The 72089-nt window shown below is 36.5% G+C and overlaps 2 protein-coding genes across 3 annotated transcripts; one reads left to right on the top strand and one right to left on the bottom strand.

Moving 5' to 3' along the window:
• The first annotated feature begins 19339 nt into the window (after positions 1–19339).
• LOC114310880 (protein BONZAI 3) lies at positions 19340–46957 on the top strand. Of its 2 annotated transcripts, none has more exons than XM_082915092.1 (16): positions 19340–19621; positions 32812–32859; positions 34256–34404; positions 34526–34574; positions 35527–35583; positions 40848–41027; positions 41119–41253; positions 41549–41610; positions 41719–41818; positions 41905–42019; positions 42165–42214; positions 43006–43143; positions 44685–44849; positions 44936–45049; positions 45212–45308; positions 46392–46957. In XM_082915092.1, the coding sequence occupies exons 1-16, from the start codon at positions 19448–19450 to the stop codon at positions 46523–46525; spliced, it is 1767 nt and encodes a 588-aa protein (XP_082771218.1). In that variant the 5' UTR covers positions 19340–19447; the 3' UTR covers positions 46526–46957. The 2 variants fall into 2 exon arrangements, with proteins under 2 accessions (XP_082771218.1, XP_028112788.2); XM_028256987.2 differs by having other exon boundaries at positions 42138–42214.
• LOC145820192 (uncharacterized) lies at positions 36051–37564 on the bottom strand. The gene has a single exon (XM_082915093.1). The coding sequence runs from the start codon at positions 36777–36779 to the stop codon at positions 36381–36383; it is 399 nt and encodes a 132-aa protein (XP_082771219.1). The 5' UTR covers positions 36780–37564; the 3' UTR covers positions 36051–36380.
• Positions 46958–72089: the final 25132 nt, after the last annotated feature.

The raw sequence follows: 72089 nt of genomic DNA, 5'->3' as shown, positions 1-72089 counted from the left end.
CAGAACTAGGCCCCTCTTGGATGGATCCCATCATCCTGTTCTTAAAAGACGGCATCCTACCAGAAGAGAAAAAAGAAGCCAACAGAATAAGAGCGAAGTCGCAGTGATTTTGGCTCTCCCCATCCTTGGCATTATACAAGAAGTCATTCTCAGGACCTTACCTAAAGTGTGTTCACCCCAGCAAAGTGGAAGCATTCTTGTTTGAAATACACGAAGGGGTGTGCAGAAGCCATCAAGGAGGAAGATCACTAGCTTACAGGGCCATTTCACAAGGATACTGGTGGCCATACATGCAGGCAGACTCAGAAAAATATGTGAAGAAGTGTGAGAAATGCCAAAAATTCGCACACCAAATATATCAACCAGCAAGAGAACTCCTACTATTAACTAGCCCATGGCCTTTCGCAATATGGGGCTTGGACATAGTAGGACCACTTCCAACAGCACCCGGCAACAGGAGGTTCTTTCTCGCAGCAACTGACTACTTCACAAAGTGGGTGGAAGTAGAAGCATTGGCATCAATCAAAGAAAAAGATGTGAAGAAGTTCGTTTGGCAGAATATCATCACTCGGTTTGGCATACCAAAAGCCCTAATCTCAGACAATGGCACTCAGTTCGACGGCAGAATCTTCAGAGGCTTTTGTGAAAAGTACAAGATAGAGTTCTACAATTCTACACCGGCATATCCTCAAGCAAATGGCCAAGCAAAAGCATCAAATAAAGTCGTCTTGGATGGACTGAAGAAAAGGTTAGAAAAGGCAAAAGGCAAATGGGCGGATGAACTTTCTCATGTTTTATGGGCTTACCGCACCACACTTCGGCGATCGACAGGAGAAACACCATTCTCCTTAGCCTACGGAATGGAAGCAGTAATCCCACTAGAAGTTGGCCTCCCCACAATTCGAAGCAAAAATTTTGATCCAAACTTGAATGGAGAAGCTATAGCATTAGAACTTGACCTTGTGGAAGAAAGAAGGGAAAAAGAACTGGTTCACATTGCTTCCTACCAACGAGAGTTGATCAGAAAATACAACAAAACGGTGCATCCAAGACAATTCAAGATCGGAGATTGGGTACTGCGCAAAGTGATGGGAAACACCTTGATACCAGGAGATGGCAAGTTAGGGCCGAACTGGGAAGATCCTTACAAAGTGGTTGGGTTAGCAGGCAAAGGGGCATACCACCTAGAAGACAAGGACAGCAAAGCAATCCCTAGGCCATGGAACACGGCCAATCTCAAGTTATTTTATTTTTAGCTTTTTTCCTTTCAAACATGTGTAATTTCTTTTTCGTCAATAAAATAATCAATTCTTTTCAGCATGAGTTGTTCTTTGTGAAAGTTAGCTTTAGTGAAGTTAGGAATATTGCAAACATTATTATTCTAAGTTGGCTGAAAAAAAAAAAAAAAAAAAAAAAAAAAAAAAAAAAAAAAAAAAACTAACTAACTTAGAGGTTGGCTGGAATAAACCAACACCCTTCCTAAGCCCAGGATAAGGATCCAGGCTGCAGGACGTTTGGTCGGAATAACCAAACATTATTCTAAGTTGGCTGGAAAAACTAACTTAGAGGTTGGCTGGAATAAACCAACACCATTCATAAGCCCAGGATAAGAATCCAAGCTGCAGGACGTTTGGTCGGAAAAACCAAACATTATTCTAAGTTGGCTGGAAAAACTAACTTAGAGGTTGGCCGGATTAAACCAACTCTTTGGACTCTTCAGCCAAAGTATGGGCATGGCTGAAGATTGGTTGGCTGGATTAAACCAACTCTTTGGACTCTTCAGCCAAAGTATGGGCATGGCTAGAGATTGATTGGCTGGATTAAACCAACTCTTTGGACTCTTCAGCCGAAGTATGGGCATGGTTGAAGAATGGTTGGTGTAACAACCCTCATACTGTTTACCGATTTATGACTGATTGATTACCGATAAACATTGATTACCGTTAAATCGAACATAATATGAATTGATTATGACTGATAATTAGACTGGTTAAAGTACTGAACTGACTGACTGAAAAACTGGAACCGAATTGACTGAGTGTATATGTTAATTTGTATTCTATCTGTTGCCTGTTTGATTATCTGTTCATGTTTGAGTGTTTAAACTGCTAATTGAAGGCCTTATCGGCGGTCGAATTAGAAACCGACTGGTGTTTTACGATCATCATAATTTATGTGATTTTATGGTATATTTATCTGAAAACTGATTAGGAATGAGTAAATTAGATTAAATCTTGATCAATTGCTTAAGTTGGCCTTATTTACCAAACTAGCCTTAGGTGCCCACTAACTCATACACCTTTGAACTCATTGCACTTGAACAACATAACTTCATCAGCCTTTTTCCCTTGTCATTGCCGACTAGAGAGAGAGAGTAAGAGGAAAAGAGTGATTCAACTTGATTCATCTTTAGAATTGCTTGGAATTTGAGGAATTGAAAGCTTAAGTGCATGATTGAACCTTTAGACTTGCATTCAAGGAACCTAGGTATGAATTTCATCCTTTTGACTTGTCTTTAAGTTGATTCTTGCATGGTCCATGTTAAATTATAGAGCTAAGTCATGAATTGGTTCATTAATGGTGAATTGAAGCTCATTTCTTGCATGCATGTTAGTATTGTTGGAGTTTGAGTTGAATTCATGGCATAAAGGTTACATGCATGTTCATAAGTATGTTTAAGTCCATGATTTCATCATGTTTTGGAAACAATTGGCTCCTTAGAGCATCAAATTGAAGCTTTGAATTGATTTGAATTCATGCATGTTTGCATGTTCTCCATATTCATGAAAATGGTTTGAAATTGATTTTCAATGAAACACCATTGGGCTTTGATTTCTCAAAATTGAGCTTTGAACCATGTTATTCTATGTGCTTATAAATGTTTTCCAGAAAATGGGCCCAAGAGGATTGGTTTTGATGCATTAGAGTGTGAGTTGGAGCTTGGAGGTGCAATCTGGAATTCCCAGATTTTGCACTTACGCTCGAGCGGGGAAAGTGGCACTCGAGCGTGGAATCCGAGCATCCAGCATCTCTCTGCACTGTTTTGCAGTCCGCTCGAGCGGAGGATTGGACGCTCGAGCGGAGTCATGTCTCACGCTCGAGCGGGCGTCGAGCGGAGATTTCACCCATCCAGTACTTTTACAGTACGCTCGAGCGGGAAAGTTTACGCTCGAGCGTGTACCTTTGTTGCATTACCGCTCGAGCGGGGAAACCTGAGCTCGAGCGGAACTCTGTTTTTCTGAAAATGCTTTTAAATGTGCATCTTTGCATCCTCATCTCATTCTAGGCATTCTTAGGCCTAGTTGTAGACATCTTGTTGAGGATATAGATGTAGAACACACCGAGGCATTAGGGGTTAAATTATGTTATCTCCCAACTGTGTAGCTTAGTGTGTTCAATCTGTTAACTGTGTAGGGTTGGCGACTGGGGAGACACGCTCTAGCATATTGTAGCCCGAACTCTGTGAGTAACGATTGTGTAAAGATATGTTCACAAATGATTATTTTCTGAACAACTGAACTGTACTGTTTCTAAACTGATTACTGTTAATTGAATGAATGTATGTCCTATATTCTGAACTGTATTGTGGCATCCTTAGCACCTACTGTTACTGTTACTGTTACAGAGATCTCTGCCGGTTCCCTCGTGGAGCCACTACTGTTTACTGATTGATGGCCATCATTACTGTTCGGTCTTCTAGACCTACTGTTTACTGTTATGCTAACGGATGTACCACATATGACTGTTTACTGTACTGAACAACTGAAATACTGATTGAAACGAACTGTTTTCATACTGTAAGGACATTCATTCTTAACCTCTTTATGCACTATGTTATTCACTGGGCTTTAGCTCACTGCTCATATATATATATGTAGGTGCACAGGCACCAGACCGCGGCTAGGAGCGTCAGGGTTACTCCAGTTTTGTCAAGCCAGCCTTTGTGCCTCACTGCGAGGTTCCGAGCCTATCGTGCTAAGGCTTAGGGGTGTTTTAGAAGTCCCCCTTCCGTACCGTCTTACTGTTCTGTATAGACTGAATGTTACCGTACTGTTATGCAGGGATTAAGTCCCTAGTCTGAATGATTGTAAATATTGTGCATACTGTTCTGTACTGTTATGTATGAATGTATGAAAAGTCTTTTTGCATACAGATTGTCACAGCTCGTTGGGCATTGTTTCTTTACTGTATTGGCTTCCGCCAGGCCCTGTACTCTGTTTTACTGTACTACTATTCTGTAGGCCTTCGGTAATCTCGGATTACTGGTCGGTTACGGTGCTAAATCCATAGGGCCGGGTTTGGGTCGTGACAGTTGGCTAGAATAAACCAAGTCTTTTGTACTCTTCAGCCGAAGTAAGGGCATGGCTGAAGAGTGGTTGGCTGGATTAAACCAACTATTTGTACTCTTCAGCTGAAGTAAGGACATGGCTGAAGAGTGGTTGGCTGAATTAAACCAACTCTTTGTACTCTTCAGCCGAAGTAAGGGCATGGCTGAAGAGTGGTTGGCTGGATTAAACCAACTCTTTGTACTCTTCAGCCGAAGTAAGGGTATGGCCGAAGAGTGGTTGGCTGGATTAAACCAACTCTGAGTACTCCTTAGCCGAAGTAATTATTTCGGCTAAGGAGTGGTTGGCTGGTAAGCATAAGTTAGTTCGAACAAGCAAAAACCGAGATAAACGTTGGACATGAAAAGATCAAGTGCAAGCATACAAATCAAAACTGGAATAAGAGTTAAAGCAAAATTTTCATTCATTGAAAAGCAATTACAGAGGGGCATAGCCCGGTTACAAAGACAAAAGGTAACAACAGAGAGAGAATGAACAAAATCATGAGAAAAGATCTTCAATTTCGGCCTCAAAGGCAGCATCAGCATCAACATGAAGACCGGTTTCTGGCGGGAGCTCGTTCTCGGTCACAAGGGTGGTTTCGGTCGGAACCACGGTTTCACCTGGTTGTTCAATAGTTAGGTTTTCCACCGTGGGCTCCGGCCGAACTGTCTAATCCACATTGACAACCGGAGTATCCTCAGAGGCAGAGTCTTCATCAGAGTCTGAACCTTCAAGAAACTGCTGTTGCATGGCATTAGCGTACTCCACAAGGGAGTTCGGTATGAAGTAGGCTGGAGGGTTGAAAACCTCGGTCTGTGGATCGTGACCGAGCTTCTCAACAGCTGCCCTCCAGCCGCACTTGAAGAATAGCTCCTTGGCAGCTTCACACTGCTTGACATAAGCATCCTCTACCTTCTTGTAGCCTTGTTTTTCGGCTCCTTTCGCACTCTCCTTCAGTTGGATATCTCGGCATCTTTCTTCTTTTCGAGCTTCACCAGCTCCCGCAGATACTTATCCTTTAAAATAATGACTGCCTTCTGCTTTTCTGCTTCGGCCGAGTTAACCAGTCCGGCCAGTCGGCCGTTCTCAGCTTGTAGCTCGGCCATTTGCTTTCTGGCCTCCTCTAGCTCGGCCGTCTTCGCTTCGGCCTCTGCCACGGCTTGCCTCGTAGTTTTCCTGAGCTCTAACACTTTTTTGTGCGTGATTTTGTTTTTCTGAATAGCCTGACAAGACAAAGACTTCCCTTTGAGCCGAAGTGAAAGTTAGAGAAAACTAAAAAGAAAAACGGACGAAGCTACTTACCAGGATCATGGATTTTGTCGAAGACCGGATGGCCTTCAGTTCAGTGTTTAGTTGTTTTTGGTGGTGCTCTATATCTTTGGGGAGGCACACACTCTTGGCCAGGTTGAAGGCCAACTGGTGGTCTTTCTCAGCAACAACCGAGTCTGAGTCTTGGATGTCTCGGTTGTTGAAAGTAAGTTTTGGTGCCCAGTTACCGGTAGTTCGGTCAGAAGGCTCCGGTTGGGGGCTCGGTGGCAAGCTCGGTGGAAGAGCAGGTTCTTCTTCATCAGCCAAACTTCGTTCGGTTTCGGCAGTCCGGGCGCGCTTGGTTTGGCGGGAAGAGGACGGCTGTTGAGAAGGGAGGGCCACAACAGCAGGCTGCGATTGGCTTGGTGGCATTACTTCGGGCCTGGTTGTCTCGGTTAAAAGCGCCCTGACTCTATTCTTTTTTGCCATCTCCTCTTCAGCTGTTAGTGGGATCAGTCTAATCTCGGGCAAGGATGGGTCCGGTTCTGGGGCCTCTTCAAGAAGAAAGTCAGTTACTCTGGCTTTCCGGCGACCACTGTATCGGTAGGTCGGCTCGAATTTCAGCAATTTGGCCCAACTACGTTCAAGATACCGTAGTGCGGCGCGCAAAGTGGCTAGGTTTGGGTAGCTGTATAAAGAGTGAAGGTGGGCAGAATCTGCGAAAAAAGACAACTGGTAGTCCGGCTGAAAAATTAAAAAGCCGAAGTGTAAAAAAAAATGCAAGGAAGAAGACCAAAGTAAATTTACCGGGCTCTTATTTTTTCCAATTTATAGGTCGGCCAGGGATCTGGGCTTGATAATCCTCAAAATTCCCAGAGACCCAGAAAAAATCGTCGTCGTTTACATCTTTGTCCAGTGTATATTTTATTATCTTCTCTCGGCGGCGACGTATTCTAAGATAATAGACCCACCCATCTTCTTTTGAACCAATGGAATATTGGTGAAAGATTTCGGCCAGGCCAAGGTTTAGTCCGGCTTGGCAGTTCAGTTCGGCTATTCCCATAATGATGCGGTAGGAGTTAGTAGATAGTTGGGTTGGGCATAGTCTGGTTTGCCTAAGAAACTCACAAATCAATGGTTGGACTGGAAACCGTAGTCCGGTTTCTATAATGGATAAAAGGGTGAAGGGGACAAAGCCTTCATTATCCCAGGGAATGACGTCTTTTTCGGCCAAGATCAGATGGACGTCATCAAGTATTTGGTAGTCTTTTCTAAATTCGGCTAGGCCGCCCGGAGTATTTACTAGGTACCTATACTTCCCCATCTATCGTATAAGTTATTAATAAATTAGACCGGTGCGTGCTCAGTAGCTCGGTTGAGCACACGGAGGAGTGCCTGGGCAACCTAAGTCTACAAAGTAGAAAACAGAGGGGTTAAGCACAGATCAATAGACCGTGCTACAAATTAAAAGCAAGGTAAAAGAGTCTTACTTCGGCTTTATGGACAGGTTCTATCTCAGTTCAGCAAAATGCTTGGTAGCTCGGTTTGAGCAAGGTTTTTATTAGCCAGATCTTGGCAGGCATCTCGGCATACTGGCTTTGGAAACAATTTTGTTAGACCGATTCATCGTCTAGGGGCAGTTTTCTGAGTTCGGTCTAAAAAACTAAGAAAGCTGGTTTAGCCCCAAAGGCCTAAATCGGTTGAACTATGAGTTTTGTTACTTCGGTTGAGCCTCTAGGGGCAGCTTTCTGAGTTTGTTTCAGAAACTAGGAAAGATGGTTTAGCCCCAAAGTCTTAGCTCGGTTGAAGACCGAGGTTCCTAGTTTAATGAGTTCAAACTTCGTTCGATGAGCTTATCTCGGCCAGAGTGATTCGGGAGTTGGTAACTTACTGAAACTGCTGTTATTTCTACAAGTCCTAGTTCGATTATTGTCTAAAGTGATCTACCTATATAGGACAAACAGTATCCTAGTTCGGTTGCTACATGATTTTGGATCCAAGACTAGTTTTCTACAGAATAGTTCATACACGCATGAGTTCTGCTAATGTTTTTCCATGAAAGTACAGAAGCGAAACAGAAATGGAAGAAACTGTTTTGCTAAAATACAATAAACAAAATGCATAGAACAAATACGAAAGCAAAAACAGGGGAAGGAAAATGGATTTGCTTACCAGATTGAAGAAAGGGGACTGGAGATGGAAACAGTAGCAGCAAATGAAGAGCACGAGCTTGGTAGTTGGAGAAGCAGAGGCACGAAGAGAGAAGATGAATAGAGAAGGTGAATGATTCAAAGATGAAAGGGTTGTTTTGTGAAAAAAGCCGAAAGACAAAAAGGGCGGGACTGTTCAAATTTTTCGTAGTACGAGGGCGGCGTGACAGCTGCCCACAGCCTATCAGAGCCTGCCACGTGTCATTGAAAAGTGAAGCGTTACAATCACAGTGATTGAAGAGACGTTTTTGACCGGACAAGCGGAACCCGGAGTAAATTAAGCTCGGCTGGAGAGGTTAACGGGTTTTTTAGCTCGGCTGGAGAGGCTAAAGGGGTTTTTTTAGCCCGGCTGGAAAGGCTTAAAAACGTTAGCTCGACTGGTAACCAGGTAATCCCAATCATGCTGTGCAGATGGAATTACGGGGCAATTGAGAGGGTAATTTTGGTAAAAATTGGGCCGAGCTATGAAGTGGACTTTATGGCCTAAAGTACGGACTGGGTAGAAAGGGCCGAGAAGTTACTCCGGCCCAAGAGAGATAAAGTTACTCCGGTCGAAAGAGATGAAGTTACTTCGGCTGAAGAATTGTAAAGCTATTTTGGTCCGGGCAATTTGGAGCTAGGCCGGTCTCAGAGTCAGTCTGGTCATGATGTATTCTGAATAGGTCGATCTAGCGGTACCTTTGAGTTAGACCGGTCTTGGAGTTATACCGGTCGCGTTTTGTTAGTTCGGTCCAACCATGCCATGTGCTATACATGAGAAGCCGATGTAAGAGAAATGAAAGGAAGAACTAGTTCGGCTTATTCTGCGGCTATACATGGCCATGGGTACTTCGGTCAAATTGTAGTCCGGCCATGGTAAAAACCATCCCACTTGGTTTAAGCAGTGGGGGGTGTAAAAGGATAAGCATTATCCTTTTAGAGTATGAATCCTAGGAGGACTCTGCATGGAGGAATAAAAGTCCTACTAGGATTGTGCCACTCGAAACCTATAAAAGCTCACAAACATCACCTTGGAAGAGGTAACACACAACATACAATTTTGCTTTCTGAATACATTGAGTTTTGTCTATTTGTCAAGTTTGCTGACTTAGGCATCGGAGAGGTTTCCGGCACACACCCGCCGGCTAGCTCACGTTTGTGCTTTCAGGTGACAAAGCGACGTCGTACGGAGGAGCGTGGACTTAGTCAACAGGATTATACGAGGAGAATTATTTCTTTCCCGTACAAATAGTAAAATTATAAATATTAATAATTATAATTATAATTTTTTTCATAAATATGTAATAAAATTTTCAATTTGCCACTGAGTAGTAATTTTTCCTAAAAACAATAGGGTTATCTTGACCATAAGACCACTTTTCTTTCTTTTTTTTCTTTTTTTTGGTGCTTTAGCCATGGCACATTATTAATCTAAATGGAAATTGCATATAAAGGTTCATGTGTAATGTGCATTCCATTATTTGAAATTTCAAACAATTCACACTCATCAAAATGCGGACCCTATTATAAATTTATCTTTTTTAACCACATTTCATAAATTTTTTTTATATTTTATTTAAATTTTTTATGTACAAAGTAACAAATTAACAAGCCCAAACCTCTTCAGGATCAAAAAATTTAAAACGGTATGTATGCAACAAGAAGTCATTGTTAGTTAAAGTTATACCCATCTTTCTGGTGAGTTGTTGAGTTTAGGTTACCAAAAATCTGCATGTTCCACCAATTTTGTTGTTAAACTTTATTTTCATAACCACTCATTTTTTTTTTTTTGTGGTCATTATTAGTAATGCATTATCTCTTAGTAAAAAAAAAAAAAAAATTATTCAATGTCGCTTGTCGTAATGTGAAGACTATTTAAGATGAGAATGACTCTTCTCTATACTACTATTTTTTATACTCTATATTTCATTTTTGGCAGTAGCTTTGGTCCAGTCCAAGATCGGACTGGACCGTGCTGTTGGGTCCGTGAGGGCTTACCACGGGTCCCGTTTTGATAATTCGAACCGTTCAATATGTAGAACTCGTCGAGTACTATATGCTTGTAAAAAATCACTTTGATCAGATATCGATAGCTATGTGAACAAAACAGTTTTTTATCAACCGTTAATTTTTTCACCGTCCATTTTTTTTTATACAAAACTGATTTGATCACATAACTATTGATATTCGATCAACGTGATTTTTTACAGGCATATAATACTCGACAAATTATACACATTGAACGGTTCGGATTATCAAAAAGGGCCTCAAAAAGGACCTCATGGGCCGAACTGAACGGGTCCAGTCTTGATCTCAACTTGAGACAAGTTGGACCCTTCATTTTTTGGGTCCTACTCTGAAATGATAATCCAAATCGTTCATGTTGTAAATCCAATAATAAAGATGAGTTATATAAAAAATGGGCGAATTACATTAACAGTCCCTATAGTTTCAGGCTCGTATCACTTTAATCCCTAACTTTTTAATTGTGATATATTTGACCATGAATTTTAAATCTTATTCTAAATAAGGACAATTGAAGATACCATTGCTTAATTTTAAAGGAAAAATGGTCAATTTGATAAAATATAAACTAATTTGATAAAAATAAATGTCAAAAAAATATTTTTAAATTTTTTAAAATTATTTCTATCCACCGAAGATAAAATTATGTAAAATTAATAAATATTTTAGACATTTATTTATTTCTTTATTTATTTTACTAAATTAATTTTTATTATCTGCTTGGATGATGATCATGTAATGGGTGGTTGTTAAGATTTTAATGTGTAATCGATATATTTAATATATGAAATGTTTTTAATTTTGAATTTGTGTAAATTACATTGACACCCCTTGAGGTTTATGTTTATTACAGTTCCCTCCTCACCTTTTGAAAATTACATCCTCCTCCCTGTGATTTAAAGTTTCATTACAGATTGCTCTCTCCAGCAATTTAATTTTTTTAAATACCAATTTTTCCATCATTGGGCAAATTACATTGACACCCCTCACATTTTAGAAATTACAATCCCCTTCCCAAGGTTTAAAATAGCATTACCAATTGCCCCCTCGGTTATTATTAGTTGAAAAAAAATTTCATTGAAAAAAAAAATTATTTGAAAAAATTTTTTGTTAGTCAAATTTTTAAATTTCTGTTTAAAAACCAATGTAAGATAAAAATTACACCGATACCCCCTGAGGTTTATGCTTATTACACTTGAAAGATAAAAGTTATATAAAAATGATAATTATTTTTTATTTCTTACCAAATTAAATTTTTAATTTTTAAATTTTTTTTTCTAAAAATCAAACCATACATAGCCTAAGAATATTTTGATAAGTCATTTCTTACGTTGGTAACTTATTTAATTATTTGTTAATTTTATGACATTTTTACCATTTGAGGCCTGTTTGGTAACCATTTCATTTTCAATTTTCAATTTATATATACAAAAATTTAAAAAAAATTGTCATAAAAACTTGTTTGATATTTTTTTTAGTTTATAAATGGTTGTCTCAGTTTGTAAATTTGAGAAAAAAAGCATAAATTCAAAAAATGAGTTTATGTTGGTTTTTAAACAGAAATTTAAAAATTTGACTAAATTTATTTTTTCAATTAATTTTTTTTCCAACTAATACTAATTAAGGAGGCAATTGGTGATGCTACTTTAAACCTTGGAGAGGGGATTGTAATTTCGAAAATATGAGGGGTGTCAATGTAATTTACCCAGTGAGCGTAAAATTGGTATTTAAAAAAACTAAATTGCTGGAGGGACCAATTTGTAATGAAACTTTAAACCTCAGGGAGGGAGATGTAATTTTCAAAAGGTGAGGGAGATGTAATTTTCAAAAACTGTAATAAACATAAACCTCAGGGGGTGCCAATGTAATTTGCCCTTTGAATTTTTTGATTTAATGGTTTGATTTAATGATGATATCTAAGTTGTCGCCATATTTGACTTTGGAAAAAAATAGAAACTAATTTAAGGAAAAAATAGAAACTAATTTAATGAAAATAAAAATAACCACTCATTACATGATTATAATCCAAACACATAATAAAAACTAATTTGGTAAAAAAAATAAATAAACGAATGTGTAATAGATTTATTAATTTTACATAATTTTATCTTTAGTGGGTATAAATAATTTTAAAATTTCAAAAATATTTTTTTGGCATTTCTTTTTGCCAAATTAATTTATATTTTATCAAATTGACAATTTTGTCCTTGAAATTAAGTAATGATATATTCAATTGTCCTTATGTGTAATAAGATTCAAAATTCAAGGTCAAATGTTCATAATTGAAAAGTCAGTAACTAAAGTAACACAAGTCTCAAACTATACACCCATAAAAAATTAGTTTCATTGGATGTCATTAAACACACGAATTATTACGCTTAATTTCTTAAAATGGACGATAGTTATGAGTTTAAACTTAAATCTCCAATCTTAGAAAATAAAATGCAATTTGTTTATCTATTCATCGAAATTGATGAAGTTGATTCTTTACACAGATAGTCTACACTGTTAGATTTATTAAATAAATGGTTCAGATCATCATTATAAACATAAAATAGGACCCATAAAATGAAATATGAATTAGTATAGAGAATAGTAATAAGAAGATAAGCCATTCCTATTCAAGTTAATGCCACCAACGACAATAACTGCAACTTAAGTTTATCTTTGAATGACATAAGTTATTGGGCTGAGTTTATCTTAAATTCAAATCTAAAATTGAGAAATTTGAGTGATTCGGGGGGATTACTACTGATTCCGTTTTAATTATTTGAACTATTTATTTTGTAAGATTTTTTTGTATATTATTTATGAAAAAAATTAGATCTATTTGATAATAGTAGCTTTTTCATTTATCATTTTTTTTAAAAAAAAATTAAATAATCTATTTTTAAAAATATATTTATTGTTTATTTTTTTAAAACAATAAAAAAAATTATGATTACTAATCTTTAACAAATTAATAATTTCAAATGTTAAGACCACTGGATTAAAAATCTAGGATAAACTATCAATAGATCTAAATAGTTAGATTTAATTTCCATCAAGTTCTATTAAAAATAAGTCGTAATAAAATCGTCGCTAAAAATAATTTTTTGTGATGATTTTTTACATATATCCCTAAAAATTGACAATTAATGACTTTTTTTGTCATGATTTTTATAAATTATCACTAAAACTTATAATTAGTGACATTTTTCTGTGACAAAATTTTTAAATTATTGCTAAAAGTTGAAAATTACTAACGATTTTGTAACAATTTTTTTAAACTGTCGCTAAAACTTATAATTAGTGACATTCCTTGTGACAGAATTTTTAAATTGTCATTGAAAATTAACAATTAGTGACGTTTTTATAGTGTTTGATAAAAATGCTATTAATTATCATAGGACTTATTGAACAATAAGTTCACCAACTAGGACCTATACGTAATTCCCTCCTAAATCTACTGCTCACATATCAGCCTTTTTTTCATATACATATTTAAAATTTTCTTAAACATTGTGAGTAGAACATTCTTTTAGATTAAGGCAACATGTTTTAAGATCACAAGTTTCAGTTTTGGATAACATATAGTTTCAGTTTTATGATCAAAAGTTTCAGTTTTGAATATTATTTTGACTTGGCAAAAGTCTTCACATTTAGCCAATTCTCCTATAAATAATAGTATTCCTATATATCCCTTGACACGGCTTGGATTAAGTTTTTAAAGTGTAGTTTTTTTCTGCCGTGTAAATTTGATATATAATAAATGTCAAAATATTTTTCTAGTTATTTCTGAACAATTTCAGTATAAATTAGCAATTGATCGTTCAATGCACAGGATAACAGATAATTTTTTTTTATAAAATAAATATATTTTTATAAATGTTTGCTAAATTATCAAGCATGTATATGTATGTATACATTCTTACATGTAAATTACTATTTTTTTTTTTTTTTTGAGAACCAGAAATTACCATAGGTAAGTCATAAAGTTGTTTACATTTGTAGCAAGATCATGAGCCGAACGAATTACGTAACGGTTAACTTTAGTGATAACCAAAAACCTAAAGAACCTACTATAAATTACTATATGATGAAATGATATGAGGTATGATATGATATGAGGAATGTCTTTCTAAGTTAGAAAAATTTCAAACATGCGATAAGATATTTAATCTTAAGAGATTGTTAACTTAAGACTATTAATGTTAAGATTTTGTTAATGTGTATTTTTACTGTACATGCTAAAGACTTTAAAAAGATTATATATTATGTATAAAAGTACAATTAGTAAAAAATAAATAATATTTATGAACTTTCTTAACCTGTGCAACTTGATGAGGGATAATATTTATAAACTTTCTTAACTTGTGCTATGAAGATAATGTGCCTGTTTGGCAGAAATTATTTACAGTTTATTTCAGCTTTCAGCTTAGTTTAAGCTATTTTGATGTGTTTAGCTTAGTTTATAGCTTATAGCTTATAGCTTTGTGGAAGTCAGAAATCAACTTATTCTTTGAGTGGGGCAGGAGATGTTTTAAGAATAAGCTGGAAATCAACTTAAGCTGAAAGTTATAAGCTATAAGCTGTTTAGGCATAAGCTATAAGCACTTTTCCACAGCTCTACCAAACAGGGCTAATATTTACATTAACTTGATGAGGGACGGACCTAAGATTTTGACATAGAGAGCGAGAATATATATTTATATGGACTACAATAATAATTTTCATCAATAAATAACATGGAAAAATACATAAATAAGTCTATTTTCTTGTATCCGTGTTGGGTTACAAAATATGACAATTGTAAGATAATCTATTTAAGACGAGACATTGGCATGAAGGTTTGGGTTGGGTTGGGTTATTTTAGTTATAAAAAAATAATAAATTTTTTTTGGCTCAATAAGACAAAATGTAACATTCGAATCATAATCATTTTATTTTTTCTCTCACCAAAGTCAACAAAATAAAAAAAACTCATCTCAAATGAGACTTTTTAACCCTAGACTAAAATAATCAAAAAAAATTAAAAAGTCAACATTCATCCCAAATGTAGGCTTTGAGTTGTGCTTGATGGTCTTTTATGTTATTAATGACATCTATGGCAGAATTGAATTAAAATCCATAGCTATTTCTTTCTCAATAAATTTGGTCAAAGTCATTTGTTGAATCATCCTTCATCATCTTCTTTGCAGGCTAATTGGCACTTAAGTATGATAAACCCTTTTGTTTTCTATATAATATTGTCCAAATTTTTTAATGTCATACTTGAATACCCATGTTTCATAGATATAATAAAGCGGCCATTTAAAAGTTTTGAAAAACGTAGAGGGATGAGTCTGTACAATTTAAAAATAATCATTAACAAATACTATTATAATAAAGTTTTGTTTGTCATGTATTAAAAAATTAAAAATTCAAAAAGTTACTATTTTATTTAAGTTACATTATCTTATTTAAGTCACATCAAATACATCACTTCAAACTCAACTCATATTTCATAAAAAGTCAAAAAATACACTTATTTAAAACATCTCAAACCACCCCTAAATAAACTTTTTGAAATAATAAGGGGGCATAGCCCCATTTACTCCCCCTAGGTCTATCCTTGAACATGGCCTTAACACTAATAAACATGCCAACTCAGATTGTTGCTCAAGTTTTGAACTCTTGAGGTTTGAGACTATTACTCTCCAACATTCTGCTTTGTGCAAAAAATAAAAGGTGTTAATTTTATTTTTGTTCATTATTTTTACGTCATTCTTAAACTATCAATTTTATTTACTTAGTTTTCTATTTTATTTTCTTTTAATTTAGTTCATGTAATCCAATTAAAAATAATTGTACAAATCTATCAATTTCATTTACTTAGTTTTCTATTTTTTTTTAAAAAAAAAAATAGTTCATGTAATCCAATTAAAAATAATTGTACAAATCTGTAACTTTTGAGACCTAATTTGATGGTAAAAATGTCATTCAAAATTTTGAACAACTTAAATTAGAGAATCAAGTAAGTATCAAATTAGTTGTGAGATGTATTTTGTTTAAAATAGTAAGAAAAATAATGAAGGGTGCAGTTTGTTTTGAAAAAGAAAAAAAGAAAATGTAATTTGTTCAGAATAATAAGAAAAATTAATACTTAGCCATATAGTTTAAGTTGTTTTGAAAAATAGCATAGACTCACAATTTAGATCCCAAATTCACCACAAGGATGTACCAAGATAATTTGACTTTATATGATTGAATGTGACAAATTAAAAGTTAACACTTATTATTAAGATTGTACAAAATGCCAGTCAATCTATTAAAATTGTTCAATCCGTACCGATCTGCCTACTAACTGTAGATTGGTTTGAACCGTTGTTTGAAATTTATAATCCGCATTTCAAACTATCATGTCCCGCCATAGTTAATACACACACACACACACACACACATATATATATATATATATATATATACATTCAATGAAATATCAAAATAAAAATTAATGTGAGAGAAATTTGAGATATGGAATTTGATGTAAATTAGTGTTATATATATGAAAAATATTATACAAATTAGTTTAATATATTATGCAAATACTTAATAATTGTTTAATACTTCAATTAAATAATAGGTTGAAATTGTCCAAATTGTTCAAATCATGACTTGGTTACGAATAGCAAATTTGTCAATCTGTCATCCACAGCTTGATTTTAATTTTATCCTTATACCACACTGAACCACTCCACACAAACCCCTACTTATAGGTCATGTTTGATTCCACAAGACTAATAGTGAGGTATTAATAATCCAATCAAATTAGTGTGGTATTCACAATCCCACCCCTACCCCATTACTAATAATCTTACAAATTTGTTGGATTAATTATCCATTGGATTGATAATCCTAAAACAAAATGCCAAAACAAATATAGAATAATTGGGCCCGCGGATTAATAATCTCAATCCCATGCTCTAATCCTTCCAATCAAACATGCCAATAATGTCACACAACATTATAAGTTGAATTGTAAGAATTGTTTTAAGACTTTCACACATTTTTCTTACAATTATCCTTCTACAAAATAGAACAGATTTTATTTTTTATTTTATTAATGTGTATCTTTACCACAAAACTTAAAAATATTTTATATAATAAAAAATTTGTAAAATTTTGAAACTTTCCTTCTTAAAAATTAAGAACACGCATTATAAATATATGAGAAACGTTATGAACGGATTTTTATCACCATATTATATTAATATTGTTTACATGAATATTTATGATGGATTTTTTTATTTATAATTATACTTAAGAATTAATAAAAATAAATAATATCTTGTCACATATCCAATCATATGAAATGCTGATAAAATCAAGTTATATATCTATCTATTTATAAATTAAAGGTCAAAATAAGAGATAAATTATAAATACACCCTCTGAGATTTGATTAAAATACAAATTGTCCTTATAGTTTTGCAAATTACATTGCACCACCTGAGGTTTCTAATTTCATAACAAATCGCCCATTTTGTTAATAAATCATCAAGTTAATTAATAGTTTTTAATGATATTAAAAATATATTTCAATTAATAATTTAGATAATTTTATTATTATATGGGAGAGCAATTATGAATTTTATTTTTTTAGTTAATTTTGTTAAATAATTTTTTTTAATAAGGGGATATTTGTAATTTTTCAAATTAAAAAAAATAATCTGTATTTTAAGTAAATCTTAAAGAGTGTATTTATAATTTATCTTCTTTTAAAAGTCCATTCATAATCATAATAACCAACACGAAAATTAATCCACAAGGTAATAACTATTAACAATTGCTACTTGAATTTTAAAATTTTATTTATTGACAGATTATAAAAATAAAATTCCATTTTATAAAAAATAAAAAGTAGGATTAGGGTACATACATAAAAAACTGAATTAAGTAAATTTAAGAATATATATATCTTTATTAGTTGGTGAAGAATAAAAAAAAAAAAAAATGTTTAGGGTGTGTTTGGTAGCGTTTATGTTTTCAATTTATATTTATAAAAATTTTATAAACTGGTTTTTGTTTATTTTTAGAAAAACATAAACTACAAACGTGTTTGGTAATTGACAAAATGTTTAAGAAAATTTAAAAATATAAAAAAGAGTGAAAAATGGCAAGTGGTGGCAAGTGGCGGCGGAAAACGGTGGTGGAAAGTGGTGACGGTGGGTGGTGGGTAGCTGGTGGTGGCGGGTGGGTGGTGGTGATGGGTGGGTGGGTGAGGTGATGGGTGGTAGCGAGTGGGTGGTGGTAGTGGTGGCGGCGGCGGGTGGTGGTGGCAGGTGGGTGGCGGATGGTGGGTGGGTGGGTGATGGTGGCGGGTGGTGGGTGGTGGTGGCGGGTGGCGGGTGGTGGTGGCAGGTAGGTGGCGGATGGCAGGTGGTGGTGGGTGGGTGGTTGACGGTAACGGGTGATAGGTGGAAGCGAGTGGGTAGTGGGTGGTGGTGGCAGGTGGGTGGGGGGTGGTGGTGGTGGTAGTGGTGGTGGGTGGCGGTGGTGGTGGGTGGCTGGTGGTAACAGGTAGTGGATGGTGGTGGTAGGTGGGTGGTGAGTGGTGATGGCAGGTGGTTGTGAGTGGTGGTGGCAAGTAGGTGGCGAGTGGTGGTGGCAGGCGGTGGATGGTGGCGGGTGGTGGTGGCAGGCGGTGGGTGGTGGCGTGTGGATGGCAGGTGGGTGGTGGTGGTGGTGGCGGCGGCGGCGGCGGCGGCGATGGTGGTGGTGGCGGCGGTGGTGGTGGTGAGGGGTGGGTGGTGGTAGCGAGTGGGTGGGTGGTGGTAGCAAGTGGGTGGCAGGTGAGTGGTGGTAGCGAGTGGGTGGCAGGTGGGTGGTGGTGGTGGCGGAAGACGGTAGTGGAAAATGGTGGCGGGTGGTGGCTAGTGTTGGGTGGTAAAAAAAAAAAAATTAAAAACTCAAAATGGAAACACATTTTTTATGTTTTCATTTTTTGGCCAAATTTATAAACTGAGACCACTGATTTATAAACCAAAAATTTTACCAAACAAGTTTTTATTTGAGTTTTAAAAATTTTTGTAAATATAAACAGACAACTGAAAATGTAAAGTGTTACCAAACGGCACCTTAGAGTTGTTAAAATATTGGTCTTGTTTGGCAACGTTGTTGTTGTTGTTGTTTTTTTTTTTTTTTTTTGCTATAAAATTTTAAAAAATAAGTTAAAATAGTTAATAAAATAAAATATTATATCAGATTCATAATTATTTAATTTTTTTCTTTTACAAATATCATATTTAACTATAAAAAATTCAACTATCTTTTCAAATATAAATATTTTAACCTATTAAAATAGCCAACTTTTTAAACGAAATCATAATATAAAAGAAAATTAATAAGATCTCTTTTGATAATTAGATTAAAAGTCAATTTATTAACTTTTTAATTTTTTAGATATTTCTCTTCATTTTTTTTAATATATTTTTAAATTTTTTTTAAAAACAAAAAAAACTGACTTTTAATTTACGTCTCAAAATAAGACAAAAACACACAGCACCTGCTACATCTATATATATAGATAGGGACTCGATAGAAACACAAACCAACGACACCTGTGTGTCAGAGGTGAATATTACAGAGTTTCAGAATTTTAGAGAGAGAGAGAGAGAGAGAGAGAGAGAGAGAGGAATGGGGGCTTGCTTTTCGGATGTGAAGGGAGGGCAAATGGCAGTTGGAGGGGCCCTACAACAGAAGGCAATGAACAGTGGCGGTGTTAGTACTACTACTGGTGGAGCCGCACACAACGATGCTGTCGACTTTTTCTTGAGAACCAGTCTTAACGCTCTCTTCACGCAAATTGAGGTATATATCTTTTGCTTCTCTCTTCTCTTCTCTGCAATTAACAACCACCACACAAACAAAAGCCCCTTACCAACCACACAAAGCCCTAATTCTCATTGTCATTGTAACCCTCCCTTGTGTTGTGTCCACTTTCTTCATCACCACACTTGGTCAATGTTTATCTTTTATTTCCCTTTCTTTGGGTCCTTTTCGCGTTTTTGCAAAGTTTCCCTTCCTCTGCCTATTTATTTTTATGTAATCTAATGGAAAGTAGAGGTCTACCTGCCAACCAGTAATAAAAAAAAAATTATCAGAATTATTCATGGCCTGATTCCATGGCAACGAGATCAAAATCTCTACCTTGCATATCAAATGTAGCGAGTAGATGTGACAGGTTGTCTAATTTTTGCACAATTTTCTCTGTTTTTTTCTTCCATCTAACCCACTTTTGACTTAACTTAGTCCTATGTAATTTTTTTATTTTTATTATTATTTTTGCAACAAGATTGCGAACCCAAAATACAATCTCAAAAGAAAAGAAAGGGAGAATTGCAAAAAATGGAATGCATTTAAAATAATTACAAAAAGATTATTTTGAGTTCATACCATTTTTTTTACAATTGTTTCAAAAGAAAAGAACCCTTATTATTATTATTAATTTTTTTTTAACCCTTTTTATTTTTGTTTATTTTATTGAATTTTGTGGGGTGCGATATGAGACATTTCATAGGTGTCAGCATTTTATTTCTTCTCCATATTAGAGCATCTTTAATGGTGGATTATATGGCTTGCTATTGTTATATTTTGTCATGAAGTTTTTAAATTTTTAGGCTAATGATAAGGTATATGACTTGCTATATATTATTTATAGATAAATATTGTGTCAAATATAACACAAGTTTTACCTATAACTAAAATCTTTATGTCTTTTTTTTTTTTTTTTTTTTTTTTTTTTTTTTTTTTTTAAGGGATTCACCTATAGCATTTTGATTTGACATTTTGTGTGAAAAGTTAAAATTTTTAGACCATCTCCAACGGTGAACCAAACCCAGCATCAGATTTAAATTTTGATGAAAAATCCACTTTTTCACGCTCCAACGGTTGCACCAAAGTCATACCAAAATGAGAATTCAGCAAACAAGACATCAAACTGAGATCAAGACACAGATTTTACCAAATCACTGTTACTGACCGTTGAAAATGGTACACCGGTCGACCAACCGGTTGCCCGGCCGGTTGACCAACCGATCAACCAGTAAAAGATTCAAACAGTTCAGGAAAAAAAGTTCAAACCGTTAAAAAAAAAAAAAAAAAAAAAATTTTGCCTAACCGACCGGCCGGTCGACCACCCCGGTTGTCTCGAAAAAAGTTCAGAAAGTTCAAAAAAAGTTAAGACAATTCGAAAAAAAAAAAAAAAAAAAAAAAAAAATTGGCTTAACCGGTCAACCGGCCGGTCGACCACCCGGTTGTCCCGGGATAGATTTGGTGAAGGTGAACCGTTGGAGCCTGAAGTATCAAATTCAGGAAATGGCCATTTTTTAACTCAGATTTGGTGAAATTTTTGATTCACCGTTGGAGATGCTCTTACAATGTATCATTAGAGCAAAATTGTTAAAATTAAAATATTTTAATATTATTTATTGCTAAATTATAGCAATAACTAGCTCTTTTTCCCTAGTCCTTTTTACCTATCCAACCATTGGAAATGCGCGATGCAGCAATTTTTATTTCTTTAGTTTCCCAGTGTTTCTTCTGCTTTCACTATGTTTCTCTCATCTTTACTAATTTAATCAAACATGTGATATGAATCAAGATTGTGTGTGTGATTTTCCGACCACACTGCCCGCTTAGTAACCAGCTGGAGAGCACTGGCAGAATAGATGGCACCTGACTGACCTGTAATAGAAATATAAGAATCCCGCGTTGGTTTCGACCACCCGGGGGCACTCCGACGATCAAGTCAGTATATCTCTCAAAGATAAATCAAGTACTAAACTCACAAGCTTGAGTATCAAAAGCATACCTTAGACCCATGGGGGTGCCTCTCTTTTATAGTCAATACAATCTTAGTCCTAAAAGGAGCCTGGCCCTAATGGACTTAGGATTACTGCTAATCTGGGACTCCCAGTGGGATTAGGATAAACTCTCTAAGAGTCTTATCTTTACCCAAACTGAAGTCTTCTTCCAATCTAGGACTCTTGTCCATATCCAAGTTGAGTTCCCTCTTTATTTTAGGACTCTTGTCCCTTATACACTTATCTCGGATTCCGATATCTTCGGAGATAACCTCGGCCTTGCCGAGATCACCTCGGCGTCACGACCAGGACACGTGGCACCTCGGCTGACACGTCGGCATCACCTTGCCACGTGTTGGTACTCAGAAAATATATCCCCACAACTGCCCCCTAGGTTCTATTACCTCGGCATTCTGAGGTGATGGAACCTACACTGTTTCGTTCATCTGTGCCCCTCTGTCCGAGATCAAACTCGCCGACCTCAAAGTTCCTTGAACTTTACTGTTCACTTCTGTCATGTATCAAGATTCATGCCTTCCAAGCTGCTTGAAATCGCACCTCCTAGCCGAGGTTCTGGTTTCATTAATTCGTAAACTCCAAGAGCTTTGCAACTGCTCTACTCACACTCTCTGGTGAGTTTCCTGATTTCCAGTCATCTATTTGACTCCGGTGATTTTCATATCGGCGTTCATTTCACTTGGTAGGTTCATAAACTCTTTACTTGCTATTAAGTTCAATCTTTCATAACTCTTCTGAATCTATTTACTTGCCATCTGTTGCCTTCTATTTTCGTCTCTCTTCAAGTTTTGAATTGTTTGAATGCCTGGCACTGTTCTTGTCATATCCGCTTTCTGTTGCTAGCATCGTGTCTGGGTCATTACTTTCGTGTTCTTCACATACTTACTTTGTGCCTGCGCACTTGGCTTTATTCTTGAACTTTGTCGTCTTCTTGACTATTTTTCTCTTTTTTCATTAAATCCTCTGGCTTTTTCTCTTTCTAACTCTTTTGCTTAAATCCGTCATTGTTCCAAGCTTTCAAGCTTCTGCAACTGTCTTCGTTCCTCTCCTCCAGTGAAGCTTACGTCATTCTGTCACTGTCGTCAGACTTCGGCAACTCTCATTCCGGCTTCCCTCTTTCTGATAAGCCACTGTTCCTCCTGGTTTTATTTCTTGTTGCTTTCCAAGAAGCTCTGCTTCATTGTTAATTACCATTGCTGTTTTACCCGTTGTCTCCAAATCATCTTCTTGAATACACACTGTTCACACATCTGTTGATTTCTGCCACTGTTCTTGGCTTGACACATTTGTGCAATCTTTTTGTCTTGATTTCTTGGTAGCTTCATCACCATTCTTGTTTATGAATTACATTCTTGTTTCTGTTTTCTGTGTCTTTTTCCAGATTCTTGCTTTCAATCTTTGCCTTCAAACTCCGAGGTGCCAATCGCCAAGAAGAGCTTTGATCAAACTCTTCAAGAGGTTGATGCTGAGCTCGTGGCTGAGAAGGCTGCTGAGAAGTTCTTTCCAACTGTCTTCTGGGGGTGAGACACAACCTACCGCTGATGCCGAGTAGTTTGCTTCCTTCTTGAAATTGATGCCGAGGTAGCGGTAGAGAAGCTCCTCCAACTGACTGCCGAGGCTGAACCATTGTCGTCCGTCGAAGCAGATTAGTCCGACGTTCTTGCTTTCAGTCCCTAGTTCTTTAAGGTCTTCATTTTTGTACTTGCCAATCTTCTCAGCTTTTAACAAGCTAGTTGGTCATCTCGGATGATCATATCTCGGAAACATCTTTCAGTGTTTATCTCGCCTATACCAAACTTGTAAATTGCTACAAATTTCAACAAGTGGTAGACTTCATAATCTTCGGTTAACTCATCTTGTAATTTGCTCAAGAATTTCAACAAGTGTTAACATTCCTTGCTCCTTAATTATCATTCCTTCCCCCTACACCTTCTCCCTGCCCCCTAATGTGAACGTAAGTTGTACTTAGGATCACATTAGGGAAGTTGGCTTCGTGCCGTAGTCACAGACCTGATGTGTTCTTCTTTCGCTGATGTATTAAATCTTCTGGTATTTAATTCACCCCCTTTAGACCCTCTTTCTCTTGGCCTTTGCAAACTATCATCGCTATTTCTTGAAGCATTTATTCATTTTCACAATTCTGGTCACCACTTCTGGCGTGCATTTAGTGGTTCTAATCAAAACGACGTTTGACTCTGGCGAATCTTTTGCCGACATTTAACTTTGTGCACTCTTGTCCCTTAAACATCATTTCGGTTTAACTTCGGTTAAGTATCATCTCAGTTTAACTTCAGTTAAACATCACCTCAGTTTAACTTCGGTTAAGCATCATCTCAGTTTTTGAAGTTTTTTTTTTTTTTTGTCGCTTGTACTCTGGTACCTTTTTGTTCTTTAGATAATGTAAGCTCTGCATATGGCCGATGTGCCTCCTTGTTCTTCAATGTCTAATTCAACTTTCCTTCTCTGAATGAAGCGCTCTTCATCGCCCTCCTACACGAGGATTTTCTTCAGTGTCTCTTCACTCTTTTTGGCTGGCTCCTTGCCGACATCATCTAGGACCTCCATGTCCTCGTCTTCAATCTCTGCCTTCCCTGGTTCCCGAATGTTGCAGGTAGTTTTCATTGCTTCCATGGAGCAATTCTTCGCCTGCAGTTGATCCCCTCTGACTCTTTCAATCCCATGTTCTGTGGAGAACCGCAATAGTTGATGCAACGTTGAGGGAACTGCCCCCATTGCATGCAACCATCGCCTTCCCAAGATGTTGTTATAAGGTGAAGGTGTGTCAATCACGACGAATTCTGTTTTGATCTTCTTCTAACTGCTCTTGCAAGATTCTATACTTAGAATATTATGCATGCTTTTCATACTTTGCCTCCTTTGTGCAATCTTCTCGAGGTTACATACCTCGGGTATAATAGCTACAAAACTTTTACTTCGGCAAGATACTGACCTGCAAACTTTTCATAAATTCTAACAAGTGTGAAACATATACTACTCAATGTTAACTTTGCAAACTTTTTCTCAAGTTTCAACAAGTGTTTAAACGGTGATCTCGGTCTAGCCTACTTGTAAATTGCTACAAATTTCAATAAGGATTAACATAACAAGTGTTAAACAATAATCTATTTGTAAATTGCTACGAATTTCAACAAGTGTTTAAACAATATACTTAGCTTTTACCTCAACCTGTAAATTGCTGCAAATTTCAACAGATGATCACATGTCGGCTTAACATTATCTTGTAAATTGCTACAAATTTCAACAAGTGTTAAGCATCTTCTCTGGTTTAACCAACCTGTAGATTGCTACAAGTGTGCAGACTATAACCTCGGCTTCACTTCGACTTGTAAATTGCTACAAATTTCAACAAGTGAAGAGAAACAGTAATCTCGGCTTAACTCCAACTTGTAAATTGCTACAAATTTCAACAAGTGAAGATAAGGAATCAGCTTAACTCCAACTTGTAAATTGCTACAAATTTCAACAAGTGAAGATAAGGAATCAGCTTAATTCCAACTTGTAAATTGCTACAAATTTCAACAAGTGAATTAAGGAATCAGCTTGACTCCAACTTGTAAATTGCTACAAATTTCAACAAGTGAAGACAAGGAATCAGCTTGACTCCAACTTGTAAATTGCTACAAATTTCAACAAGTGGAGACAAGGAATCATCTCGGCTTAATTTCAATTAAGCATAATCTCGGCTTAACTTCGGTTAAGCATCGTCTCGGCTTAACTTCGGTTAAGCATTATCTCGGTTTAACTTCGGTTAAACATCATCTTCGGCTTAACTTCGGTTAAGCATTATCTCGGCTTAACTTCGGTTAAGCATCATCTCGGTTTAACTTCGGTTAAACATCATCTGGGCTTAACTTCGGTTAAGCATTATCTCGGCTTAACTTCGGCTAAGCATCATATTGGTTTAACCAACTTGTAAATTGCTACAAATTTCAACAAGTGGTAACCGCATTCTTCTTCTCTTTGCCCCCAATGTGAACTTAAAATCCACTTGGGTTCTCATCATGTAGCTTCGACCTTGTCGCCGAGGTTGAATTCAATCCGAGGTTGTCGGCCTTGGTTTCTCTATTGATCTTACTTGGCTCCAACCTGAGTTTGATTTTCGGCCTCGCATCGGCGAGTCGTTTCTCTTTTCTTGTTCCGATGCCTTTGTTCTTGGCATGTCTTCCTCGGCCCTAGCATACTTCTCAATTCTGGCCAACTTTAGTCTGATCTTGTGTGTTTCCTTTTTATCTTCTGGGATTTGAGATCTGCTCATTGTGCTCTTCTCTTCTTGGACTCAGGTCCTGAGATCTTATCTTCTGGAATCTTGGATCTACTCACTCAGGTTGAGCTCTTCTTTTCTCGGACCTACTCATCTAGGCCGAGATCATGTCTTCTGGGATCTGGGATCCGGGATTTGCTCACTCAGGTTGAGCTCTTCTATACTTGAATGTTATCTTCTTGGGAGCGCTCATGCCCCTTGTCTTTGCATCCCTTCTAGAAGGGTCTTCGTTCCTCCGCAGGTATCTATCCTTTCATACCTGAAGGTCGTCTTCGTTGCTTCGATCTGTTGTTTTTGGTGCGTCACCTTCCTGGCCGGCTTCTTTCACTCCGTGACTTTGGTCACGAGTGTCTGTGTTGCTATTGTCCCTTCAACGTCGAGATCAATAGGTCTTCCACTCCTAGCAGGAGCGTAGTCTCTAATCTAGTCATTCTGTTCGTCATTGGCCATCTATTCTTCTTTCTTTCCCACAGACGGCGCCAAATTGTGTGTGTGATTTTCCGACCACACTGCCCGCTTAGTAACCAGCTGGAGAGCACTGGCAGAATAGATGGCACCTGACTGACCTGTAATAGAAATATAAGAATCCCGCGGTGGTTTCGACCACCCGGGGGCACTCCGACGATCAAGTCAGTATATCTCTCAAAGATAAATCAAGTACTAAACTCACAAGCTTGAGTATCAAAAGCATACCTTAGACCCATGGGGGTGCCTCTCTTTTATAGTCAATACAATCCTAGTCCTAAAAGGAGCCTGGCCCTAATGGACTTAGGATTACTGCTAATCTGGGACTCCCAGTGGGATTAGGATAAACTCTCTAAGAGTCTTATCTTTACCCAAACTGAAGTCTTCTTCCAATCTAGGACTCTTGTCCATATCCAAGTTGAGTTCCCTCTTTATTTTAGGACTCTTGTCTCTTATCCACTTATCTCGGATTCCGATATCTTCGGAGATAACCTCGGCCTTGCCGAGATCACCTCGGCGTCACGACCAGGACACGTGGCACCTCGGTTGACACGTCGGCGTCACCTTGCCACGTGTTGGTACTCAGAAAATATATCCCCACAAAGATAAATGCATTATTTTTAATATTTCAAATCACTCAAATCCAAACGGACTGTTTTGAAGTTCCATCCTAAATTTGGTTTCAGAAAATTGAATCCACTTTTTAAAAATTGGGTTTTTTATTTTTCATATATATATATATATATTTTTGTTTTTAGTGAACTTTTTAAAAATATTTTACGTATTTTTTAGATACACCTGATCTAAATATGCTTAAAAAGTATAATATTCAATGAATTTTTAAAAGTTTTTTGTACTATTTTTATACTTTTTAAGTATATTAAGATTAAGTGAATCTAAAAATTACAAAAAAAAAAAAAAATTGATTAAAATATTTAAAAATTTTATTAAAAATATAAAAATACAAATTGAATATTCAAAAAACTATTTTTGAAAATTGAAAACAAACCGGGTGAATAATTCCAGAACAAGGCCCACTTATTTGGTTTCCAGGATTGGTGCAATGATGTATTTTGGGTGACACATTTTCTAATAATTATTCTTGTCTTTGGCCATGTGAGGAAATGAATTATTTGAAAAATAAAAAGTCACGGTTGAGATCATTTTTATGCAAAAAAATTATCCCCCCGAAAAAAGATGTCATTTTGTTACTTCCTGCATGTCAAGTCTTTTTCTTTTTGTCTTGTTTTATTTTATTTTTTAAATGGATTTGGGTGTCCGTGTCTGTATCTATGCTATATATAAGAAGGATGTGTAATGATGAAATATTATATTTCATAAAATTTGAGAGTTCTGATCCACTGGAAAACTGATGCATAATGGACAACAAAAGGAACCCGTTAGTTGAACTGTACAATATGATAAAGTTAACTACCTTTCCTAGTTAGAGTTGGACAGCAAGATTATTCTCATTTGTTAAAACAAAAAAGAAAGAGAAAAACAAAAAGAGGGATAAGCCAAGTGAATCAGATGAATCCAATGCAGCGATGTTGACTGACAATGTTATGGAAACACTGTAGTAGGGATTTCCATCTGTTTGCTTAGATGGGTTGACGACAATGCCACCATTGATCTGCATGATCCAACCCAATACAATTTATAAAAGGTGGCAGTGCTCCCCTGAATGAAAGAAAACCAAGCAAGATTCTCTTTGTCAATAACATAGTTGACTTCTAACAATAAGATAAAGTTGCTGGTTCCAGACTTAAAAGCTTGTCATTGGAATGTGTGAAATCTTCTAATGATTTTTAGATTCTTTTGAGTTGTAGCAAGCCTGGGATAAAAAAAGGCACATTTTGGAACTTTGACAATGATATTGGTCCCACTACATAATATTCCTTAATTTTTGCTACTTGTGATTTATTTGGACCTGGTCCTAAGGTCTAATTGGCATCATAAATTGGATAGGATTTTGTATTCTACCACAAAAAATATTACGGATACAAATTTATTATAGAGCCAACTTTCGAACAAGCATAAAATGGTTCAAATCTATAGATATGAACCCCCTTGGCATATTTGTTCAGTGGTGTTGTTGGTTCCATGTCCGTAGTATTTTTGTTCTACCATTGACTTTGACCACAGGAATAATTGCCATTGGATTTTAAAGGTTGCTTTTTGATTTTGAACAATGATATCCACATTCCACTTTAAACAGCTCACACTATTTTTTGTCTTTTAGCCTCTCACAAGGGGAGTATGAAAGGCTAAAATTGGAGTGTGAATATCATTATTCTTAATTGTTGGTTTAAAAAATATTAATTTTTTAGTTTTAACCTTTAAATCATAGAGGGTGTTTGGGAAGTGAGTTTTTATGTAGATTTTATTAGATATAGGTTTTTATGAGATAAAAATTTTTTAGTGTTTGGGAAGATAGTTGGGTTTTTATGTGGTTGGATGTGATGTTTGTGAGAGAAAAAGTGAAATGATTATGGGGTTGGATGTGATATTTTGTTTGGATGTGTTTTTTTTGGTTTTGTAAAACTTTTGTCTTTTAGTGAAAAAAATGAGAAAAAAATTTAGGAACTTGCTTCCCAAACACCACCATAATAGTATTGAATGGGTCCTTAATTTGTTATTCAAATACTCCAATATTATGGTATGATACACTATGTACAGTACAAGACAACACAGACTATAAGTGAATAAGTTCTAGAAGGAGAAAAAGAATTTGAAGGAAGGGAAATTACTTCTAGTTCACAACATACTGCTAATGTGGGAGACCTTATTTTAGATGAGGAAGATGGCGAGGGTTACAAATTTTGTGATGACAATGCAGAGGATGATAATTATAAACTTTAGGATTGCATTTGCTTATGGTAGGCATAGAAGCTGCTGCTTACCATTCTAGTGCTTTGTTGTCTTTTCCTTTTGGGCATATTGTGATTCAGTCATGTATTTCATTTTGACCATGGCTATCAAATATCATGGCTGTGAATACTTTTTAAGACACAAGGAAAATTATATAAAAGCTAGGTTTAAATGATATGAGTAGTTAGTTGGTCAGTTAATTGTCATTTTATTCATTAATAATGGTTTTTAAATTTACTTCATAAAATTTTAAAAAATTGAACAAGTCTATAAAATTTGCACCAACAACCTTTCTAGAAATGTATAGGATTAACCATTATATTATTTTTTTTAAAAATTTGTCTTTTAGTTCAATCATGTCGCACTTGCTGTTGCACTTTGTGTTTGGGCTCCACGAGGCCTTCGCCCTTATGTGTGCCTCATGCTTTCACCAACACCTTCCGAGCAACAATAATACACCACTGGAAAGAAAATACATTGAACTGAACTATATTATAGTAGGGTTCTTTCTTTCTTTCATTTTTCATTTTTCTTTTGGGAGAAGATATGTCATGACCCCAAACCACCTCAAGCTAGAATAGGGTAATGACTGGCTAGTAGTCATAGACTACCAAAGGCTTAATCAAACAAAATGCATGGTACTATTAATTTGGAGTATATCCTGATTGGATTGTAGAAGCTTACATATATCCATTTAGAACAAGTGCACAAATTGAAGAAATGGAAGCTTATACTACCAACTTAGGCTCATTTACATGGGAGTACAATTGACAACGTAAGGGAAAGTACAAATCGAAGTATCAAGCTGGAAATATACAATGACCTCAAAATGTCAAAGCTCTTCCTTCTCAAGGGGATATGCACATATACATGAAGCTTGAATCACATGGTCTTCAAGTACCGTCATCACCTACATATATAGGGAAGAGGGATGAGCCAAAAATCCAATGAACAAAGAGATATATCAAAGCCATTTTAGAACAAACAAGGATATCTCTAAACAATTTATAATACCTAAACAAAAAGTTTACAAAAGCTTAACTAACATTTGAACTACAACATATTATATACTTTGCATTTCAATCATTGTGACAATGTCCATCTAGACGGTACTAAACATGACTGGGTCAACTTTAGCTATATGTCAAAACCACAATGTGGTAAGACCTCTCAATGACAAAACTATTAGTATGTTTTACGGCCCTAATAGTATCTTGGATCAAAACCATGGATGTCATCTTTATACATTGAACATAGCAGACATATGATATTCTTGAGTGATAAAAAATTTCACATCACTCACCTTAACCCTACCAAAGTATGTTAGTCCACAAGATAATTAACCTACATAAGCATAAATACAATGCATATTGGTACATGATTCAAACATAACAAAATCAGGGCAATTCACTTTGTTGAATAACCCTACCTCCAAAATTAAGTCATCTAGGATAAGTCAAGGTCCAAAAATCGTGTTTAGAGTCTTAAAAGTCTTACATTATGTTTTAGGGCTAAATATAGATCAAAGAGGCCAAAACAGTAAAAATATTGGTTTGCAGAGTCTTGCTTGAGTAGCCAACTCAAATGAGCTGGCAAACTTGGTGGATTAACTTCAAATGGGCATATCTCCTTCTTTAAAATTGGAAAAAATTTTCATCTAAATTGAGGCCTGGAAGTCTAGATTCCAATGGTGGTGGTCTCATATCGAAATTCTAAGCTGTTGGGGATTTTGGTCATTCTTGAACAATTGGCTACTCTAGGCCATCGTCAAAAGTCTAAAAACTCATTCTAGGATCCTCTAAGGTATCTAAGAACATGAAATACAATACCTAAAAGTCATAAACAGAAGAGGGCCTCATTATTCTTATTAAATCTCTTATAATTAAGGATTTCTCCCAACTAAAAAGGGTTAATCCAATTCAGACATGGTGTCCAACCCTAATTCCTTCAATACATGGAGCATGGGTACTTCGACAAACATGCCTTACCAGTACTGGGTACATATCGGGTACTGGTACTTCGTATGGTACTTCTGCATATGCACTAAGTACACGAAATACATATCCAACTTTTTTTTCTTCTTAATTTTTGGCATACCGAGACATACTTAGTATATATACCCAATCCGTACCCGTACCTCAATTTAAACAATATTTTCTTCTAATACAAAGATAAAGTTAAATTTGTTGGACTTCTTTTTTATTTTTATTTTTATGCTTAGCATGATCTTAAAATTAAGTTATGGTTTGTAAATTATTTAATATAATGACATTTAATTTTAGTTTATGCTTTTACTTTTGGCATTAAATGTGAATTGTAGGTTGGATTTTAATAAATTAAATCATGTAACTATTTTTTGCATTACTCCAAATTAAAAATACATATTTGTTACAAATGTATCTACTTGTACCTGTATCCTTCTTTTTTTAAGTTTTATTGGATTGACGTACCCATATTGTACCAATACCAGTTCTTGTACCTGTGCTTCATAGCCTTCAATTAATCAATTTGAATTCACTTTAATCATGTTATTTTGAGATTACAGAAGATATTAGATTACAATTAATGAATTTTACCTTAATTTTTAAGTTCGTTGTAGAAACCTTGAGCTGTACTGTTTCTTCCATTTTACTTCACTTTCTCTTTAACTAAACACTACAAAATTCTGCACAAGTTCCTCTCTTCTCTCTCTCTCCCTCTGCTTTTATAATTTCTAGTTTAATTTTATAATTTTCGGAGTTTTGAGTTTGTTTTAGAAACCTTGAGCTGTACTCTTTCTTCCATTTTACTTCACTTTCTCTTTAACTAAACACTACAAAATTCTGCACAGGTCCTCTCTTCTCTCTCTCCCTTTGCTTTTATAATTTCTAGTTTAATTTTATAATTTTCGAAATTTTTAGAGAGACAAGTCTCTCTCTCCCTCGAGTCATGCCTCCTAGTAGGAAGTGCGGTGTGTGCTTTATCTTCCAACTTCTTAATCACTATTTTATCTTTATTAATCATGGTTAACACTTATTAATTGAGATCAAGTCAACTAAGCATGTTTAGCCTTGTTAATTATGCTCAAGGTTAACTAATCCCAATTAAGTCCACTAATCATGTTTTGTTAGCAGTAATCTAAGTTTTATACAATGAATAGAATCTAGCAACCTTAGACTACGGCGTTTACACATCTTAATTAAGGGAATAAAAGCATGCAGACTTACGTTATGTATAAAAGAGTGTCTCCCTAGTTATTGTCTCTAAGTTCTAATTCATTTCATATCAACTGAACATGTAGAGAACCCTAAACAATAAAGATAACATATTGAGTCTACTTCTCAAAACAAACAATATAGCATGCCATCCAAGATTCTTATAGCAAACAAGAAGGCATAACTCTAAATGTAATAAACTAGTAATGAAAATAAGAAATATGGAGATGTAAAGGAAATGTTAACAACTAGGGTGTTACACATATTTGATTTTTCTAAGGAACTTGTGGCTCTCTCTTTTGTAGAATCTGTCCATGCAATTTTATTGTTCATGGTGTGATAATGTATCTCAATTTTGAACCGCAGTTATCTCTATCTGCTTCCAAATTACTTGATCGTGACATTGTTTCCAAGGTAAGCTTTTCTTACTACTAAAACCATATGAGAACTGTATCTTCTTTGTGCAATGATTCTGTTGAATTATTTTTGTGGATACAGTTGTTTTTGCTATGGTTGATTTTTTTATTGCCATCTCATCATGGATTCATCACTTTTTGTACAAGATTGTCATCATGTTCGTGGCTGTCCTTATCATGATGCTAAGAATAAGCTCAGCTATTATTTATAACTTCTGCTGTTTTGTTTTTTGTGTGATTCTCAGTATATTGACCTTTGAGAAGCTAATATTAGGAGTCAAATGTGAAAGGTACAAAAAGATTGTTCAAAAGAAACCTAGACAAGAGCTCCTAATAGTTGAATCTCGTTTTTGAAGATTGATGTTTTCTACATCACCTAGTTGTTAGTCGAGAAGTTCACGGGATGTGGTAGTAAAAATGATATGGATTATTTAATTTAATTGAGTATATAATCTTTGATAGAGTGGAAGAATGGCACCTGTTTGGGATGCAACCTAGTTTGGTTTGGTAATGATACCATGTGAGCCAGTTAAGTAGGGATGCTAGTTTCTTTTGCTTATTAAGCAACACCAGGCTGTTTATTTTGATTCGAATACAGTTTAGAAGAATTTATTCTCCTTTTGGGGAATCAATAAAGAGCAGCTTTCACTTGGCGCATTGTGTCTTTCTCGTCCCTGTGACTGATATAAAGCTGTAATTGAAACCCTAGAAGCCATTATCTTCTTGTCCCAACTTTAAGCTAATTCACTCTTAACTATATCTACTTTACTAACTGTTGGCTCTTTCTCTAGTTTCCTCACAACCATCTGTCATAATGTCACAGTATAATTATGTTTATCTTCTCAAATTCACTCTTTATCTCAATGCATGAATTTCAATACCAAAATCTGAACATATGCAATAAGTTTGAAACAATATATCCAAATATATGGTTCAAATTTTTAGAAGTAACGCTAACCTCAATTTAACATCTTTGGCATGACATAGCTATGTTGACAATTCTACATGTAAAGGAAATAATGAGATGATAGCATACCTTTAGCTCATGTAAGGGGATGAGTACGTTAGATTGAATATAGTCCTTTAGGTTCTAACATCTCTGGAGATGTTTCCCTATGTAGAAGGAGGGTGCGCACTGCATATTTGAGTGGCCTCTCTTGCCTCTCAAGAAATATTGGGAAGTGGGGCTTGGACCGTAAAAATTTTGAGTTCAATTTACAACTAAGCCATTTATTATTAAGTACTTACCAGATTTAAGAGAAAATGACTCACTTGTGCAAGAGACAGCGCATAGCTACTTAGCTCAGTAATGTACTCATTGATATGTACTAAGGTGTTATGCCAGCCCTTATCCTCAGATGGTTCAAACTGAAGTATTATCTTGTTCAATGCAGAGTGATCCTATTGCAGTAGTTTATATAAAGAAAAGAGATGGATCGCTTGAGGAACTTGGTCGCACCGAAGTGATAATGAACTCTTTGGAACCTGCATGGATTGAGAAAATTAATGTTGCTTATCAGTTTGAGATTGTTCAGCAGTTGGTGTAAGCTTTTTGTACTTGGGATCATCCGATTTATCTTGCTCATTGCATTTAATAGTTATTTTTCTCTGTTTAATAAGCATTAACAATTTATCTCAAATGTCTACACATTTTGCTTTTGCAGCTTTCATGTGTATGATGTTGATACAAGATACCACAATTTGCATGTGAAGGTATGTTATGGTTTTTGCTTGAAATTCAATTAGCTTTACCTGGTGTAACTGAGATTTGTTCTCCATTTTGCCAATGCCTCAAGGTTTGAGTATGTGATGCCCTAGGTCATCCGTGTCCTCTGTTTGGACACTCCTTAGGACAATTTTGTGGGTTTTTTAAAAAAATAATTTTAGATAGCTAATTTGGGAGCGAAGTATAATATATGGAAACAAAGAGGGAAAAGGTGAAAAAATAATAGAAATACACTCATATATAAATGGACGCTTTTTTTTTGTGCGCTAAATATATATCCATATACAAAGGCAATAAAAATATATAATATATATATATATATATATATTTTCCTTATCACCGATGTGTCCATATCCTAATTTTTTCACAATCATTATGTCCCGTGTCCATGCTTCTTAGGTTCCAAAGGTGGATTAGTGATTATATTCTTTACTAGTTTGGTGATGTTAAATTTTAGCTAGAGCCAAACTATTACTTATTTAATAATTGAATAATGTCAGTGAAATTTTATCATTGTTTTGACACTCTTTCCAATTTTGTTTTACTCTCTCTCTCTCTCTCTCTCCAAAGAATCATTCTTATTAGCATATATGAAATTTTAGAGTTGCTTTTCTCTAACATAAATATATTCAAACAACAAGAAAGCAAGAGAGAGCTTTTTTTTTTCTTTGTGTTTTTTCTGTTTTTCATTTTGATTCTTAAGCTTATTTAGGAATGCTACTATTATTAATTCTCATAACTCAAGAGCTTCATCTTGTATAATGAAGGGGTCAACTCTGAAATTTGAGGATAAATTAAGTTCACATGCTTATGAGTATAATGAGTAGTGCTCAATGAGTAGCAACTTCTCTCTAGATTAACAAATTGTTAGCAGCTTTTCATCATAAGAGATGGGAAAAAATTGCAGATGATGAAGTTTCATATTTTGGTATCCTGCAGACACTGAAGTTGAAAGATCAAGAATTTCTTGGTGAAGCCAGTTGTGCTATATCTGAGGTAAGTTGCCTTTGATCTAAGGGATTTCACTTAATAATTACTGTGTTCATGTGCTTTTGTGACCATATTAACTCCACATATATTACATTAGTTTCCTGTTTATGGGTAAAGCTATGTAATTCAATGATGGGTCCAATTTTTGCATCATGTTTGGTTACTTCCATGATGTTCAACTGAAAGTGGCAAAGAATTAGCATTACATGCCCATGAAAATGCAGAAAATATTCTTGGCATATATGTATTGATAGAAGTTTCTATTCTTGAAATTGTATGGATACAAACACGAGACACGGGTGTGATTTGATAAGAACACCCAACAAATTTCAAAAAAATTTAAAACACCACTTATGGCAGGAACATGGAAACAAAGTAAGTAGAGATTTATATATACATGAAAATAATTACAATTTATTTTTTTAACATTATATGTTAAAATCCACCTACTCTCCACCTACTTCACCCACTTAAACCTACTCCACTAAACCTAACCCACTACACCACTACCACCTCACCTACTCCACTAAACCTAACCCACTACACCACTACCACCTCCACTTCACCTACTCCTTACCTACTACACACTCACCCTCTTCTATATATAGGAATCATGAATCATTGTAATAGAAATCAATATGTAACAATCAATAATACAATCATTTCTCTTTATACATTAAATTTCTACATGGTATCAGAGCTGGTTTAGAACTTAGTATTTTCGCTTCCCCGGCGGGCGGCAACCTCACCTTAGCCGCCCGCCGGGCCTCAACCTAGTCCGCTAAAATTGTTTACACATACCTTTACTCTTCTTCACCACCACATGTCCAAACCAGCCGCTGACTGTCCTCATCTCCCTCAGGCAGGTCCTCAGCATCACTTTCCTCATCATTTTCTTCCTGATCCTTCCTGCCAGAAACATCATCAGCAGCTCCTTCCTGAGGCTTTGAACTCCCTTCTAGTTCACCATTACCAGAAACAGAAGCCGAAGAAGATTCACCCTCTTTCTTTGGCACAGCACCCAATGGATCAGCCTCTTCTTGAGCTTTGTACAGTAGTACACACCCGTACTTATAATATGAGTTAACACATTCAGGAGCAAGTTCCCCATAATGAGCAGCCCTGATTTCTAGGGAACGGCTGTAACAGTCGGTGGCCTCACTGTAATCGTGGTCCTTGGAAGCCTTCGAGCCTCTCTCCATCAACTCGTCCGCGTACTCCAACGATTTCTCGCGGTCCCCATCAGAGGTGGTGAGAGTGGAAGTTTGGAGATTGATGAGATTGATGTTGTCGCAAGAAGACTCTGTGCCTCCCTCAGCGTTCGATTCGATGGTTGCTTCGACCGAAGCTTGTTCGGCATTTTGTGATTTGATCAGAGATGTCGAAATGTTTGGTTCTGGTCTGCTGTTTTCTCTCTCTATTGACTTGCGTGGCTCTTGGCAACGTTGTCTTGATTGGAAACAACGTTACCTTGTCTTTCGAGGACATCGAAGCTAGCTTCGCTCCAGCTGTAAAAGGGTCTGGGGAATGCGGCACATTGTATTTGGCTGAGCCTTTGGATGCATGCTCACCCTTGAGAAAGGTTGATTCAACTGTATAGGGCACTTGTTCCCCATTTGTATTGATTGTCAGAGGAGCATGTAGCTTTGAGGATAAAGTTAGAAAAGCACTTTCCTTTCTTGCCCGAAGAAACCGTAAAAATCCCCAAATCACACTGGGAGAGAGAGCATCAAAGAATCTGAGACATGGAAGCTGATGTTTCGATCCGGAAAACCCTAATTTTCTCTCTCATCTTTTCACTTTCAAACCCACTTTAATCATATCCCTCATTTCTCTTAATTTATTCCACCCACCTTATTTCACACTTTTCTTTTATTTTAATATTAATATATATATATATATTTTTATTATAATATATTTCCCCTATCCCTACCATTGTTAGTGAGCATCACCCGTTTTCCATTCTTTTATTATTATTTTTTTTTTATATTCCACCAAAAAAAAAAAAAAAAAAAAATCACCGATGTTTTTCATATCACCCATCCACAAATATATTTATCTGTTTTTCATATCACCCATCCACAACCTTCTCATGTTATTCATATCAGGGGATCAACCCCGATCACAATTTTACACCAAAAAAAAAAAAAAAAAAAAAAAAAAAAACATTAACAAAAACAAAAAACAACCACATCCACAGGCAAGATTTTTCTTCTCTACTCTGCCGCCGGTCTCTTTTTCTTGCCTCCGTCCTGGACGGCCCTTGCCGGTGTTGCCTCCGTGTTTCCCACTCCACTGGGCATGATCACTACTCCCTGCTCCTCCACTCCAGCATATGGCGGACCTCCAAATCGGAACATCACGGTGGCCTTCCGCTTCAGCTCCTTATTTTCCGCCTTCAGCACACTTATCTCTGCTCGCGCATCCTTATACATGCGTTGGAGCAGAGCCAGTTGGGCGTTTAACTGTTGCACCTCATTTGTCCTACTCTGCAGCCGGTGCGACAAGTTTGTGACCGCAGTCATGGTTTCGACACATGACTTCAAAGTATACTGATTGGCCTCAATATCTGTTTGCATTGCCATTTTTTGCTCCACCGACCGCATAGGGAAGTTCAACGGAGCAAACTCAGGGGCGCTTGGTTGAGATTCACGGGCACCCGCACCAGTTATCTCTCTTGTTGACTCGTTGAGGTCGGGAAAGAGAGTGAGCAGACCACGGGACGAAGAGGCCATATTCTGGGTAGCTGAACGGAAAGACGAGGCCATGTTATGGATTGCTGAGTGTTTCAGAGAAGGGTTGGTTACAGAATGTTACAGAGAACGAAGAGGTTTCAACTGGTTTGTTATGCTTCCAAGCCTCAGACTTCGCTTTGGTTTATAAAGACAGAGACGACGAGGCCGACACGCGCTCTGTCAATCACGTGCATCGCCGCGTGTCAGGCGCCCCTTTTGATGGCTCGACGCTTTCTGTCGGGCACGTCTTTTGATGAAGTGGGCGCGCCTTTTGATGGCACACCTTTTTATGGATTGGGCACGCCTTTTGATGGCACGCCTTTTGAAAAATTGGGCACACCTTTTGAGGGTGCGACTTTTACAAGGGTCCGACAAGACTCTGTAAACTGTCCCGACATTGATTCCGGTTAGCTCCTTCAAGGGTCCGACAAGACTCAATAAACTGTCCCGACATTGATTCCGGTTAGCTCCTTCATGGGTCCGACAAGACTCTGTAAACTGTCCCGACATTGATTCCGGTTAGCTCCTTTATGGGTCCGACAAGACTCTGTAAACTGTCCCGACATTGATTCCGGTTAGTTTCTACAAGGGTCCAGCAAGACTCCGTAAACTGTCACAACAACTGTCACACAGTGTCTGCTACAACGGTCCGACATGACCCTGTAAACTGTCTGCTACAACGGTCCGACATGACCCCATAAACTGTCTGCTACATCGGTCTGACACGACCATACAGTGTCTCCTATCCTCTTTTATTTTTATGTATTTTCTTGTTTTATTACTCTCTCCAAACTCAAGTTGGTTAGTTCCTATCCTCCTTGAGTTTGCGGGGGGCTGTTAAAATCCACCTACTCTCCACCTACTTCACCCACTTAAACCTACTCCACTAAACCTAACCCACTACACCACTACCACCTCACCTACTCCACTACCACCTCACCTACTCCACTAAACCTAACCCACTACACCACTACCACCTCCACTTCACCTACTCCTTACCTACTACACACTCACCCTCTTCTATATATAGGAATCATGAATCATTGTAATAGAAATCAATATGTAACAATCAATAATACAATCATTTCTCTTTATACATTAAATTTCTACATTATAAATATTTTTATATTTATTAAAAGTAAGAAATCATTTTCACAATTTTTCTGTTTGAAAAGAAGTGTGAGCAAAAAGTTGATTTTTTTCTTAATTAGTTTAATTCCCAAACAAATTGGCAGCATTAAGCATCTCATAGTCCTAAATTTAAAAAGGCCGAAGGAGGAGAGATAGGTAAGCATACATCCTTATTATTTTTATTTTAATAGTTGACTTTCATTTTATTTTCTTTAATTTGCCAAGTGTTTCATGTGTGTTAATAACACATGACTTCAATTGTCTGAAGTATGTGGAGTTCTAAAAAAAAATTGAAATATAATAGGATTTGGATGTAAATGAAATTTTAAATTTTTTAGACTGAACACGCTTTGGATACTTCACACATACATATCCTTTGCTTAGATATGCATGAAACATTGTAAATTTGAACAAAAAAATTTAAGATACAATGATAAAAGAAAACAATATAGATTTGTAGGAATTAGTGTTATGTTGTCCCTTTTTAAAAAAATTATCTTTAAATGATATTTTCATATATATGATATATAATTAATTTATCAAACTGCATATTTTGTGTGTTCCCATGTGTCGTGTCTTGTATTTTTTGAAGATTAATGTGTTGGCATGTCTGTGTTGTGTCTGATGTCTGTGTCCACGCTTCTTCGGGAGAGTGTTTACTAATCTATTTGAAAATTTGTCTTTGCACAAACTACAGTTTGCTGCCTTATTTTGTGGTATAGTTCACCAAAATGTTCAGTTTCAATAACGACAATAGGCCGCCTTACCCCAATTTTAACGAAATATTCACTTGATAAGAATTATCATCAGGAAAGCAACCCAGATAATCTTGCCACTTGCCTGAATCTTTTGATTCATTTTAGAGTGCCAATGTAGGCGTAACAGAGCATGGTCATGAACTTGCTTACCTGACTTTTCAAACTACCAACTATTTTTAAAAATGTACTAGCAAATGACTCTCATGTACACACCTCTAATAGATGTTTACCAAGGAACCATATTGCTGCGAAACCATTTGGCTGGAGATACCTTTTTATGGTGTAGGAAGCTATAAAGGTACGTGTATTGATTTGCCAGTGTGGTTGGTAGTGTCTCTAACAATGCATGTGTCTTGCCACATTTTAGGTCCATCATTTCATGCATTAAGTATGGGTTATGAATCAGACTCATATAAAAGACATAAGCAAACTCTAATTGGAGAGGTATAGGGAGCCACATGCCAAAGCATTTGGACGTGGATTTCCTTGTGATTATTCTATCTGAAAAATTCTTGCAAATTTCATATACGGGAGGCTAATATATTTTACTTCCCTCTTTTCTTTTCTTTTGAACAAATTGAGATTGTCACATTCCTGGGCTTACACCAGTATATGTCTGAATTCCCCTCTATTTAACTCATGGCAGATAGTGACTAAACAAAGTCGAAGTTTGACCCTAAATCTTCACAATAAAAATGGGCAAAGAGGTCTGAAAAACTTGGGGACACTTACTGTCCATGCTGAGGAAACTGTTGCTTCAAGGAATGCTGTTGAGATAACATTTCGCTGTTCGCACTTGGACAACAAGGACCTATTTTCCAAAAGTGTATGTATATGAAGCAGGTGTGCCTATGAGTTCTGTTTTTACTCTTAGGTTTTTTGGCTCTTATTTGTTTCTTTCCTTTTACTCCTTTCAGGATCCTTTCTTAAGAATATCTAGGATTGTTGAGAGTGGAGGTTCTGTTCCGATTTGCAAAACAGACGTTGTCAACAACAACTTGAATCCAATTTGGAAACCCGTATGTCTGACTATGCAGCAATTTGGAAGCAAGGTAAGCTTGTGAGCCTCTTCTGATCAGTGGCTAGACCTTGTTTTACGTTTGATATCTGTGGTTTTCTTGTGTCTTTGTTCCAATAAGGAACTTAAGAACTGCCTGAATGGAACGACCCTTAGGATTTTGCATTATTGACTTGGAAATGAAATGCCCACTAGAGATCATTCTAACCAAAAAGAAAACTGTGTTCAGAATCCACTTATATTAACCAATATGCTATGATGATACAAATGCAGGTAACTATTAATTTTTCTTTCCTAAATGTTGATTGGTAACAATTCACTTGGTGCAGGATAACCCATTAGTTATTGAGTGTTTTGATTTCAATAGCAATGGCAATCATGTACTTATTGGGTAACTATTCCAATTCTCTCTTTCCAATTAAGTTTCTTGTTTTATATATTTTCGTTTAGTCATTCTGGCTAGGTCATACATACTAAATCTGCAGTTTGTTGTTAACAGTAAACTTCAGAAATCGGTGGCGGATCTAGAAAAACTTCAAAAAGAAAAAATTGGTGCAAATTTTATTTTTCCGTCTTCTCGTAACCGTGCTCATGACAAGGTATTTGTTTCTTACTTGGAAATAGTTTTTAGCTACACATTACATGTAATTGATGCCCAAAAGCCCTGGTATTTATCTATGTATAGGTTCTAAAGGGCCAACTGTTTGTTGATGGCTTTTGTGAGAAGAAACTGTACAGTTTTCTTGATTATATTTCTAGTGGATTTGAGCTGAACTTCATGGTAGCTGTTGATTTTACTGGTAATCAACTTTCAACATTCTATAAAACTACTTTATGGAGCCCCAAAAAGAAGAAGAAAATAATCACTTTGTACTGCGAGTTGCTTGTTTCATACACTGAAGTTTATATTTTTTCCAGCTTCGAATGGAAATCCTCGAAATCCAGATTCCTTGCACTACATTGATCCTACTGGGCGGTTGAATGCTTACCAGCAGGTAAGGTCGTGTGACCATGGATGTTCTCAAATCTGGGATATCTTTTTTTCTTCATATAACTGGCATAATTAGTCCAACCAAGCAGGATAATTTAGTCAGATCGGAGATATCTTATAGTGTGATCTTAGCATAAGTTGCATAACTGATATTTTTATGGCTGCTGCACTCAATAGAATTAAAATAGACTCTTGAATTTTTCCAATGGGGATAACCACCACACCTTGTGGTGCGAGAGGTGATGGTGCCAACCCATAATGATTGGTCAAGGGGTTGACTCCCATACCCCTTCCTACAATGATTTAAGGATTGGCTCAAGCAACCTATCTTACTAATAAGAAAGGCACTATAAGTAGTGATCCTTTCTTTCAAGTGGATTCCCTTGTGTGGAATATAGGTGCCCACATTATTGTAATGAGTAAATATTATACAGAAATGGTAGGGACCCATAAAATTTATCCAGAAAAAGCACATTATGTGGTTGAGATTCATTTCAAGTGTGGATCCCACTATATAAAAATTGAATCTGGACCACACATTACTTTTTGTGGTAAATTTTTTGGCATAATATACAAAGAGGGGATGCCTCAAATATATGAAGGGGAAGAAGAAAATACAACAATACAATCCAATCTAATAGAAAATTATATAATGATATTACAAATATTATAAATAAATAAATATTGTAACCTCCAAAGTATCACACTTGCATTTGTGTTTCATGCAGTCTTTTGTTTTTGAATTTAGTAGAAATACATCTTGGTTGTATATTGTATTGACTGAACTCCTTATAGGCCATAATGGAGGTTGGGGAGGTCATACAATTTTATGATTCTGATAGACGCTTTCCTGCTTGGGGCTTTGGTGGAAGAACATATGACGGTTCTATATCTCATTGTTTTAACTTAAATGGAGGTGCAAGTGGCTTTGAGGTAAAACTCTCTTTGCAAGGAATTAAGAGATATTGTGCTGTCCTTGTCTTTAATTACTGCTTGATGTTATATCTTCAGAAAGTCTTCCTATGTTTATTCCCCTTGTTCTTTTTTTGATTAACTGCTAGTCCAGTTTTTATGCTAAAGAACCAAGTGTAGTGAACCAATGTTTTTGAAACTCTGATATTGATTGAAGAATAAATGAATTGGCATGTTTTTTGAAGTCCAACAAGTATACAAGTCAATATGTTGTTTAATTTTTCAAGTTAATAGTAATAGCCAGAACAAAGAAGATATGAAGCAGTTAATATGATGTTTATTGTAAGAAGAAAAGTTATGGCAATCAATTTCATGTTTGTTGATGAGGTTTCTTGATATCTTCTCTGATTTCACGCATGTCAATAAGATTCTTTGATATCTTCTCTAATTTCATGTTTAAGGTAGATCCTAAGTGTGTCCAGCCTACCAAAGAGATTGTGGATTGGAGTATTATTTCTTTCGTTCTTATCATGCGTCTTACATAGTTCTCAATTATTCAGCTCTGAAGTGAAAATGTTATGGCATCAACTTTTGTCCCTGTATTTTATGTGGTGTATTCAATTGGAAATATTTATGATCTGTTGTGCTGGTGAATATCACTTTAACACAGACCATTTATACAGACTATAGAAATATGGGAATCGGATAAATAAATAAAAAAAAAGGCCACCCCCTCTAGTGTTTTTTTTTTTTTTTTTTATAAATTAAATTATTTTGGACAAAATATAATAAAAGAAATTAATTTCTCATAACAAGTGTCTATTACAAGTCCTAACATGTAGAGAAGAGAAGAATGTGGTGGTGAAATCAACAATATACTTGACCGCATTCATTTAGAAAGACATTAAGTTTTTAATGTCGATTCTATTATACATGCTTTTAATGACATGAAAGAGTGTCAAACACAATTTAGTATGTCTCGCTTTAGCATATAAATTGTCTGTTACATATGCTTTTAATGACATAAAAGAGCTTCGAACACAAGTTAGTATTGTCTCACTTTAGCATATAAATTGTCTTACAATTGTTATCTTTTGTAACTCTATGTAGATACAAAGAAAGAAAAAAGAAAAAGAAAAAAGAAAAAGAAAAAGAAAATAGAGAAGCTTTTGTTATTTTCATTTTAAATTTTTTGTTGGTCTATATGTTTGCCCCCTTTGTTACAATCCTAGGTCCATTCTCAATATAATAGGATGAAGTCAGTGTCGTTATTCTAATTTCTTTAACTTTTAGCATTTTTATCTGCTGCCAGAGACTAAAGGAAAGGATACCACTTTTTGAATTGCTATGTTGAGCAGATTTGTCATGCTGTTTCATTTTTGTTTGACTTGTATGTTTCATATGTTGTAATACCAGACCCACACATGGGGAGGTAATCTTATTTTTCAGTGGCAGTTTGCTACTTGCACTTCTCTTTCCAGCTATTGATTTATGTGGATAATCTGTGATGCCTGCTATTTATATATACAGAGGTGATGGTCAATTCCGTCTTCTTTTTACAGGTTGAAGGAGTAGAAGGCATCATGGCTGCTTATGCTAGTGCTTTGAGGAACGTTGCACTTGCTGGACCCACTTTATTCGGTCAAGTGATCAACACTGCTGCAGAAATAGCTGGTCGTTCGCTCTCCCAGGACAGCAGCAAGTATTTTGTCTTGCTTATTATAACGGTGAATGATAAATTTTCATTTTCTGTTTTTTCCTTTTTTCTTATTCTTTATTTTTGCAATAAAATGATTTTGAAACAATTTTACAGGATGGAGTCCTTACTGATCTCCAAGAAACTAAAGATGCTTTGGTGATGGCATCTGACCTGCCCCTATCCATTCTTATTGTTGGAGTGGGTGGTGCAGATTTCAAACAAATGGAGGTATATTCTTGTTTTCTGTAACAAATTATTTGCATTACATAGTCCTGGACTATTTTCTATTAGTAATTACAGTACCATACTTGTTTCTTGAAAATGTGAAACGTTGTTCCTCAGAAATTCTCTCCGATGTTTGGTGTGGTATAATTTCTCATTATTTGACAGATCCTTGATGCCGACAATGGACATCGATTGGAGAGTTCTACAGGGAGGATAGCCACACGAGACATTGTTCAGTTTGTTCCAATGCGTGATGTACATGGTGAGTTCTTACTTAATTTGATTTACTATTTCAAAGTCAGTAGACTATTTTGGTTTAGAGTTTTGCCCACATTTGGGCAGGACACGCGCTGGAATCTAGCACAATTGGCTTTTTAATGCTCATGAGAGTTTAGTATTTCTGGTATTTATTTTCTTTTGTTAACGTCTAGGATATGTTTGGATGACAAGAAGTTTGAGAGGGAATGGGAATATTATTCCAGATTCTCATGATTCTAGCGTTTGGAACACATCAAAATGGGAAAATGATTATTAATTATCAATCCCAACAAGAATCACATTCCCCAATTTAATAGGAATCTGATTCCCCCACTTTCCTATGGGAAATCTCACATTCCTATTGGGCCCACAATATTTAAAATGTTATTATTCTCATTGAGGATTCCTGATGAAACCAAATACTTGAATAGCATTGATGCAATGACACAAGATTTTTATTATTAGCAATCATATTACTAGTAATGAGATTCTCATTCCCTCTCAACATTTTTGTTTATGAAGTGCTTCTAAGATGTTGTTGTACAAGTTCCAGGTAATACCTGGTATGGGTAAGTGTACCAGTACGGCTAGATGCGTGCCGGATATGCAAAATACATATCTGGTGGGCAAAATACTTTGGGTGTATGGTTTTTTTGTTGCTGCTATACTAAAATGTTAGGTAATTTTGTAAATTATTTATAAAAAAATATAAAAGATACATAGGGTAAAAAGGAGGTGAAGAAAAAGGTATAGATAGGTTTTTATTGTTGGCTCCCATGCTGTCACACAGTTGCACGAGGAGAGTTGTATTGTTTATGCAGCAAAGCTAGACATGTAAGTTTCACAACCTGAACTGGGTTTTGAAACTCAGATGATGACGAAGTCAGCTTCATTTCTGTTCATAAAAGGGACCTTAGTGCAATTCACAAGATGCTAGGTATCCATACCAACATCTAATATAACCTGTTTCATCTTCTCTCTCATTTTGGAGGTTTTCGCTCTGCACCAGGAATTTCTTTTCTGGTCTTTTGCCAGTTGCGCTTCTATTTTCACTTTATCTTGTAAGTTTTGTTTTGTGTTTCTGCAGGTGGACAGATATCAATTGTTCAGAGTCTATTGGAAGAGCTACCTGGTCAGTTCTTGACTTACATGCGGAGTAGAGACATCAAACCGCACACTGTTAATCTCCCCCAAGCTCCTTTTCAAGATCATCCTGTCTAGAGCTCTAAAAAGAACCTTGAATAAGTGGAGCAAATATCTCCTTTTTCTCTTCATATGGTATATAAATAGAATATAATAGAGAAAAAATTGCACATATTTAGTAAGGACAAAATACTCTTTTGGCTTAGCAAGCAGTGTTTTGAATTCTTTTAAGCATGTGGTATAAGATAGGCAAATGGTGGTTTATACTCATTTTAGTGTTTTCAGATTGTTTTGTGTATTGTTAAGGTTCTCAAGGTTGGGGTTTTAAAAATGGTCTGTATATTGGATATCATATATTCATGTTGGCCAAGAATTGGTCGTCATTTTGAAATTATTGAAGTTTGCTCTATGTGGCTTTAAGTTGTTGGACAAGCTATGTAAATGGAATGGTCATTCCTTAACAATAATTATTCCTTTATAATGATAAATAATGCTTCTATTTGCAATATATTTTATAGTTTTTATTGAACCAAATATGACAATAACATTATGATGAAATGATGATTTCATTCTAGTTGATTCTAACAAACCGTACATAGCATAAGGACTGCCATCATCTTTTCTTTTTCTTTTTCTGTTTTTATACGGTGTGTTAGGGTTGAGTGGTGAATAAAGCTCTAACTTGGGGGAACTAAAATATTAGGACTATAACATTTATAATTCTTTGTTTAATGTCTACAAAAAAAAATAAATAATAAATAATAATAATAATAATAATAATAATAATAAATTGTTTGGTATCTATTTTCAGTTTTAAAAAAATGTGAAAAGTTTATAATATTTAATAAAATTTTATAACCAAAAGAAGAGAAGGTTGGTCTTATGTGTGAGCAATTTTCATTGTTTTCCCTCTCCCCCCACCTTTTTCAGCAAATCATCCACGGTTCATCACCACAACGATCAACCACCTTGGGCTACACCACCTTTAGCTATATGTGAGTAAATTTTCATTGTTTTCCCCTTCTCTCTCCCACCTTTTTCAGCAAATCATCCACCGTTCATCACCACAACCATCAACGACCTTGGGCTACCCCACCTTTAGCCAGGATGGCCAGCTGACACTCTTTGACCACTATTGCTGCACATCACTTTCGTCCACCATTTCCTGTAGTTAGGAACCACCTTTGGCACCGACAAACCACCACCTCTAGCTATAGAAAATCACATCTAGAAACCATCTTCGACCGCCACCTCCCAATGGAGCCATCCCTAGTCACCATTTCACACAAGAAATCATCTCTTGATGGCGGCAACTGTCTTCAACTACCATATCTTTCTAGCAACACTTACAGTCGCCCTCTTTTCACCTATTTTCAAAATAAAATTTAAAACATGTGAAAGTGCCAAATATATTTTTTGCTTTTATTTTTATTTTTTTAAAAAACATTTTTGGTACTTCAACTCAAACAAAGGGTTAAACAGGAGGACAACCATCAAACACTAGAGTGTCCACCAGCCACACAAGTGGTATTGCATCCCAAGTACAACACCAAAACCTTTCACCAGCAAATTTAGATAGTTTATGTGCCCCACCATTACCATCAAAATTAACCTTAACCCAACCCCAATTTGGTGGCTGCCAAACACGATCCACACTACCTGCGGTTGTCAGTCCCTCCTCAGCCATCATATTAGCAGTCTGATATGCCGAAACTCTGTCCACTTAAGACAATAAAGTTAAAGTACTCCAAAGATCCTTTTTGTTGTGAAGTCTTCATTGCTCATCTTATCGAGCTTTGCTCCTCCAAGTAGAGCAAAGTCCCATGGTAGATTCCTAAGCAAAAGCACCAGCTTGGGCATCCTCACCCTTACTCTACTAAGTGGAAAAGTCTATTCCTCTTGAAAAAGGAAAAACCCTAGCAGATGCTCCAAAGCTCACAACTACTCTCCAAAAATAAGAAACCTTGAAGACGTTTTAGGCAGGTTTTTTTTTTTTTTTTTTTTTTTTTGAGTACGAATTTGGAAAGGGAAAGGAAAAATGTGGATGAAAATGTCTTCCTAAATCCATAATCCAAACATCGTCTTAATCTTCCCAAGGTGGATATACATGTTTTCTGGCAGCTATAGCAACCATTCTACAAAACTCAATATACCTTTTAGGCTTTTAATGCCGGCAACCAAATACAGAAAATATAAAACACTTCATTGTCTTCATATTTTCTGTCAACAAATGTAGACAACTCCTGATAAAATTTGTACAGCTCCCAAGAATAAAAAATAAATTATTAAATAATTATTTATTGTTTTATCACATAGGCAGAAAAATTCCAAAATTTCTCACCAACCTTTTATTTCGAGATATTTATAGGAGAGGAAGGAATCATCCTATCCTACTCAGCTAAATGTTGCTGAGGAGGTGGATGCTTTAACTATTGTCTTCTTAGACTGTGGTTGCCCAACAATAAACAACTGTTTGAGATCAATGATAGTGATAACCTGAGAAAGTGCTCTCCTTATCAACTTACATCTATCCACGAACAAGCCGGGCAATTGTCATGCACTAGTTTTTAACAGATTAATTAGGTGAAAACTAATTAACCTAAGTGCGATTATTCAATAAAAATCCTCATTTTTAATCTCACTAATTATGTTACTTCAATTCTGAAGCCATTTCCTCTTTGTTTCCATAAACTTCAAAATAATACCGTTTGCCTCAAAAAATGTTTTTACCACCATCCATGCACTCAGTTTTCCAATAATGGAATCCAAAGTCATTAATGATACAATTAAAGTGTTGGTTTATCAAAGATGCTTCTTTTTTCTTCTTCTTCTTTATTTTTTATTTGGTGTGTGTGTGTATAAAAAGTCTCCACAACTAGGATAGTTTATTTTGAGAAACTGGGTTAACTCCACTGTTTTTATGGAAGTTCTATTCTATTGTTTCACAAAAATATTCCTTTTTCTTTTATTTTCCATGGAAGTGCTAATTGAAGCCATAAACACCCATTTAATTATTTATTCAAACTAGTTCACACATGCTTTGGCATAGTCTCACCTCGACATCCAACGTCCCATATACATGGCAATGAAATGCAGTCTAATATATAAATATCACAGACCAAGATTTACACACTTACAACAAAAAAGGAAGCTCTATGCCCAAATGAACACATGGTCTCCGATCACAAACAAAAAGGATGGTGGCACACACGAGTCAATTAAGGCTGTGGTCTCTCGTCCGTACCTATCAGGTAGATGAGTGAGCAAACCAACACTTTGACCATATTTTCTATTACAACTAGGAGCTTCTCTAGTAAACACAGATAAAGGAGGGTTGCTTGCTATTGTTATAGCATGAACAACAATCTTTTGTTCTCCTATGATCAGCCAATATCTATCTAAACTTGGCAGCACAACAAAATTGTTCAGATTTATTCACACATCAACAAATTCAAGACAGTTGAAAAATTTTCAAAAATAAATTCACAAATCAACAAATTCTAGACTAATCTCCAAAAAAAGCCGAGAAATTTCGAAAAAATAAAGTTGCAAATGAAAATTCAAAAATTGCCAAACATCAAACTTAAAGATATTCAGAGTTTAGAGTTTTATTTAGGTAGACTTTGAATGGTACATTTCAATTGAAGGATACCTCTAAACTCTTTTGTGATTAACCTGGGTTGGACCACGCATCATCTCCTAGTTGGACCATAGACAAAAAGATCCATGAAAATGTAGATTGAATGATGATTCTAAAATGAAAAATTTTAAAAAATGATTTACCTGAATCGTTGGAACAAGATCAACACTACCGACACGAAAAAGATCTGAGAAGCCCTTGGTTTGGACTGATTTCAAACAATGATTTTCTCATTCGTTACAATCCAATCACTACGTCAACGATTTGAAACCACATATTATCGATTTACCTTGATCGGCACAGCCAAAATGTGTGCGTGTGTGTGTGTGTGTGTGTGTGTGTGTGAGAGAGAGAGAGAGAGAGAGAGAGAGAGAGAGAGAGAATGAAGGAAAAAAAAAGGAGTCCGGATCCTCTCCAGCCAAAGAGTCACTCCTGTCCTCCGGTCAAGGGCCACGATTTGGCCACGTGGCCCTTTGAAGATCTACAGCTAAAAAAAAAAAAATTGAATTTCTTCATTTCGACCCAGCACAAAGCTTCCCTCCCATTCAGGAGTCCATTTTCCCTCCTCTTCGAAGCTCTTTTTCCCTCCTTCTTCCAAGCTTTGGCGATTGGCGAAGTCGACGGCAAACATCGAGGACGATCGGCGACGAACATCGACGGTGAACCAACGTCCGGCGACCCCGCGAACCAAAGCTCCACTTCGTCATCAACTGAAGGTAATGTTTGTCATGGCTGGGAAATATTGTTATTGTCTGCAACTACATTGATTTTTCTAACTAGTACACCTTTTGAGTATAAAAAGAAAATTAAGGAACATTGTTCTGTTGTTGTCATTGTTCTGTTCATGGTACCATGGTTGAGAACAAAGGGACATTGTTCCCCAGGAGTCCATGTTTTATTGCCTACATTGTTTTATTGTCATTTTTTTATTGTTCTCAACCATGGTACCATGAATAAAGCTAGAACATTGAGGTTTAGTTTTGTTATTGTCTGCAACTACATTGATTTTTGGCTCAGATGTTTTATTTGTTGTATTCCATGACCAATTTAAACTGTAAAAAGTGTTGGACCAAAACTATGTATAGATATAGCTTTGTTTTCTGTAATTTTTCCCCATATAAGTTTTCCTTACCAGGAACAAAAGATTCAATGCACAGGTTTGTCATGGTTGGGGAACATTGTTATTGTCTGCAACTACATTGATTTTTCTAACTAGTGAGCAATACATAGATGTTTTATTTGTTGTATTCCATGACCAATTTAAACTGTAAAAAGTGTTGGTGGTTGAAACTATATATAGATATAGCAATACATTTACGACATATACTTAATGCTTATAATTTGCTTTTTAGCTATAACTGGGTGTCTCAAAAATTATTTTAGCTTCTGTATTTGTCAGAATTTTCCAGTTCAGGTTCTATATTAGCTTCTATAAATATAGAGCTCAAATATTTTATCCTCCCATGTTCAAACCTGTACTAATTTTTTCAACTTGAAACAATTTACAAGTACACATAATCTTTCTTAAAGCATGTACATGATATTTAGAAAACAAGAGGAAACAGAACATTTTTACCCAAAAAAAAAAAAAATAATAATCATTTTATTATTGTGTATTGATACTTCTCCCATTTGATTGCCTCTACTTTTCAGTTGCGTTGTTATATGGATATGGAACCTGACAATGATTGTGGTTGGAAGCCAAAAGTAGGAATGACCTTTGATTCAGAAGAAAGTGCGCACGATTTTTATAATGCATATGGAGGAAGAATGGGATTTAACATAAGAAGGGAATATTGTAAGAAGAACAAGTTAACAAAAAAAATTATTTCTAGAAATTTGGTATGCAACAAAGAGGGATTTCGGAAGGTTGACAAGCGAGACCCATTGACAAAAACCCCTAGAGCTGAAACTAGGACTGGTTGTGAGGCCCGACTTTTTGTTAAATTGGATGTCAATAGTGGGAAATTTGCTATGATTGATTTCAAAGAAAACCACAACCATGAACTTGTATCTCTTGATTGTGCCCATATGTTGCCATCGCAAAGAAAGATATCAGATACCCAAGCAATTGAGTTAGACTTAGCCTCAGAGTCTGGTCTACGTTTAGGGCAATCTTTTGAATTGATGGGTAGGGAAGCTAGAGGGAGGCAGTCTCTTGGTTTTATGAAATTAGATCAAAAAAATTACTTGAGAACCAAAAGACAAAAAAGTTTAGCGTATGGGGAAGTAGGTAATGTGTTGCAATACTTTCAACAAAAATCTTTGGTATAGCGACCCCGGTCTTCTCCCATTTGATTACTGTATCCGGACTTAGGTTCCGTAGATTCTGTCATTGTATAGTTGTTGTTGTTGTCCCTTATTTTCTCATTTGGACCTATAGGATGTGTTGGGCAGATTTATTTCAGGTTGGTTGGGTTTAGAAACCAAGTGTTGCTGTCCAGAATTTTGGATCTTCGCTCGAGTGAGGAGTTTGTAGCTCGAGCGAGCTGTTATTTTTGGTTCTTCGCTCGAGCCGGGGTTTGGTAGCTCGAGCGAGAGGTTGCGTCTGATTTGTACCTGTAGCTGTGCATTCTGGGCTCGAGCGAGCTTTTCTTCGCTCGAGCGAGTTAGTTCGTTCTTCGCTCGAGCGATAGTTCCTTCGCTCGAGCGTGTGTCTGGTTACAGACCTGAGGGTTTGAGTTCTTCGTTCGATCGAGTTTTCTTTCGCTCGAGCGAGCTTTTGGGTTGTTGGCTCGAGCAAGGCTTCCTTGGCTCGAGCGTAGCTTCTCTGTGTCTGGTCGCTCGAGCGACCAAGTCTTCGCTCAGCAGCGGGTTTTGATCAGTCTTTTTCATCTTCTTTTGATTCTAAACCCTAGGTCCGACTTCTCTCTCTCCCTACTCACCTTCTTTCTTAGATTTGATCTATTTAGAGGGTGCTTCTACCCTAGTTGCTTTATTAAAAATATAGAGGGAGTCGAGGGCTTTCATTTAATCTGAACATTTGGCGATTTGGAGCACATTGGTATTTGGGCACTCATCTCTGTCTCCACCATTTGGGTTGTTTTCTTCGAGGTAGGGATTTCCTACTCCATCTTATAAGTTTTGTTCTAAGTTTTAGTATTTTGATATGTTGGGGGTACTTTGGTAATTTTGGGAAAAACCCTAGTTGTATTAATTAATTAATATGTATAATTAATTCATGGAATTGGGAAAAGATGGTTAAATTCATGGAATTGGGGAATTCATTGATTAAATGGCGTAATTGGATAATTTGAATCATTTGTCTATTGAATTGTTGATATAGTTATTTTCAGTTTAGAAATAACTGTTTTGGGCTATCGATAGAGGATAGTCATGATTGTTGTAGACATTGCATGTGGATTAGAAATAACTGAAACTAATCACATTGGTTAAGTCATTAATTTTGACTATTGCATTGATACAGAAAATACGTGTATTGATTGAGCATTGCATTTGCATACATTGTTTTGTGTGGGAGGAGATAGGGGATGTACTCCACGGTTTAGGGGAAGATAGGGGATGGACCTCTAAACCGGATTTTGTTTGGGAGGAGATAGGGGATGGACTCCATTAGCATCACTTTTATGTGTGCTTATCTATATTGAAGTGTTTTATTGATACAACACTAAAATGTGTATCAATCTGGAAGTATGAAGTGTTTTGATTTGAGCTTGAGTCTCATTTGTCTGTTGATATTGGAAGGATGTGAATATGATATATGTAATTCACTGTTATAAGTTTGGCCAGGTTCTGAGCCATGTTGATAAAATTGGAAAGTAAAACGTGTCTTAGACAATAGTGTCATGAGACTGTAAAATGAAGTAATTAATTATCTTGGTTAACCATCTGTTGAATGCTATTGCTTTATTCATTGCTTATATGTGGTTTAGTATATTTCTACTGGGCTGTGGCTCACCCTATATGGGAACATCATTTTCAGGTTCAGGTGATAAGCTACCTCCAAGGACTTAGCTTGGAAGGGACTTGGATTTTGAAGACTATCTTTAGTTAAATGTCTTATTTATTAGTACATGTAATCATCCAAGCCTAGGGCTTTTCTTGTATTGAGTTAGAACTCATCTTTTTGTATCCAAGTGTTGGCTTGGAAAGATGTAAGCCTGTAGGGCATTTTATTCGATGTTACATGTAAAGCTTTTATTTAGTAATACTCTGATGAATGAATTAATAAATTGTTTTCTTTAAATAATGCATGTCAATGATATATATATATATATATAATGGGTTGATTTTGAGGGCGTTACAACTTGGTATCAGAGCGTACCAGGTTTGAATACTTTGGGTACGTGGGAAGTGATTAGTATCACAATGGGTTCGTCTCGTTTGATAGAGACTTAGTGTAACGTTGTATGCTTATGTGATAACATGTTTATGTGATTATGTGGGTATGGAATGTAGTTTCTGGGATGATGATTGGACCCTTGAGTTTCTAGTAGTCTTGTTGGAAAGGCACTTGATCACTGCTGCTTCCAACCGGAACTATAGTAACGCATTGGGACTGTCATTATCCGGGAATGAAATTCGTAGGTGCTTATGTGATTATGTGCTTACGTGGAATGAATTATTGTTGTCCAATGCATTAGGATGTGAGTGTTTGGCTTCAGCACATTTATTAATGTGCTAATGTCTTTGTTTCCTTTATTAGGATATCAGGACGAGGACGAGGATGCGGTAGGCGTGGTAGGCCGGGTAGGCAAGAGGTGCCTGTGCCAGAGGAGATTCCGGCAGTTCATGAGGGAATTGGCCAGGCCAATGTGGCCGAGCCAGTAGGCCAGCAGGCTATGGGCGCTCTAGCCCGAGAGATAGCAGGGGCATTTAGGGAGTCAGTAGGCATTCTCAGAGCTGAGAATCAAGCTCAGGTTGTTGTTGCGGATGCAGGACTCTCCTTTCTGAAGAGGGAGTTCTTCCGGTCTAATCCGGATGAATTTGTGGGTGATCCTAAAGAGCCGCTTAAGGTAGATGAATGGCTCGAACAGACAACGAAGACGTTTGAGATGCTTGGCATCGAAGATGAGGGATTGAAAGTGACCTTGGCATCTTTCCAGTTGAAGGGGGATGCGGGTCAGTGGTGGAAGTTTACTAAGGGTCGTATAGGAGGTACATGGGAGGCTTTTGTGAATGCTTTCCAGGAAAAGTTCTTATCTCCAGCAGTCAGGGAGAAGCTGAGAGACCAGTTTTGTCAACTTAAGTAGTCGAGTTCTTCAGTGGTCGAGTTTGAGGCTGCATTTACTAGTTTGTCCAGGTTTGCACCTGAGTTGGTGGCGTCTGAGGAACGCCGTTGTATTGAGTTTGAGAAGAAGTTGAGGCGTGGCCTCAAGTTGAGAGTTGGGGGAACTATGATTCGGGATTATGGGCGTATGGTTGATGCTGCAGCCCACATGGAAATTATGATGTAGGAGGAGGAGGAAGGACAGAAGGGCTCCAAAAGGAGTCAGAATGGTCAGAGTGATGGTAGGAGACAGAAGGGTTTTAATCCTCAGCAGTCTCAGGGTAGCTTTTCTAGATCGACTTTTCCTGTGCCGAGTGCCAGTTCGGGAAAAGGCAGTCAGGGAGACATTACCTGTTTCAAGTGTGGCCAGCTGGGCCACAAGTCTCCAGTTTGTCCTCAGAGGGGAGGAATGCAGAGAGCAGCATCATCTTCGGCTCGATCTCAGAGCCAGAGTCAGGGTAGAGGCCAGCCACTCTCGTGTTATCAGTGTGGTCAGCTAGGGCATATGAAGAGGTATTGCCCGCAGTTGGGTGGCACATCTGGTGCATCTAGTTTGAGGCAGATTCAGGGTCAGCAGCCAGCTCAGTCGGGTCAGGCCTCGAGGGCCAATCAGGGGGCGTCATCGTCTCAGTCGGTGCAGCAATCTTATGCTCCTAGGGTTGAGCAAGTTGATCAGAGGCCGTCTGGGCGCGTGTATGCTGTTACCGCGCAGGATCTTGTGCCAGCACCATCAGTTGTGAGAGGTACCTTCTTGTTTTGCAACTCGGTTGCTAATGTTTTGATTGATACAGGTGCATCTCATTCCTTTGTGTCTGTTGCATTTGCATCTGTTTTGGAGTTGGAGTTAGCACAGCTAGCATCTCCTATTTGTGTAGTGTCACCTCTTGGGGGTGAATTGATTTTGAAACAAGGTGTTAGGGGTTGTGATATAGAGGTTGATTATCATAGAATTTCATTTTCCTTTGTAGTTATGCATATGAGGGGTTTCGATGTTATTTTGGGTATGGACTGGTTATCGTCATACCGGGCAGTTATTGATTGCTACCGCCAGAGGGTCACTTGTTGTACCGTGAGCGGAGAGTATTTTCATTTTCTGGGGGACCGGGTGGGTAACGTGTTGCCACCGGGGTATGTTCCGCGAGGACGGAGTGAGCTTAGTGGTCTACTTGCTAACCTTTCGATTAGTGAGGATGATGAGTCTCAGATTGTGTTGCCAAGGGTGGTTTGTGAGTACTCGGACGTCTTTCCCGAGGATCTTGTTGGTTTGCCACCACACCGGGAGATTGAATTCTCTATTGACCTAGTGCCCGGCACGGCGCCGATTTCTATGGCACCTTATCGTTTTGCCCCAGCCGAGTTAGTTGAGTTGAAGATTCAGCTCCAGGAGTTGCTAGATAAGGGCTTTATACGTCCTAGTGTTTCGCCGTGGGGAGCACCGGCCCTCTTTGTTAAAAAGAAAGGTGGTGCTTTGAGACTTTGTATAGATTACCAGAAGTTAAATCGGGCTACGGTTAAGAATAAGTACCCTATGCCTCGTATAGATGATCTGTTTGACCAGTTGAAGGGTTCCCGTTGTTTCTCTAAGATAGACTTGAGATCGGGTTACCACCAGTTGAGGGTCAGGGAGGAGGATATTCCGAAGACGGCATTCCGTACACGGTATGGCCACTATGAGTTTCTGGTGATGCCATTTGGGCTCACCAATGCACCGGCAGTTTTTATGGATTTGATGAACCGGATCTTCTGGAAATTCTTGGATCGGTTTGTAGTTGTTTTTGTGGATGATATCCTTATCTATTCGCCTTCTGAGGAGGAGCATGAGGAACACTTGAGAATGGTGCTTGAGTTACTTAGAGCCCATAGGCTGTATGCCAAGTTTGGGAAGTGTGAGTTCTGGCTGAGGGAAGTCAAATTCTTGGGTCACGTGGTATCCGGGGAAGGGGTGTCTGTTGATGTATCCAAGGTTGAGGCAGTGCAGGATTGGGCACAGCCTAAGAGTGTGTTTGAGATCCGCAGTTTTCTGGGTTTAGCTGGGTATTACCGTCGGTTTGTGAAAGATTTCTCCAAGTTAGCGTCACCGTTGACTAGACTGACTCGGAAGGGAGTCAAATTTGTATGGGGTGAGACTTGTGAAAAGTCGTTTCAGGAGTTAAAAGTTAGACTGACCACCGCTCCAGTATTGATTATTCCAGAGAGAGGGTTGGGTTACGCAGTCTATTGTGATGCCTCACAAGAGGGTCTGGGTTGTGTGTTAATGCAAGAAGGGAAAGTAGTTGCCTATGGCTCACGTCAGTTGAAAATTCACGAGCAGAATTACCCTACGCATGATCTAGAGTTAGCAGCTGTGATATTTGCCTTGAAGATTTGGAGGCATTATCTTTATGGTTAGAGGTTCGAGGTGTTCTCGGATCATAAGAGTCTGAAATATTTGTTTACACAGAAAGATTTGAACTTGAGGCAGAGGAGATGGATGGAATTTATAGAGGATTATGACTTTGAGTTGCATTATCATCCGGGAAAGGCCAATGTGGTGGCCGATGCCCTTAGCAGAAAACCTGTTGGTGTCATAGCTAGTATAGCCATCCGAGAATGGGAGATGTTGGGTACACTTGGGGAGTTTGACTTACTTCTGGGCGAAACCGTAGAGGCTGCGGCCTTGTTTTCTGTTGTTGTACAGCCTACACTCGTGACTCGAGTGTTAGAGGCTCAGAGGGGTGACCTTGAGGTAGAAACCCTCCGTGAGAAGATTTCTGGTGGGAAGGTTGAGAAGGGTTTGGCAGTGTATCCCGACCTCAGTGTGAGATACCGACACCGTCTGTTTGTGCCGGAGTCTTGTCGAGAGGAGGTACTCCGAGATTTTCATCATTCACGCCTTGCGGTGCATCCGGGAGGCACAAAGATGTATCGGGACTTGGGTCGCCAGTTCTGGTGGCGGGGTATGAAGAGAGATGTGGCAGCTTTCGTATCTAAGTGCCTTGCTTGTCAGCAAGTGAAGGCCAAACATCAGAGGCCAGCGGGTTTGTTGCAACCCTTGCCTATTGCCGAGTGGAAGTGGGAACACGCCACTATGGACTTCGTTATGGGTCTTCCGAGGACTCAGCGGGGTAGTGATGCTATTTGGGAGGTTGTAGACCGGTTGACTAAGTCGGCGTACTTCATTCCTATGCGCGTGAGAGATTCGGTAGATCATCTTGCCGACTTGTACATTCGGGACATAGTGAGGTTACACGGGGTTCCAGTGACGATCGTCTCAGATAGAGATCCTCATTTTACTGCCAGGTTGTGGCAGAGTTTGCAGAGTGCCTTAGGCACTAAGTTGACCTTTAGCACGGCTTATCATCCTCAGACTGACGGGCAGTCCGAGCGTACTATTCAGATCCTTGAGGATATGCTTCGGGGTTGTGTTCTAGACTTTAGTGGGTCATGGGAGAGGCACTTGCCGTTGGTGGAGTTTGCCTACAACAACAGCTTCCAGTCTAGTATCGGTATGGCACCATTTGAGGCCTTGTATGGCCGACCGTGTAGATCTCCTGTTTGTTGGGCCGAGGTGGGTGATGCACCTCTGTTAGGTCCGGAGTTGGTGAGGGAAACAACGGAGAAAGTTGAGCTTATCCGTAAGAGACTTGTTACAGCACAGAGTCGTCAGAAATCTTATGCCGACCGTAGGAGGAGATCTTTGGTGTTTGAGGTGGGTGATCATGTCTTTCTGAAGATATCACCTAGACGGGGTTTGATGAGATTTGGGAAGAGCGGGAAGTTGTCCCCTCGGTTCAGTGGTCCGTTTGAGATCCTTGAGAGGATTGGCGAGGTTGCTTATCGTTTAGCTTTACCACCGCAGTTGTCCGGAGTACATGACGTGTTTCATGTGAGTATGCTTCGGAAATATGAGCCGGATCCATCACATGTGTTGGATTGGACTGATTTAGTGATTGATGAGGATGTTTCGTATGAGGAGAGACCGGTTCGGGTCTTGGATAGGCGGGATCAAGTTTTGCGAGGCAAAACCATCCCTTTGGTCAAAGTTTTGTGGAAACACCACGGAGTGGAGGAAGCCACTTGGGAACGTGAGTTGGAAGTCTGCCAGAAATATCCGGACATGTTTGTTGATTTGTAATCTTATAATTAGATTCTGTTATATTGTTGAACTTAAGAGCTTTATATATGTCTTAAGCTGTAAAACATTGAGTTTGTATTGGTAAATGGGTGTATCTTGGAACTTGCTTCATTATAGAAGTTTAGTGTAATATTGCATCTGTTGAGTACATTGTTGATTGGGTTGTATATATCATGCGATTGAATATGATATGGGAATTGTTAACATTGAAAGGAATCATACATAATAATGATACAGGTTGAGATATAAGTTGTGTTATATGTTTAATGTGAGATGCCTCTTGATAAAGAGATGAAATGACCAGTTTTGGGTCAAGATGTTTACTAATGAATTGTCAAAAAAAGAAAAAAAAAAAAAGAAAAAAAAAAAGAGAATCTGTTTTCAAAAACTTATGTTTAATTTCGGGGACGAAATTCTTTGAAGGGGGGGAGGTTATAGTGACCCCGGTCTTCTCCCATTTGATTACTGTATCCGGACTTAGGTTCCGTAGATTCTGTCATTGTATAGTTGTTGTTGTTGTCCCTTATTTTCTCATTTGGACCTATAGGATGTGTTGGGCAGATTTATTTCAGGTTGGTTGGGTTTAGAAACCAAGTGTTGCTGTCCAGAATTTTGGATCTTCGCTCGAGCGAGGAGTTTGTAGCTCGAGCGAGCTGTTATTTTTGGTTCTTCGCTCGAGCCGGGGTTTGGTAGCTCGAGCGAGAGGTTGCGTCTGATTTGTACCTGTAGCTGTGCATTTTGGGCTCGAGCGAGCTTTTCTTCGCTCGAGCGAGTTAGTTCGTTCTTCGCTCGAGCGATAGTTCCTTCGCTCGAGCGTGTGTCTGGTTACAGACCTGAGGGTTTGAGTTCTTCGCTCGATCGAGTTTTCTTTCGCTCGAGCGAGCTTTTGGGTTGTTGGCTCGAGCAAGGCTTCCTTGGCCCGAGCGTAGCTTCTCTGTGTCTGGTCGCTCGAGCGACCAAGTCTTCGCTCGAGCGAGCCTGTCCAGTTTATATACACAGCAGTGGGTTTTGATCAGTCTTTTTCATCTTCTTTTGATTCTAAACCCTAGGTCCGACTTCTCTCTCTCCCTACTCACCTTCTTTCTTAGATTTGATCTATTTAGAGGGTGTTTCTACCCTAGTTGCTTTATTAAAAATATAGAGGGAGTCGAGGGCTTTCATTTAATCTGAACATTTGGCGATTTGGAGCACATTGGTATTTGGGCACTCATCTCTGTCTCCACCATTTGGGTTGTTTTCTTCGAGGTAGGGATTTCCTACTCCATCTTATAAGTTTTGTTCTAAGTTTTAGTATTTTGATATGTTGGGGGTACTTTGGTAATTTTGGGAAAAACCCTAGTTGTATTAATTAATTAATATGTATAATTAATTCATGGAATTGGGAAAAGATGGTTAAATTCATGGAATTGGGGAATTCATTGATTAAATGGCGTAATTGGATAATTTGAATCATTTGTCTATTGAATTGTTGATATAGTTATTTTCAGTTTAGAAATAACTGTTTTGGGCTATCGGTAGAGGATAGTCATGATTGTTGTAGACATTGCATGTGGATTAGGAATAACTGAAACTAATCACATTGGTTAAGTCATTAATTTTGACTATTGCATTGATACAGAAAATACGTGTATTGATTGAGCATTGCATTTGCATACATTGTTTTGTGTGGGAGGAGATAGGGGATGTACTCCACGGTTTAGGGGAAGATAGGGGATGGACCTCTAAACCGGATTTTGTTTGGGAGGAGATAGGGGATGGACTCCATTAGCATCACTTTTATGTGTGCTTATCTATATTGAAGTGTTTTATTGATACAACACTAAAATGTGTATCAATCTGGAAGTATGAAGTGTTTTGATTTGAGCTTGAGTCTCATTTGTCTGTTGATATTGGAAGGATGTGAATATGATATATGTAATTCACTGTTATAAGTTTGGCCAGGTTCTGAGCCATGTTGATAAAATTGGAAAGTAAAACGTGTCTTAGACAAAAGTGTCATGAGACTGTAAAATGAAGTAATTAATTATCTTGGTTAACCATCTGTTGAATGCTATTGTTTTATTCATTGCTTATATGTGGTTTAGTATATTTCTACTGGGCTGTGGCTCACCCTATATGGGAACATCATTTTCAGGTTCAGGTGAAAAGCTACCTCCAAGGACTTAGCTTGGAAGGGACTTGGATTTTGAAGACTATCTTTAGTTAAATGCCTTATTTATTAGTACATGTAATCATCCAAGCCTAGGGCTTTTCTTGTATTGAGTTAGAACTCATCTTTTTGTATCCAAGTGTTGGCTTGGAAAGATGTAAGCCTGTAGGGCATTTTATTCGATGTTACATGTAAAGCTTTTATTTAGTAATACTTTGATGAATGAATTAATAAATTGTTTTCTTTAAATAATGCATGTCAATGATATATATATATATAATGGGTTGATTTTGAGGGCGTTACATTTGGAGAATCCATCTTTTTTTTATGCTTTCCAATTAGACAATGAAGAGCAAATAACGAACATGTTTTGGGCCGATGCACAAATGGTCATGGATTATGCCCAATTTGGTGATGTAGTTACATTTGATACTACCTACAAGTTAAATAAAGAGCATAGGCCATTTGCATCTTTTGTGGGATTTAATCATCATAGAGAAACAGTTGTTTTTGGTGCTACGTTGTTATATGATGAGACTGCCGAAACATTTGTATGGTTATTTCAAACTTTTTTAGAGGCTATGTCAAAAAAGGCACCAAAAACTTTGTTTACTGATCAAGATGCTACAATGGCTAAGGCCACACCCATTGTCATGCCTGACACGAGTCACCGTTTGTGCACTTGGCACTTGATGCAAAATGCATTAAGGCATGGTAATTGTCTCTTTCAAGATAAGGGGGTGAAAGGTGTATTAAATAGATTCATGTTTGATATTGAGGATGAAAATGAATGGGAAATGAAGTGGGGGGAAATGCTTGATACATATGATGCTCATGACAATCATTGGTTGAAGTTGATTTTTGGGGTGAAGGAAAAATGGGGTTGGCCATATGTTAGATCAACATGGGCTGCGAGAATGAGTACAACACAACTTAGTGAATCTTTTAATGCGTTTTTGAAGGAATACATTCGTTCTGATTTTAATTTAAATGAATTCTTCATGCATTTTGAAAGGGTACTTTGTGAGAAACGGTACAAGGAGTTAGAAGCTGGATATGCTTTATGCCAAAGGTTGCCAAGGATGAGAGCGCCATTCTTAATGTTAAGTCAAATGGGTAATGTGTACACTAAAAATATTTTTGAGGAGTTTCAAGATGAGTATTTTCTTTCTGTTGAATCAGACATACAAGCAATTGAATACATTGATGGTTGTAGCCTATATACAGTTGTTGATGCTATTGGGAAAAATGCAAGGAAAGTGAAAATGGAGATGGATGGCTCTTTGACTTGTAGTTGTTCAAAGTTTGAAAGGAAAGAGATTTTGTGCAGTCACTGTTTGAAGGTTATGAGAGAAATATTGAAGTTGAAAGAGATTCCTTCGCAATACATTATGAAGAGGTGGACCAAACAAACAAGAGGAGAAGCTGTGACGGACAAGTTAGGGAATGAGATTCAAGTAGACGTCAAATTCAAACAAGCCTCATGGTATAAGACATTGATGACCGCATTTAGATCAATAGCATGTAGAGCTGCTGAAACTGAGGAAAGTTATGATTTTTGTTGTTCACAAGTAGCTGCATTAGGTGCACATGTTGAAAGCAAGATAAGTGCACATTTTTGTCCCCAAAAAGAAGTAAGTATTAATGATCAACCTCAAACCTGTGAGCAAGAAGACAACAATCATGAAGACAACAATCATGTTGTGCAAATTCCAATAGGAATGAAGAAAAAACATCCAACTAGTAAGGGCAAAAGAAGGATAAAAGGTCCATGTGAGCTGGCATTGCAAGCAAGCTTTAAAAAGAAGTCCCGTGCACAATTTTTGAGTTCTTCAAGACTTGTTGCTGCTCCAACAGTGAGACCTTCACCATTATCTATTGGAGGAGATGTAAGTATTCATGAAAATGTTACTCCTCTTCATCCTTCTCTTGCTCCCCCTCCTCCTCCTCATTCTGTTGCCATGGGTGGTACAATTCCTCCTCAATTAATATATCCCACATATAATGTGAGTCAGATTTGTAGCCAAGTAATTTGTGTTTTGTTAATTAATTTTTCATTTGCATCTTGTAATGAATCGTAATATAATATGAATGAATTGTAGGCAAACAATTTGGCATATTGTGGACAACCAACATTTATGACACTATTTCAAGGTGGGTATGACATTGGGTTTGAAGATTCTCAAGGCTCACAGACAGGTTCTCGGCCAACAAATAATTTGTTGCTCCATACTGAGGTACTTTTGCTGCTGATTTGGTACTTTTGTTGCTGATTTTGTGCTGCTAAAATGCTGTTTTCGTGCTGATTTTGTGCTGTTGTAATGCTGGTTTTGGTGCTGATTTTGTCCTGCTCAAGTATAGTTTTGGTGCTGTTTTTTTTTTTTTTCCAGGGTTTGGATGGCCATGAAGAGGTGGAAGGCACTTCAAATTTCATGCATAGGAGATGCCTCTGAGCTGCTGTATTTAACATTGATGTTGATGTTGAAGTTGAAGTATTTAATTGTGAAACTTGTTGAATGGTGAAATTTGTTGAAACGTGTTAACTATTTAATGTTGATGTTGATGTTCAATGGTGAAACTTGTTGAGCTGCTGTATTTTGATTGTGAAACTTGTTGAAACTTGTTAAGTATTTAATGTTGATGTTGATGTTGAATGGCGAAACTTGTTGAAGTATGTGGGATATATTAATGGAGTTTATTTTGTTTTGGATAATTTATTTTATGTTTTTTTGGATTATTTACTTTTTGGTTGTTTTCATAATTTGGTTTATTTAAGTCAATGTACCATCTCTCTTAATGGTGTTTAGTAGGATATGAAAACACATTGTTTCATAATTTTAAACATTTGCATTATTCAATTTATGTTCACTTGCACTGAGCTCTAGCTGTATTCAAAATCTTTGATCAAAATCTGTCTCCAAAACTTTGTCTTAAAAAACAGTGTTGAAAAAACATTTGTTCAAAACCTGTTCACAAATCTATCTTTCAAAATCTTTGTTCAAAATATGTGCTGAAAATCTGTCTTCAGAAACTATCTTAAAAAACTTGTGTAAAAAAATCTGTCTACAAAAACCTGTGTTCAAAATATCTGTTCACAAATTTGTCTTTCAAAATCTGTGTTCAAAAATTGTGCTGAAAATCTGTCTTTGGAAATTGTCATAAAAAACTTGTGTAAAAAATTCTGTCTTCAAAAAACTGTGTTCAAAATATCTGTTCACAAATTTGTGTTTCAAAATCTGTGTTCAAAAACTGTGCTGAAAATCTGTCTTTGGAAACTGTCTTAAAAAACTTGTGTAAAAAATTCTGTCTTCAAAAACCTGTGTTCAAAATATCTGTTCACAAATCTGTTTTCCAAAATATGTGTTCAAAAACTTTGCTGAAAATCTGTCTTTGGAAACTGTCTTAAAAAACTTATGTAAAAAATTCTGTCTTCAAAAACCTGTGTTCAAAATATTTGTTTACAAATCTGTCTTTCAAAATTTGTGTTGAAAAACTGTCATGAAAATCTATCTTCAGAAACTGTCTTCAAAAACCTATGTCAAAAAATAAGCCTTCAAAACCTGTGTTCAAAATATCTGTTCACAAATACTTCAACAAGTTTCAGCATTCAACTTGTTAAGAATTTAATGTTGATGCCACTTCATCAAACAAAAAAAGCCATTACATTCATTACCACTTGAACAAAATGGTAGTGGTCCACCATACATTACATACACATTCAACGTACATTACAAGTCATACTCATACTATCTTACATTACATACACATTCAACCTACAATACAAGTCATACTGACACTACCTTACATTACATACACTATTTCAAATACACTAGAATCACAACTACCACCAACAACAAAACAAAAAAAAACAAAGGCGTAATTCAATTTTTCACCAACTCTTTCAACCACCATTGCCAAGTCTTTATATTGTTTCCTACTCTTCATAGTCATGTCTTTGAGCTCCCCATTCACGATAATTACTTCTCTAAGAGTAGACAAGATTTGCATGCGTTTTTCATCAATATCATGCTCGACCACCTTCAAATTATGCTGCATATGTGGAGGGATCCACCACTGAAAGAAGTTACAACCATTCGGATAATTGGGGCATACAAAATAAAGGCAATTTGGATTATCTGTTGACTGAGAAATCTTCACCATATCTTTTTTGCCACATCGACAATTGCGGTTTTCGAATCTAATTTCATGCATGTTGTCCATACTTGCATTTGTGCTTGACATTGACATTGACCTACAAAAATTATTAAGTAGCACAAAAATTATCAAATAGCCTGATTGCCTTTATTCCAACAAGAAAAACCACAATATAGTAGTGTGAAAAGCCAAATCCATTCTCACATTTTGGACTCTCACAAACTATCATTGTGTAAATTATTAGAGCTTATTAATGGTGAATGATTACTAGGAACAATCTTAATAAAAAAGTGAAGCCCCCATTTTTGCAGGCAATGCAGCATACAGGGACTTCCTCTTCAATACTTTTCAAGTTTCATCAGTTGACATGAAGAGTGCAGCTGTGGTGATGGTAAATGCTTCTTAATTTCCTGCTTATTGTTTAATCACTCTGTAAATCTTCTTAATTTTTACTGCTTCCTATTGTATATGTAGTTCAGAATATGTCAGTTTAAGCAAGGCATCATTCAAAAAATTAGCATTTGGGAAGGTAGACTCTTCATCTAACAGAGACAATAACCCCAATGGTTTATGCATCCAAGAAAGAGGTCAAAGGGCATTACTTAATATGTATATACATAATAAATGTGACAGACAGACAGTAAATAACAATAGGTTTAAACCTTTTAACAAAAGCACCGGAAACTTTATTTTCATTACCAACCAATCCTCCACCCCAATTTATTTTCATTACCAACATCTGATACAGACTTCCAACATCGTACCACGTAACTATTCATAACATGAGGGGGGATAATGTTTCAATTTGTACAACACACAAAAAAATCAATATTAGATCTTCATGGTTCTTTTGGATTTTGACAAGGCACAGAGGACAATATCATCTTATACTAACAACGTTAAAAAACACAAGAAACAAAACACTACAAACACTACACATCATAATTAGCACATTGAAGCCAATGCATCAATGATCTCTATACCTTTTCAAAAAGATTCAAACAGTCTTGGTTGTCTTCAAAATCAACTCTGGCCCAATCAATGCCGTCTTGGATATATTCCTAACACAGAAATTTCAATTGTCAATCGAAAAGAGTTACAGGATAACTACTCAATAGATTTGACTATCACTAAAATGGACTTTCTGTCCATTGTAAACAAAAAGAGACCAGTATTCTAAGATTCAATGGAAAGTAACATTTTTAACATTCCCATATCAATGCTGAACCATTGATGTTCATGAAAATTTGAACACAAACTCAATTGATATATTTGGGCCTCTTGCTGCTGTCAATGCTGCCAAAGCTGTCGTTCAATTTGTCAAAAATTACCATGAAATGCCTACCCAATTCTAAGAAAAACATATATGGATTTGCTAAATATTTGGAATTGTTGTGTTGCAAGTTTATTTATAAGAATAACAAAGTCAAAAGCAGGTGAACCAATGCTGCCAAAACTGTCATTCAATTTGTCAAAACATTACCATGAAGCCTTCCCAATTCTAAGAAAAACATATATGGATTTTCTATATATTGGAATTTTCCTTTTAAAAAAGTGAAGAACTATGCTTATGTTAGCATTTAGGAGAGAAGAAATAGTTCCAAAGTCCACTAAAAAGCACATTTGGGGCAAAATTTAGTCAATAGGAACAAAGTAAGAGAACTAGATAGATAACAGAGCATACAAGAAACAACCCAAAAACTGTTAGTTTATAAGCACTGGCCAATCCACAATCAAATATGCATTGCCATCTCCTTCACTAATTTGAAGATCAAATAAATCAACAATTATAAGGCAGTCCAAACTACTAAGAATTGGCCAATCCACAACCAAAGCAAACATTTAACCTGAAAAGACATTTAACTGGCCAATCCGAAGGACGGGAGATTTTTTATGGTGCTTCAGATTTTTTCAATCTAAACAGACATTTAACTAAAGTGGTGCTTCAGATTTTTTCAATGGTGCTTCAGATTTTTTATGGCCAATCCGAAGGACGACAAATTTTTTTTTTTCCTTTAACTATGGTTCGCGGCTCAAATCGCAGTCCAAATGTTCGGAGTAAGACAGAGGGAGAGAGAGAGAGCCCACCGATGTTCGCCATCGACGTCGATTCGCCGTCGTCGGTCACGACATGCCGTCGCCGTTCACCGATCTGGAGAAGAAATTCAAATTTTTTTTGTGGTGTGTGGCTGTGTTGAGGGAAGCTTTGTGCTGGGTCGAAATGAAGAATTTTTTTTTTTTTTTTTCTGAGCCGTAGCTCTTCAAAGGGCCACGTGGCCAAATCGTGGCCCTTGACCGGAGGACAGGAGGGACTCTTTGGCTGGAGAGGATCCGGACTCAAAAAGAAGGTAACAAAAATAAAAAATGAAAAAAAACATTTCATGTCAAGTACAAAACATATTTGTCAAAAACGACTTATATTCTTTTGTGGTGGTGTGTAGAACGAACACCCCCAACGGTTGGAGACTTCTATCATACGCACCATATGCATTTTTAGTTGCTAGCGGTTGGCACACGCGCGATGCGTATGCAATTCAGATAAATAAAAATAAAATAAAATATTTATCATATATTGTATGCTAGTTAAGTGGTAAAAGTCTTATTGACATAAGTCTAAGGTTCAAATCCTCTCATCTATCTAATTTTTTTTTTTATTTCAAATAAAAAAGTAGACACGTGGTAGCATAAGAAACAAAGGTTTCAAGACACCATGAACAAAGGTTTCAAGACACCATGAGGGATGTTCACTTTATAATTATAAGTCTAACGTTCAAATCTCCTCCTCTCATCTATCTTTTTTTTTTTAATTTTAAATAAAAAAGTAGATACATGGTAGCATAAGAAACAAAGGCTTCAAGACACCATGAGGAATGTTCACTTTATAATAGTATAGAAGATAGATAGATAAAAATGTTTTTGAGTTTTAAAATAACAACTATAAAGGAACTTTAGGGATGGGATGGGGATCTACCCATTTTTAGTCCTCCTCCTCCTTTTTGTTTTTTGTTTTTTTATTTTTATTTTCATCACATCATTAAAATTTAATTAGAGTTCTAAAATTAAAGTTATATATCATTACTCTTTTAGTTATGGCTTCATTTGACATTAGTTTTTTTGGATTAAATTAGTCACATAAAAAATAAAAAAAAAGAATAAAATAAGTTAAAAAATTAATAAGATAAAATGTCACATTTAAATTATGATTATTTCATTTTTTCTTTAAAAAAAAAAAAGAGTCGATCCATAAGAACTTTTTAGCTGGAGGTAAAATAATTAAAAAGTCAACTAAAAAAGCCACATGCCAAATAGGAGTAATGTTATTTTCTTTTTTAGTTATGATTAATTTTCACTTTTAGTTATGATATTATTTTGAGATATTTGGTTATTTATCATGTAGTGTTTGGTTATGATTTTTTTTTTTAATTATGACTCAAAAAATGTAAAATTATATCATTTTTTCTTTGGTTATAAAGTGGATATGATGCATGAAAAATGTAAGATTCTCAAGATATTGATTCGTAATTATGTATCAATTTTAATCAAACAATCAAAGACAAATCGACACAATGATTTTAACGTGAAAAAATCACAATTAGAGCGCCTCCAATTGTAATAAAAAAAAATCACGGGCCAAAATCACAAAACAATCCACTAAGAAGACAAAAAAGAATTACACAAGTGTACTCTCAATTACCTAGCGAATCCACGCCCAAATTGAAACCCACTCCAATGTGCCTCTTCTACCACCGTCTTCACCTCAAAATTGTCTTGTCCAACGTTGAATCCATAATATCGATATCGAATTTACGACGATGAGCCACTTTGGAATCCACCAAAGTTTCAGGCTCAAATTCCACCTAATCCACCGAAGAACAACTCTCTCTTTTGTGAATAAAACAAAATAAACAAACCCTTTGATATAATTCACTCAATTCATAATATAAACTCTCACAGATATCAAAGGAAACAAGCAAAGAAGCTCCAGATGAAAACCCTAATATCCAAGAAGAAGATCTGGAAGCCGTACATTAGAAACTGAATTAATCGCAGATTTATAGCAAACATAATTGCGATTTCTATTCGATTACAAGAATGGAGGCTCGAGTGGTCTGACTAAAACGCATGTTTTAGAATAAGGATCTACGTTCGAGCGTAGGAAAAGTTGCTCGAGCATAAAAATTCAACTCCCAATACTTTTGCAAGCGAGTGAAACTTCTGAAAGGATTGCATCTTCGCTCAAGCACACAATCGACTTCGACTGTAATTTTATTTTTTGTTTTGGGAGCGCTTCAAAGTGGCAACACATGATACCAAGCAGGAAAGAGCTTTGGATGACCCACCACCAACCAGGAAAAGGGGTCCGAAAATTCCATGACTTTTGGGAAATTACAATACTGTATTTATTATTATTTTTATTTTTAGAATCTTAATTTATTTAGCTTTTATTGTTTCTTGGACAAACTACTAAATTAAAATTCTTAAACAATATAATAATTATTTATTTGGTGGTATTATATATATTAATTGGTATAATTGTTAGTTTTTATTGAAATTTTTAAACAACAGAATAATTATTTGTTTGCCGGCAGTGGGAGTATTTCGGTGCTTCTCCGTGGGCCGTATCACCGAAGTTCTGGGTTATTTCATTGTTATTTTATTCGAGTTCTATAAAACATGTGGTATAAGTAAAATTGTTATAAATTTTTTAAAAAGAATAGTATTTTTTTTAATATATTTTTTCAATATTTTTGTCAAAAAATACTACAGACTCTATAAATTTTAATATGATACGTATGAATTGCAATTGTATTTTGATCACAACATTATTTGCACCATGCCTTTAGGTACGGGTATATGCTAGCATAGACATTATACAAGCTTAATCAAGAGAAATATATTAAAATTATAGATTAAGTTTCTTCATAATAATATTAATAAAAAAAACAGAATCATTTAACTTTGACAAAATAAGAATAAAAGAAGTTTAATTTTACTTTTCAATTCGATCAACTATTAAAAAAAAAAATTGATTCAAAATAAACCCTAAAAAATATGAACAATAAATTCTTTCCAATATTATAGATAATATAGTACCTTGCAAGTTGTCAATTCCTTTGATATAAATACACTGTGCTGCAGTTTGTATAATTGTTGAGTCTGAATCGATTTTCTAGATAGTTGAAGAGAGGCGGTGAGTTTTTGTTACACTGTGTTTGATTGGGGATTTAGGAAGGGATTTGAAAAAAGAAAGAGAAAATGCGTATAAAAATAGGTGAAATGTAGATATATTTTATTCACATTTCACCGACGTTTTCTATTTTCCTTTCCAAATCACTCCTCAAATCCCTCAACCAAACACAACATTACTATTTTAAGGGTTTGGGGATATTGCTGTGACCTTCGTCACAACATGGCCTTGTGGTGGTTCGGTGTGGGATTTTTTTGAATTTTTTTTAATAATTTGAATTGTTTATTTTGTAAGGTTCATCGAATATATTATTTATATAAAAAATCAAGTTAATTGAAAATTCGTATCTCCATGATCCTATTCTAATTGTTTTAAAAAAAAATTATTAAGATCATGTTAATCACTTATTTTTTAAAAAACAAATATGCTCTTGTTATGGAGTTATAAATATTCAATCAATTTGATTTTTTGCATGGATGATCTATTTAACGAATCTTTAAATATGAATTTGTTGACTACATATTTTGAACAAGCCAATCACAGTTCAACACGTGGCAGGATGAGGGCAATACGGGAAGACAATTCAAATCTTCAATCGTAATCACACACGTGGCAGTTAGTATTGGTTATTGTGGATCTACATAGCATGGAATCAACAGAGAGGTGCAAGATGACATGACTTTAACGGTTACTCATATTCAAATTCAAAATTCAGGAGGGAAGCCTATCTGCAAGCATGGCGTAGTGGAGCTAACTATGAGGAAACATGATCAGCAATCATGAAGGGATGATTCGACGGTTAGAAGCTCATTTCGAAGGTTATCATTGAGAAGTATAAATAGCAGAGAAGGTCCTAGAAAGAGTCCAGACTCAGATCCAAAAAAATAGTTTTATCTTCTTTATTTTCCTTCCAGTTTTTACATTTCTTACTCTTTACATTTCTGTACTTCAAATTTCTGCATTGCACTTCGTTCATAGGAGTAGTTTCAAGTAGTTTGCTGCTGTAAACCTCTACGAGGCTGATTTGGATCTTTGTAAGTCTTCCATTTTTCTTAATGAAATGCTATAATTGTTTTTCATTTAATCATTGTTTGTTTAATTCTCCTAAACAAAGCCACCAGTAAAAGTCCTCTTCATTAAGGCTGAAAGAACTAAAACACAATCGT

The sequence above is a fragment of the Camellia sinensis genome, chromosome 2 (assembly GCF_055761805.1).
Source record: "Camellia sinensis isolate YWXY chromosome 2, ASM5576180v1, whole genome shotgun sequence".
Taxonomy (NCBI): Eukaryota; Viridiplantae; Streptophyta; class Magnoliopsida; order Ericales; family Theaceae; genus Camellia; species Camellia sinensis.
Note: the sequence above shows the minus strand (reverse complement) of the source record. Positions and strands in the feature narration are given on the sequence as shown.

Coding starts and splice junctions, on each gene's coding strand:
- LOC114310880 (XM_028256987.2), top strand. CDS start 19,448: ATGGGGGCTTGCTTTTCGGATGTGAAGGGAGGGCAAATGGCAGTTGGA. Junction 34,575..35,526: donor ACCACAATTTGCATGTGAAG/GTATGTTATGGT, acceptor GGTATCCTGCAG/ACACTGAAGTTGAAAGATCA. Junction 41,819..41,904: donor GTAACCGTGCTCATGACAAG/GTATTTGTTTCT, acceptor ATCTATGTATAG/GTTCTAAAGGGCCAACTGTT.
- LOC145820192 (XM_082915093.1), bottom strand. CDS start 36,779: ATGGAGAGAGGCTCGAAGGCTTCCAAGGACCACGATTACAGTGAGGCC.